This window comes from Strix aluco, chromosome W (assembly GCF_031877795.1).
Source record: "Strix aluco isolate bStrAlu1 chromosome W, bStrAlu1.hap1, whole genome shotgun sequence".
Taxonomy (NCBI): domain Eukaryota; kingdom Metazoa; phylum Chordata; class Aves; order Strigiformes; family Strigidae; genus Strix; species Strix aluco.
This window is the reverse complement of record NC_133970.1, coordinates 10,715,443-10,782,721: the sequence shown is the minus strand read 5'-3', so window position 1 is coordinate 10,782,721 and position 67,279 is coordinate 10,715,443.

Sequence of the window (67,279 nt, the reverse complement as noted above, 5' to 3'; positions counted from 1 at the left end):
AGGCAAGGCAAGGAAAGGCAAGGCAAGACAAGGCAAGGCAAGGCAGATAATGCCAGGGCAGGCAAGGCAGGGCAAAGGAAGATAAGGGCAGGGCAGGTTAGGGCAGGCAAGGCAGGGCAAGGCAAGGCAAGGCAAGGCAAGGCTAGGCAAGGCAGGGCAATGGAATATAAGGGCAGGGCAGGCAAGGCAAGGCAAGGCAAGGCAAGGCAAGATAAGGGCAGGGCAAGGCAAGGCAAGGCAAGGCAAGGCACGGCAATGGAAGATAAGGGCAGGGCAGGCAAGGCAAGGCAAGGCAAGGCAGATAATGCCAGGGCAGGCAAGGCAGGGCTACGGAAGATAAGGACAGGGCAGGTTAGGGCAGGCAAGGTAAGGCAAGGCAAGGCAGGGCAATGGAAGATAAGGGCAGGCAAGACAAGGCAAGGCAAGGCAAGGCAAGGAAGGGCAAGGCAAGGCAAGATAAGGGCAGGGCAGGGCAGGGCAAGGCAAGGCAAGGCAAGGTAAGGCAGGTAATGCCAGAGCAGGCAAGGCAGGGCAATGGAAGATAAGGGCAGGGCAGGTTAGGGCAGGCAAGGCAAGGCAAGGCAAGGCAGGTCAACTAAAGATAAGGGCAGGGCAGGTTAGGGCAGGCAAGGCAAGGCAAGGCAAGGCAGGGCCATGGAAGATAAGGGCAGGGCAGGCAAGGCAAGGCAAGGCAAGGCAAGGCAAGGCAAGGCAGGTAATGCCAGGGTGGGCAAGGCAGGGCAACGGAAGATAAGGGTAGGGCAGGTTAGGGCAGGCAAGGCAAGGCAAGGCAAGGGAGGGCAATGGAAGATAAGGGCAGGCAAGGCAAGGCAAGGCAAGGCAAGGCAAGGCAAGGCAGATAATGCCAGGGCAGGCAAGGCAGGGCAACGGAAGATAAGGGCAGGGCAGGTTAGTGCAGGCAAGGCAAGGCAAGGCAAGGCAGGGCAACGGAAGATTAGGGCAGGGCAGGTTAGGGCAGGCAAGGTAAGGCAAGGCAAGGCAGGGCAACGGAAGATAAGGGCAGCTAAGGCAAGGCAAGATAAGGGCAGGGCAGGGCAGGGCAAGGCAAGACAAGGCAAGGCAAGGCAAGGCAATGCAAGGCAAGGCAAGGCAAGGCAGATAATGCCAGGGCAGGCAAGGCATGGCAACAGAAGATAAGGGCAGGGCAGGTTAGGGCAGGCAAGGCAGGGCAACGGAAGATAAGGGGAGGGCAGTTTAGGTCACGCAAGGCAAGGCAAGGCAAGGCAAGGCAACGGTAGATAAGGCCAGGGCAGGTTAGGGCAGGCAAGGCAAGGCAAGGCAAGGCAAGGCAAGGCAGATAATGCCAGCGCAGACAAGGCAGGGCAACGGAAGATAAGAGCAGGGCAGGTTAGGGCAGGCAAGGCAAGGCAAGGCAAGGCAAGGCAAGGCAAGGCAAGATAAGGGCAGGGTAGGGCAGGCAAGGCAAGGCAAGGCAAGGCAAGGCAGAAAATGCCAGGGCAGGCAAGGCAGGGCAACGGAAGATAAGTGCAGGGCAGGCAAGGCAAGGCAAGGCAAGGCAAGGCAAGGCAGATAATGCCAGGGCAGGCAAAGCAGGGCAACGGAAGATAAGAGCAGGCAAGGCAAGGCAAGGCAGATAATGCCAGGGCAGGCAAGGCAGGGCAACGGAAGATAAGGGCAGGGCAGGTTAGGGTAGGCAAGGCAAGGCAAGTCAAGTCAAGGCAAGGCAAGGTAAGGCAAGGCAGATAATGCCAGGGCAGGCAAGACAGGGCAACGGAAGATAAGGGCAGGGCAGGTTAGGGCAGGCAAGGTAAGGCAAGGCAGGGCAGGGCAACGGAACATATGGGCAGGCAAGGCAAGGCAAGGCAAGACAAGGCAAGGCAAGGCAAGGCAAGCTAAGGCAAGGCAAGGCAGATAATGGCAGGGCAGGTAAGGCAGAGCAACGGAAGATAAGGCAAGGGCAGGTTAGGGCAGGCAAGGCAAGGCAAGGCAAGGCAGGGCAATGGAAGATAAGGGCAGGGCAGGCAAGGCAAGGCAATGCAAGGCAAGGCAAGGCAAGGCAAGGCAAGGCAGGGCAACGGAAGATAAGGGCAGGGCAGGTTAGGGCAGGCAAGGTAAGGCAAGGCAAGGCAGGGCAATGGAAGATAAGGGCAGGGCAGGCAAGGCAAGGCAAGGCAAGGCAAGGCAAGGCAAGGCAAGGCAAGGCAAGGCAAGGCAGGGCAACGGAAGATAAGGGTAGGGCAGGTTAGGGCAGGCAAGGTAAGGCAAGGCAAGGCAGGGCAACGGAAGATAAGGGCAGGCAAGGCAAGGCAAGGCAAGGCAAGGCAAGGCAAGATAAGGGCAGGGCAGGCAAGGCAAGGCAAGGCAAGGCAAGGCAAGGCAAGGCAAGATAAGGGCAGGGCAGGTTAGGGCAGGCAAGGCAAGGCAAGACAAGGCAAGGCAGGGGAATGTAAGATAAGGGCAGGGCAGGCAAGGCAAGGCAAGGCAAGGCAAGGCAATGCAAGGCAAGGCAGATAATGCCAGGGCAGGCAAGGCAGGGCAACGGAATATAAGGGCAGGGCAGGTTAGTGCAGGCAAGGCAAGGAAAGGCAAGGCAGGGCAACGGAAGATAAGGTCAGGGCAGGTTAGGGCAGGCAAGGTAAGGCAAGGCAAGGCAGGGCAATGGAAGATAAGGGCAGGCAAGGCAAGGCAAGGCAAGGCAAGGCAGATAATGCCAGGGTGGGCAAGGCAGGGCAACGGAAGATAAGGGTAGGGCAAGTTAGGGCAGGCAAGGCAAGGCAAGGCAAGGGAGGGCAATGGAAGATAAGGGCAGGCAAGGCAAGTCAAGTCAAGGCAAGGCAAGGCAAAGCAGATAATGCCAGTGCAGGCAAGACCCGGCAACGGAAGATAAGGGTAGGGCAGGTTAGGGCAGGCAAGGCAAGGCAAGGCAAGGCAGGGCAATGGAAGATAAGGGCAGGGCAGGCAAGGCAAGGCAAGGCAAGGAAAAGCAACGCAAGGCAAGGCAAGGCAAGGCAAGGCAAGGCAGATAATGCCAGGACAGGCAAGGCAGGGCAACGGAAGATAAGGGCAGGGCAGGTTAGTCCAGGCAAGGCAGGCAAGGCAAGGCAAGGCAAGGCAAGATAAGGGCAGGGCAGGGCAGGGCAAGGCAAGGCAAGGGAAGGCAAGGCAAGGCAAGGCAAGGCAAGGCAAGGAAAGGCAGATAATGCCAGGGCAGGCAAGGCATGGCAACAGAAGATAAGGGCAGGGCAGGTTAGGGCAGGCAAGGCAGGGCAACGGAAGATAAGGGCAGGGCAGGTTAGGGCAGGCAAGGCAGGGCAAGGCAAGGCATGGCACGGCAAGGCAAGGCAAGGCAAGGCAAGGCAAGGCAAGGCAAGGCAAGGCAAGGCAAGGCAGGGCAATGGAAGATAAGGGCAGGGCAGGCAAGGCAATGCAAGGGAAGGCAAGGCAAGGCAGGGCAATGGAAGGTAAGGGCAGGGGAGGCAAGGCAAGGCAAGGCAAGGCAAGGCAAGGCAAGGCAGATAATGCCAGGGCAGGCAAGGCAGGGAAACGCAAGATAAGGGCAGGGCAGGTTATTGCAGGCAAGGCAAGGCAAGGCAAGGCAAGGCAAGGCAGGGCAATGGAAGATAAGGGCAGGGCAGGCAAGGCAATGCAAGGGAAGGCAAGGCAAGGGAGGGCAATGGAAGATAAGGGCAGGGGAGGCAAGGGAAGGCAAGGGAAGGCAAGGCAAGGCAAGGCAAGGCAAGGCAAGGCAGGTAATGCCAGGGCAGGCAAGGCAGGGCAATGGAAGTTAAGGTCGGGGCAGGTTAGGGCAGGCAAGGCAAGGCAAGGCAAGGCTGGACAACGGAAGATAAGGGCAGGGCAGTTTAGGGCAGGCAAGGCAAGGCAAGTCAAGGCAAGGCAGATAATGCCAGGGCAGGCAAGGCAGGGCAATGGAAGATAAAGGCAGGGCAGGTTAGGGCAGGCAAGGCAGTGCAAGGCAAGGCAAGGCAAGGCAAGACCAGGCAATGCAGGGCAATGGAAAATAAGGGCAGGGAGGGCAAGGCAAGGCAAGGCAAGGCAAGGCAAGGCAAGGCAAGGCAGGTAATGCCAGGGCACGCAAGGCAGGGCAATGGAAGTTAAGGGCAGGGCAGGTTAGGGCAGGCAAGGCAAGGCAAGGCAAGGCTGGACAACGGAAGATACGGGCAGGGCAGGCAAGGAAAGGCAAGGTAAGGCAAGGCAAGGCAGGGAAACGGAAGATAAGGGCAGGCAAGGCAGGGCAAGGCAAGGCAAGGCAAGGCAAGGCTAGGCAAGGCAGGGCAATGGAATATAAGGGCAGGGCAGGCAAGGCAAGGCAAGGCAAGATAAGGGCAGGGCAAGGCAAGGCAAGGCAAGGCAAGGCAGGGCAAGGCAAGGCAAGGCAAGGCACGGCAATGGAAGATAAGGGCAGGGCAGGCAAGGCAAGGCAAGGCAAGGCAGATAATGCCAGGGCAGGCAAGGCAGGGCAACGGAAGATAAGGGCAGGGCAGGTTAGGGCAGGCAAGGTAAGGCAAGGCAAGGCAGGGCAACGGAAGATAAGGGCAGGCAAGACAAGGCAAGGCAAGGAAGGGCAAGGCAAAGCAAGATAAGGGCAGGGCAGGGCAGGGCAAGGCAAGGAAAGGCAAGGCAAGGCAAGGAAAGGCAAGGCAAGGTAAGGCAGGTAATGCCAGAGCAGGCAAGGCAGGGCAATGGAAGTTAAGGGCGGGGCAGGTTAGGGCAGGCAAGGCAAGGCAAGGCAAGGCTGGACAACGGAAGATAAGGGCAGGGCAGTTTAGGGCAGGCAAGGCAAGGCAAGGCAAGGCAAGGCAGATAATGCCAGAGCAGGCAAGGCAGGGCAATGGAAGATAAAGGCAGGGCAGGTTAGGGCAGGCAAGGCAGGGCAAGGCAAGGCAAGGCAAGACAAGACCAGGCAATGCAGGGCAATGGAAAATAAGGGCAGGGCAGGCAAGGCAAGGCAAGGCAAGGCAAGGCAAGGCAAGGCAAGGCAGGTAATGCCAGGGCACGCAAGGCAGGGCAATGGAAGTTAAGGGCAGGGCAGGTTAGGGCAGGCAAGGCAAGGCAAGGCAAGGCTTGACAACGGAAGATAAGGGCAGGGCAGGCAAGGAAAGGCAAGGCAAGGCAAGGCAAGGCAAGGCAAGATAAGGGCAGGGCAGGCAAGGCAAGGCAAGGCAAGGCAGATAATGCCAGGGCAGGCAAGGCAGGGCAACGGAAGATAAGGGCAGGGCAGGTTAGGGCAGGCAAGGTAAGGCAAGGCAAGGCAGGGCAACGGAAGATAAGGGCAGGCAAGACAAGGCAAGGCAAGGCAAGGAAGGGAAAGGCAAGGCAAGATAAGGGCAGGGCAGGGCAGGGCAAGGCAAGGCAAGGCAAGGCAAGGAAAGGCAGGGCAAGGCAAGGTAAGGCAGGTAATGCCAGAGCAGGCAAGGCAGGGCAATGGAAGATAAGGGCAGGGCAGGTTAGGGCAGGCAAGGCAAGGCAAGGCAAGGCAGGTCAACTAAAGATAAGGGCAGGGCAGGTTAGGGCAGGCAAGGCAAGGCAAGGCAAGGCAGGGCCATGGAAGATAAGGGCAGGGTAGGCAAGGCAAGGCAAGGCAAGGCAAGGCAAGGCAAGGCAGGTAATGCCAGGGTGGGCAAGGCAGGGCAACGGAAGATAAGGGTAGGGCAGGTTAGGGCAGGCAAGGCAAGGCAAGGCAAGGGAGGGCAATGGAAGATAAGGGCAGGCAAGGCAAGGCAAGGCAAGGCAAGGCAAGGCAAGGCAAGGCAAGGCAAGGCAGGTAATGCCAGGGCAGGCAAGGCAGGGCAACGGAAGATAAGGGCAGGGCAGGTTAGTGCAGGCAAGGCAAGACAAGGCAAGGCAGGGCAACGGAAGATAAGGGCAGGCAAGGCAAGGCAAGATAAGGGCAGGGCAGGGCAGGGCAAGGCAAGACAAGGCAAGGCAAGGCAAGGCAATGCAAGGCAAGGCAAGGCAAGGCAGATAATGCCAGGGCAGGCAAGGCATGGCAACAGAAGATAAGGGCAGGGCAGGTTAGGGCAGGCAAGGCAGGTCAACGGAAGATAAGGGCAGGGCAGTTTAGGTCACGCAAGGCAAGGCAAGGCAAGGCAAGGCAACAGTAGATAAGGCCAGGGCAGGTTAGGGCAGGCAAGGCAAGGCAAGGCAAGGCAAGGCAAGGCAAGGCAGATAATGCCAGCGCAGGTAAGGCAGGGCAACGGAAGATAAGGGCAGGGCAGGTTAGGGCAGGCAAGGCAAGGCAAGGCAAGGCAAGGCAAGGCAAGGCAAGATAAGGGCAGGGCAGGGCAGGCAAGGCAATGCAAGGCAAGGCAAGGCAGATAATGCCAGGGCAGGCAAGGCAGGGCAACGGAAGATAAGGGCAGGGCAGGCAAGGCAAGGCAAGGCAAGGCAAGGCAAGGCAGGGCAACGGAAGATAAGAGCAGGCAAGGCAAGGCAAGGCAGATAATGCCCGGGCAGGCAAGGCAGGGCAACGGAAGATAAGGGCAGGGCAGGTTAGGGCAGGCAAGGCAAGGCAAGGCAAGGCAGGGCAAGGCAAGGCAAGGCAAGGCAGATAATGTCAGGGCAGGCAAGGCAGGGCAACGGAAGATAAGGGCAGGGCAGGTTAGGGCAGGCAAGGCAAGGCAAGGCAAGGCACGTCAACGGAAGATAAGGGCAGGCAAGGCAAGGCAAGGGAATGCAAGGGAAGGCAACGCAAGGCAAGGCAGATAATGCCAGGGCAGGCAAGGCAGGGCAACGGAAGATAAGGGCAGGGCAGGTTAGGGCAGGCAAGGCAGGGCAAGGCAAGGCATGGCAAGGCAAGGCAAGGCAAGGCAAGGCAAGGCAGATAATGCCAGGGCAGGCAAAGCAGGGCAGCGGAAGATAAGGGCAGGGCAGGTTAGGGCAGGCAAGGCAAGGCAAGGCAGGGCAATGGAAGATAAGGGCAGGTTAGGGCAGGGCAAAGCAAGGCAAGGCAAGGCAAGGCAGGGCAATGGAAGATAAGGGCAGGGGAGGCAAGGCAAGGCAAGGCAAGGCAAGGCAAGGCAAGGCAAGGCAAGGCAGATAATGCCAGGGCAGGCAAGGCAGGGAAATGGAAGATAAGGGCAGGGCAGGTTATTGCAGGCAAGGCAAGGCAAGGCAAGGCAAGGCAAGATAAGGGCAGGGCAAGGCAAGGCAAGGCAAGGCAGGTCAAGGCAAGGCAAGGCAAGGCACGGCAATGGAAGATAAGGGCAGGGCAGGCAAGGCAAGGCAAGGCAAGGCAGATAATGCCAGGGTAGGCAAGGCAGGGCAACGGAAGATAAGGGCAGGGCAGGTTAGTGCAGGCAAGGTAAGGCAAGGCAAGGCAGGGCAATGGAAGATAAGGGCAGGCAAGACAAGGCAAGGCAAGGCAAGGAAGGGCAAGGCAAGGCAAGATAAGGGCAGGGCAGGGCAGGGCAAGGCAAGGCAAGGCAAGGCAAGGAAAGGCAAGGCAAGGCAAGGTAAGGCAGGTAATGCCAGAGCAGGCAAGGCAGGGCAATGGAAGATAAGGGCAGGGCAGGTTAGGGCAGGCAAGGCAAGGCAAGGCAAGGCAGGTCAACTAAAGATAAGGGCAGGGCAGGTTAGGGCAGGCAAGGCAAGGCAAGGCAAGGCAGGGCCATGGAAGATAAGGGCAGGGCAGGCAAGGCAAGGCAAGGCAAGGCAAGGCAAGCAAGGCAGGTAATGCCAGGGTGGGCAAGGCAGGGCAACGGAAGATAAGGCAAGGCAAGGCAAGGCAAGGCAAGGCAAGGCAAGGCAAGGCAAGGCAAGGCAAGGCAGATAATGCCTGGGCAGGCAAGGCAGGGCAATGGAAGTTAAGGGCAAGGCAGTTTAGGGCAGGCAAGGCAAGGCAAGGCAAGGCAAGATAAGGGCAGGGCAGGCAAGGAAATGCAAGGTAAGGCAAGGCAAGGCAGGGCAACGGAAGATAAGGGCAGGCAAGGCAAGGAAAGGCAAGGCAAGACAAGGCAAGGCAAGGCAGATAATGCCAGGGCAGGCAAGGCAGGGCAAAGGAAGATAAGGGCAGGGCAGGTTAGGGCAGGCAAGGCAGGGCAAGGCAAGGCAAGGCAAGGCAAGGCTAGGCAAGGCAGGGCAATGGAATATAAGGGCAGGGCAGGCAAGGCAAGGCAAGGCAAGGCAAGGCAAGATAAGGGCAGGGCAAGGCAAGGCAAGGCAAGGCAAGGCACGGCAACGAAAGATAAGGGCAGGGCAGGCAAGGCAAGGCAAGGCAAGGCAGATAATGCCAGGGCAGGCAAGGCAGGGCAACGGAAGATAAGGGCAGGGCAGGTTAGGGCAGGCAAGGTAAGGCAAGGCAAGGCAGGGCAATGGAAGATAAGGGCAGGCAAGGCAAGGCAAGGCAAGGCAAGGCAAGGCAAGGCAAGGCAAGGCAGATAATGCCAGGGCAGGCAAGACATGGCAACGGAAGATAAGGGTACGGCAGGTTAGGGCAGGCAAGGCAAGGCAAGGCAAGGGAGGGCAATGGAAGATAAGGGCAGGGCAGGCAAGGCAAGGCAAGGCAAGGCAAGGCAAGGCAAGGCAAGGCAAGGCAGATAATGCCTGGGCAGGCAAGGCAGGGAAATGGAAGTTAAGGGCGGGGCAGGTTAGGGCAGGCAAGGCAAAGCAAGGCAAGGATGGACAACAGAAGATAAGGGCAGGGCAGTTTAGGGCAGGCAAGGCAAGGCAAGGCAAGGCAAGATAAGGGCAGGGCAGGCAAGGAAATGCAAGGTAAGGCAAGGCAAGGCAGGGCAACGGAAGATAAGGGCAGGCAAGGCAAGGAAAGGCAAGGCAAGACAAGGCAAGGCAAGGCAGATAATGCCAGGGCAGGCAAGGCAGGGCAAAGGAAGATAAGGGCAGGGCAGGTTAGGGCAGGCAAGGCAGGGCAAGGCAAGGCAAGGCAAGGCAAGGCTAGGCAAGGCAGGGCAATGGAATATAAGGGCAGGGCAGGCAAGGCAAGGCAAGGCAAGGCAAGGCAAGATAAGGGCAGGGCAAGGCAAGGCAAGGCAAGGCAAGGCACGGCAATGGAAGATAAGGGCAGGGCAGGCAAGGCAAGGCAAGGCAAGGCAGATAATGCCAGGGCAGGCAAGGCAGGGCAACGGAAGATAAGGGCAGGGCAGGTTAGGGCAGGCAAGGTAAGGCAAGGCAAGGCAGGGCAATGGAAGATAAGGGCAGGCAAGGCAAGGCAAGGCAAGGCAAGGCAAGGCAAGGCAAGGCAGATAATGCCAGGGCAGGCAAGACATGGCAACGGAAGATAAGGGTACGGCAGGTTAGGGCAGGCAAGGCAAGGCAAGGCAAGGAAGGGCAAGGCAAGGCAAGATAAGGGCAGGGCAGGGCAGGGCAAGGCAAGGCAAGGCAAGGTAAGGCAGGTAATGCCAGAGCAGGCAAGGCAGGGCAATGGAAGATAAGGGCAGGGCAGGTTAGGGCAGGCAAGGCAAGGCAAGGCAAGGCAGGTCAACTAAAGATAAGGGCAGGGCAGGTTAGGGCAGGCAAGGCAAGGCAAGGCAAGGCAGGGCCATGGAAGATAAGGGCAGGGCAGGCAAGGCAAGGCAAGGCAAGGCAAGGCAAGGCAAGGCAGGTAATGCCAGGGTGGGCAAGGCAGGGCAACGGAAGATAAGGGTAGGGCAGGTTAGGGCAGGCAAGGCAAGGCAAGGCAAGGGAGGGTAATGGAAGATAAGGGCAGGCAAGGCAAGGCAAGGCAAGGCAAGGCAAGGCAAGGCAGATAATGCCAGGGCAGGCAAGGCAGGGCAACGGAAGATAAGGGCAGGGCAGGTTAGTGCAGGCAAGGCAAGGCAAGGCAAGGCAGGGCAACGGAAGATTAGGGCAGGGCAGGTTAGGGCAGGCAAGGTAAGGCAAGGCAAGGCAGGGCAACGGAAGATAAGGGCAGCTAAGGCAAGGCAAGATAAGGGCAGGGCAGGGCAGGGCAAGGCAAGACAAGGCAAGGCAAGGCAAGGCAATGCAAGGCAAGGCAAGGCAAGGCAGATAATGCCAGGGCAGGCAAGGCATGGCAACAGAAGATAAGGGCAGGGCAGGTTAGGGCAGGCAAGGCAGGGCAACGGAAGATAAGGGGAGGGCAGTTTAGGTCACGCAAGGCAAGGCAAGGCAAGGCAAGGCAACGGTAGATAAGGCCAGGGCAGGTTAGGGCAGGCAAGGCAAGGCAAGGCAAGGCAAGGCAAGGCAAGGCAGATAATGCCAGCGCAGACAAGGCAGGGCAACGGAAGATAAGAGCAGGGCAGGTTAGGGCAGGCAAGGCAAGGCAAGGCAAGGCAAGGCAAGGCAAGGCAAGATAAGGGCAGGGTAGGGCAGGCAAGGCAAGGCAAGGCAAGGCAAGGCAGAAAATGCCAGGGCAGGCAAGGCAGGGCAACGGAAGATAAGTGCAGGGCAGGCAAGGCAAGGCAAGGCAAGGCAAGGCAAGGCAGATAATGCCAGGGCAGGCAAAGCAGGGCAACGGAAGATAAGAGCAGGCAAGGCAAGGCAAGGCAGATAATGCCCGGGCAGGCAAGGCAGGGCAACGGAAGATAAGGGCAGGGCAGGTTAGGGCAGGCAAGGCAAGGCAAGGCAAGGCAGGGCAAGGCAAGGCAAGGCAAGGCAGATAATGCCAGGGCAGGCAAGGCAGGGCAACGGAAGATAAGGGCAGGGCAGGTTAGGGTAGGCAAGGCAAGGCAAGTCAAGTCAAGGCAAGGCAAGGTAAGGCAAGGCAGATAATGCCAGGGCAGGCAAGACAGGGCAACGGAAGATAAGGGCAGGGCAGGTTAGGGCAGGCAAGGTAAGGCAAGGCAGGGCAGGGCAACGGAACATATGGGCAGGCAAGGCAAGGCAAGGCAAGACAAGGCAAGGCAAGGCAAGGCAAGCTAAGGCAAGGCAAGGCAGATAATGGCAGGGCAGGTAAGGCAGAGCAACGGAAGATAAGGCAAGGGCAGGTTAGGGCAGGCAAGGCAAGGCAAGGCAAGGCAGGGCAATGGAAGATAAGGGCAGGGCAGGCAAGGAAAGGCAATGCAAGGCAAGGCAAGGCAAGGCAAGGCAAGGCAGGGCAACGGAAGATAAGGGCAGGGCAGGTTAGGGCAGGCAAGGTAAGGCAAGGCAAGGCAGGGCAATGGAAGATAAGGGCAGGGCAGGCAAGGCAAGGCAAGGCAAGGCAAGGCAAGGCAAGGCAAGGCAGGGCAACGGAAGATAAGGGTAGGGCAGGCAAGGCAGGCAAGGTAAGGCAAGGCAAGGCAGGGCAACGGAAGATAAGGGCAGGCAAGGCAAGGCAAGGCAAGGCAAGGCAAGGCAAGATAAGGGCAGGGCAGGCAAGGCAAGGCAAGGCAAGGCAAGGCAAGGCAAGGCAAGATAAGGGCAGGGCAGGTTAGGGCAGGCAAGGCAAGGCAAGACAAGGCAAGGCAGGGGAATGTAAGATAAGGGCAGGGCAGGCAAGGCAAGGCAAGGCAAGGCAAGGCAATGCAAGGCAAGGCAGATAATGCCAGGGCAGGCAAGGCAGGGCAACGGAATATAAGGGCAGGGCAGGTTAGTGCAGGCAAGGCAAGGAAAGGCAAGGCAGGGCAACGGAAGATAAGGTCAGGGCAGGTTAGGGCAGGCAAGGTAAGGCAAGGCAAGGCAGGGCAATGGAAGATAAGGGCAGGCAAGGCAAGGCAAGGCAAGGCAAGGCAAGGCAAGGCAAGATAAGGGCAGGGCAGGCAAGGCAAGGCAAGGCAAGGCAAGGCAAGGCAAGGCAAGATAAGGGCAGGGCAGGTTAGGGCAGGCAAGGCAAGGCAAGAGAAGGCAAGGCAGGGGAATGGAAGATAAGGGCAGGGCAGGCAAGGCAAGGCAAGGCAAGGCAAGGCAATGCAAGGCAAGGCAGATAATGCCAGGGCAGGCAAGGCAGGGCAACGGAATATAAGGGCAGGGCAGGTTAGTGCAGGCAAGGCAAGGAAAGGCAAGGCAGGGCAACGGAAGATAAGGTCAGGGCAGGTTAGGGCAGGCAAGGTAAGGCAAGGCAAGGCAGGGCAATGGAAGATAAGGGCAGGCAAGGCAAGGCAAGGCAAGGCAAGGCAGATAATGCCAGGGTGGGCAAGGCAGGGCAACGGAAGATAAGGGTAGGGCAAGTTAGGGCAGGCAAGGCAAGGCAAGGCAAGGGAGGGCAATGGAAGATAAGGGCAGGCAAGGCAAGTCAAGTCAAGGCAAGGCAAGGCAAAGCAGATAATGCCAGTGCAGGCAAGACCCGGCAACGGAAGATAAGGGTAGGGCAGGTTAGGGCAGGCAAGGCAAGGCAAGGCAAGGCAGGGCAATGGAAGATAAGGGCAGGGCAGGCAAGGCAAGGCAAGGCAAGGAAAAGCAAGGCAAGGCAAGGCAAGGCAAGGCAAGGCAAGGCAGATAATGCCAGGACAGGCAAGGCAGGGCAACGGAAGATAAGGGCAGGGCAGGTTAGTCCAGGCAAGGCAGGGCAAGGCAAGGCAAGGCAAGGCAAGATAAGGGCAGGGCAGGGCAGGGCAAGGCAAGGCAAGGGAAGGCAAGGCAAGGCAAGGCAAGGCAAGGCAAGGAAAGGCAGATAATGCCAGGGCAGGCAAGGCATGGCAACAGAAGATAAGGGCAGGGCAGGTTAGGGCAGGCAAGGCAGGGCAACGGAAGATAAGGGCAGGGCAGGTTAGGGCAGGCAAGGCAGGGCAAGGCAAGGCATGGCACGGCAAGGCAAGGCAAGGCAAGGCAAGGCAAGGCAAGGCAAGGCAAGGCAAGGCTGGGCAATGGAAGATAAGGGCAGGGCAGGCAAGGCAATGCAAGGGAAGGCAAGGCAAGGCAGGGCAATGGAAGGTAAGGGCAGGGGAGGCAAGGCAAGGCAAGGCAAGGCAAGGCAAGGCAGATAATGCCAGGGCAGGCAAGGCAGGGAAACGCAAGATAAGGGCAGGGCAGGTTATTGCAGGCAAGGCAAGGCAAGGCAAGGCAAGGCAAGGCAGGGCAATGGAAGATAAGGGCAGGGCAGGCAAGGCAATGCAAGGGAAGGCAAGGCAAGGGAGGGCAATGGAAGATAAGGGCAGGGGAGGCAAGGGAAGGCAAGGGAAGGCAAGGCAAGGCAAGGCAAGGCAAGGCAAGGCAGGTAATGCCAGGGCAGGCAAGGCAGGGCAATGGAAGTTAAGGTCGGGGCAGGTTAGGGCAGGCAAGGCAAGGCAAGGCAAGGCTGGACAACGGAAGATAAGGGCAGGGCAGTTTAGGGCAGGCAAGGCAAGGCAAGTCAAGGCAAGGCAGATAATGCCAGGGCAGGCAAGGCAGGGCAATGGAAGATAAAGGCAGGGCAGGTTAGGGCAGGCAAGGCAGTGCAAGGCAAGGCAAGGCAAGGCAAGACCAGGCAATGCAGGGCAATGGAAAATAAGGGCAGGGCAGGCAAGGCAAGGCAAGGCAAGGCAAGGCAAGGCAAGGCAAGGCAAGGCAGGTAATGCCAGGGCACGCAAGGCAGGGCAATGGAAGTTAAGGGCAGGGCAGGTTAGGGCAGGCAAGGCAAGGCAAGGCAAGGCTGGACAACGGAAGATACGGGCAGGGCAGGCAAGGAAAGGCAAGGTAAGGCAAGGCAAGGCAGGGAAACGGAAGATAAGGGCAGGCAAGGCAGGGCAAGGCAAGGCAAGGCAAGGCAAGGCTAGGCAAGGCAGGGCAATGGAATATAAGGGCAGGGCAGGCAAGGCAAGGCAAGGCAAGATAAGGGCAGGGCAAGGCAAGGCAAGGCAAGGCAAGGCAGGGCAAGGCAAGGCAAGGCAAGGCACGGCAATGGAAGATAAGGGCAGGGCAGGCAAGGCAAGGCAAGGCAAGGCAGATAATGCCAGGGCAGGCAAGGCAGGGCAACGGAAGATAAGGGCAGGGCAGGTTAGGGCAGGCAAGGTAAGGCAAGGCAAGGCAGGGCAACGGAAGATAAGGGCAGGCAAGACAAGGCAAGGCAAGGAAGGGCAAGGCAAAGCAAGATAAGGGCAGGGCAGGGCAGGGCAAGGCAAGGAAAGGCAAGGCAAGGCAAGGAAAGGCAAGGCAAGGTAAGGCAGGTAATGCCAGAGCAGGCAAGGCAGGGCAATGGAAGTTAAGGGCGGGGCAGGTTAGGGCAGGCAAGGCAAGGCAAGGCAAGGCTGGACAACGGAAGATAAGGGCAGGGCAGTTTAGGGCAGGCAAGGCAAGGCAAGGCAAGGCAAGGCAGATAATGCCAGAGCAGGCAAGGCAGGGCAATGGAAGATAAAGGCAGGGCAGGTTAGGGCAGGCAAGGCAGGGCAAGGCAAGGCAAGGCAAGACAAGACCAGGCAATGCAGGGCAATGGAAAATAAGGGCAGGGCAGGCAAGGCAAGGCAAGGCAAGGCAAGGCAAGGCAAGGCAAGGCAGGTAATGCCAGGGCACGCAAGGCAGGGCAATGGAAGTTAAGGGCAGGGCAGGTTAGGGCAGGCAAGGCAAGGCAAGGCAAGGCTTGACAACGGAAGATAAGGGCAGGGCAGGCAAGGAAAGGCAAGGCAAGGCAAGGCAAGGCAAGGCAAGATAAGGGCAGGGCAGGCAAGGCAAGGCAAGGCAAGGCAGATAATGCCAGGGCAGGCAAGGCAGGGCAACGGAAGATAAGGGCAGGGCAGGTTAGGGCAGGCAAGGTAAGGCAAGGCAAGGCAGGGCAACGGAAGATAAGGGCAGGCAAGACAAGGCAAGGCAAGGCAAGGAAGGGAAAGGCAAGGCAAGATAAGGGCAGGGCAGGGCAGGGCAAGGCAAGGCAAGGCAAGGCAAGGAAAGGCAGGGCAAGGCAAGGTAAGGCAGGTAATGCCAGAGCAGGCAAGGCAGGGCAATGGAAGATAAGGGCAGGGCAGGTTAGGGCAGGCAAGGCAAGGCAAGGCAAGGCAGGTCAACTAAAGATAAGGGCAGGGCAGGTTAGGGCAGGCAAGGCAAGGCAAGGCAAGGCAGGGCCATGGAAGATAAGGGCAGGGTAGGCAAGGCAAGGCAAGGCAAGGCAAGGCAAGGCAAGGCAGGTAATGCCAGGGTGGGCAAGGCAGGGCAACGGAAGATAAGGGTAGGGCAGGTTAGGGCAGGCAAGGCAAGGCAAGGCAAGGGAGGGCAATGGAAGATAAGGGCAGGCAAGGCAAGGCAAGGCAAGGCAAGGCAAGGCAAGGCAAGGCAAGGCAGGTAATGCCAGGGCAGGCAAGGCAGGGCAACGGAAGATAAGGGCAGGGCAGGTTAGTGCAGGCAAGGCAAGGGAAGGCAAGGCAGGGCAACGGAAGATAAGGGCAGGGCAGGTTAGGGCAGGCAAGGCAAGACAAGGCAAGGCAGGGCAACGGAAGATAAGGGCAGGCAAGGCAAGGCAAGATAAGGGCAGGGCAGGGCAGGGCAAGGCAAGACAAGGCAAGGCAAGGCAAGGCAATGCAAGGCAAGGCAAGGCAAGGCAGATAATGCCAGGGCAGGCAAGGCATGGCAACAGAAGATAAGGGCAGGGCAGGTTAGGGCAGGCAAGGCAGGTCAACGGAAGATAAGGGCAGGGCAGTTTAGGTCACGCAAGGCAAGGCAAGGCAAGGCAAGGCAACAGTAGATAAGGCCAGGGCAGGTTAGGGCAGGCAAGGCAAGGCAAGGCAAGGCAAGGCAAGGCAAGGCAGATAATGCCAGCGCAGGTAAGGCAGGGCAACGGAAGATAAGGGCAGGGCAGGTTAGGGCAGGCAAGGCAAGGCAAGGCAAGGCAAGGCAAGGCAAGGCAAGGCAAGATAAGGGCAGGGCAGGGCAGGCAAGGCAATGCAAGGCAAGGCAAGGCAGATAATGCCAGGGCAGGCAAGGCAGGGCAACGGAAGATAAGGGCAGGGCAGGCAAGGCAAGGCAAGGCAAGGCAAGGCAAGGCAGGGCAACGGAAGATAAGAGCAGGCAAGGCAAGGCAAGGCAGATAATGCCCGGGCAGGCAAGGCAGGGCAACGGAAGATAAGGGCAGGGCAGGTTAGGGCAGGCAAGGCAAGGCAAGGCAAGGCAGGGCAAGGCAAGGCAAGGCAAGGCAGATAATGTCAGGGCAGGCAAGGCAGGGCAACGGAAGATAAGGGCAGGGCAGGTTAGGGCAGGCAAGGCAAGGCAAGGCAAGGCACGTCAACGGAAGATAAGGGCAGGCAAGGCAAGGCAAGGGAATGCAAGGGAAGGCAACGCAAGGCAAGGCAGATAATGCCAGGGCAGGCAAGGCAGGGCAACGGAAGATAAGGGCAGGGCAGGTTAGGGCAGGCAAGGCAGGGCAAGGCAAGGCATGGCAAGGCAAGGCAAGGCAAGGCAAGGCAAGGCAGATAATGCCAGGGCAGGCAAAGCAGGGCAGCGGAAGATAAGGGCAGGGCAGGTTAGGGCAGGCAAGGCAAGGCAAGGCAGGGCAATGGAAGATAAGGGCAGGTTAGGGCAGGGCAAAGCAAGGCAAGGCAAGGCAAGGCAGGGCAATGGAAGATAAGGGCAGGGGAGGCAAGGCAAGGCAAGGCAAGGCAAGGCAAGGCAAGGCAAGGCAAGGCAAGGCAAGGCAAGGCAGATAATGCCAGGGCAGGCAAGGCAGGGAAATGGAAGATAAGGGCAGGGCAGGTTATTGCAGGCAAGGCAAGGCAAGGCAAGGCAAGGCAAGATAAGGGCAGGGCAAGGCAAGGCAAGGCAAGGCAGGTCAAGGCAAGGCAAGGCAAGGCACGGCAATGGAAGATAAGGGCAGGGCAGGCAAGGCAAGGCAAGGCAAGGCAGATAATGCCAGGGTAGGCAAGGCAGGGCAACGGAAGATAAGGGCAGGGCAGGTTAGTGCAGGCAAGGTAAGGCAAGGCAAGGCAGGGCAACGGAAGATAAGGGCAGGCAAGACAAGGCAAGGCAAGGCAAGGAAGGGCAAGGCAAGGCAAGATAAGGGCAGGGCAGGGCAGGGCAAGGCAAGGCAAGGCAAGGCAAGGAAAGGCAAGGCAAGGCAAGGTAAGGCAGGTAATGCCAGAGCAGGCAAGGCAGGGCAATGGAAGATAAGGGCAGGGCAGGTTAGGGCAGGCAAGGCAAGGCAAGGCAAGGCAGGTCAACTAAAGATAAGGGCAGGGCAGGTTAGGGCAGGCAAGGCAAGGCAAGGCAAGGCAGGGCCATGGAAGATAAGGGCAGGGCAGGCAAGGCAAGGCAAGGCAAGGCAAGGCAAGCAAGGCAGGTAATGCCAGGGTGGGCAAGGCAGGGCAACGGAAGATAAGGGTAGGGCAGGTTAGGGCAGGCAAGGCAAGGCAAGGCAAGGGAGGGCAATGGAAGATAAGGGCAGGCAAGGCAAGGCAAGGCAAGGCAAGGCAAGGCAAGGCAAGGCAAGGCAAGGCAGATAATGCCAGGGCAGGCAAGGCAGGGCAACGGAAGATAAGGGCAGGGCAGGTTAGTGCAGGCAAGGCAAGGCAAGGCAAGGCAAGGCAGGGCAACGGAAGATAAGGGCAGGGCAGGTTAGGGCAGGCAAGGTAAGGCAAGGCAAGGCAGGGCAACGGAAGATAAGGGCAGGCAAGGCAAGGCAAGATAAGGGCAGGGCAGGGCAGGGCAAGGCAAGACAAGGCAAGGCAAGGCAAGGCAATGCAAGGCAAGGCAAGGCAAGGCAGATAATGCCAGGGCAGGCAAGGCATGGCAACAGAAGATAAGGGCAGGGCAGGTTAGGGCAGGCAAGGCAGGTCAACGGAAGATAAGGGCAGGGCAGTTTAGGTCACGCAAGGCAAGGCAAGGCAAGGCAAGGCAACGGTAGATAAGGCCAGGGCAGGTTAGGGCAGGCAAGGCAAGGCAAGGCAAGGCAAGGCAAGGCAGATAATGCCAGCGCAGGTAAGGCAGGGCAACGGAAGATAAGGGCAGGGCAGGTTAGGGCAGGCAAGGCAAGGCAAGGCAAGGCAAGGCAAGGCAAGGCAAGGCAAGATAAGGGCAGGGCAGGGCAGGCAAGGCAAGGCAAGGCAAGGCAAGGCAAGGCAGGGCAACGGAAGATAAGAGCAGGCAAGGCAAGGCAAGGCAGATAATGCCCGGGCAGGCAAGGCAGGGCAACGGAAGATAAGGGCAGGGCAGTTTAGGGCAGGCAAGGCAAGGCAAGGCAAGGCAGGGCAAGGCAAGGCAAGGCAAGGCAGATAATGTCAGGGCAGGCAAGGCAGGGCAACGGAAGATAAGGGCAGGGCAGGTTAGGGCAGGCAAGGCAAGGCAAGGCAAGGCACGTCAACGGAAGATAAGGGCAGGCAAGGCAAGGCAAGGGAATGCAAGGGAAGGCAACGCAAGGCAAGGCAGATAATGCCAGGGCAGGCAAGGCAGGGCAACGGAAGATAAGGGCAGGGCAGGTTAGGGCAGGCAAGGCAGGGCAAGGCAAGGCATGGCACGGCAAGGCAAGGCAAGGCAAGGCAAGGCAGATAATGCCAGGGCAGGCAAAGCAGGGCAGCGGAAGATAAGGGCAGGGCAGGTTAGGGCAGGCAAGGCAAGGCAAGGCAGGGCAATGGAAGATAAGGGCAGGTTAGGGCAGGGCAAAGCAAGGCAAGGCAAGGCAAGGCAGGGCAATGGAAGATAAGGGCAGGGGAGGCAAGGCAAGGCAAGGCAAGGCAAGGCAAGGCAAGGCAAGGCAAGGCAAGGCAAGGCAAGGCAGATAATGCCAGGGCAGGCAAGGCAGGGAAATGGAAGATAAGGGCAGGGCAGGTTATTGCAGGCAAGGCAAGGCAAGGCAAGGCAGGGCAATGGAAGATAAGGGCAGGGCAGGCAAGGCAATGCAAGGGAAGGCAAGGCAAGGCAGAGCAATGGAAGATAAGGGCAGGGGAGGCAAGGCAAGGCAAGGCAAGGCAAGGCAAGGCAAGGCAAGGCAAGGCAAGGCAGATAATGCCAGGGCAGGCAAGGCAGGGAAACGGAAGATAAGAGCAGGGCAGGTTATTGCAGGCAAGGCAAGGCAAGGCAAGGCAAGGCAAGGCAGGGCAATGGAAGATAAGGGCAGGGCAGGCAAGGCAATGCAAGGGAAGGCAAGGCAAGGCAGGGCAATGGAAGATAAGGGCAGGGGAGGCAAGGCAAGGCAAGGCAAGGCAAGGCAAGGCAAGGCAAGGCAAGGCAAGGCAAGGCAGGTAATGCCAGGGCAGGCAAGGCAGGGCAATGGAAGTTAAGGGCGGGGCAGGTTAGGGCAGGCAAGGCAAGGCAAAGCAAGGCTCGACAACGGAAGATAAGCGCAGGGCAGTTTAGGGCAGGCAAGGCAAGGCAAGGCAAGGCAAGGCAGATAATGCCAGGGCAGGCAAGGCAGGGCAACGGAAGATAAGGGCAGGGCAGGTTAGGGCAGGCAAAGCAGGGCAAGGCAAGGCAAGGCAAGGCAAGGCTAGGCAAGGCAAGATAAGGGCAGGGCAAGGCAAGGCAAGGCAAGGCAAGGCAAGGCAAGATAAGGGCAGGGCAAGGCAAGGCAAGGCAAGGCAAGGCAGGGCAAGGCAAGGCAAGGCAAGGCACGGCAATGGAAGATAAGGGCAGGGCAGGCAAGGCAAGGCAAGGCAAGGCAGATAATGCCAGGGCAGGCAAGGCAGGGAAACGGAAGATAAGGGCAGGGCAGGTTATTGCAGGCAAGGCAAGGCAAGGCAAGGCAAGGCAAGGCAAGGCAAGGCAGGTAATGCCAGGGCAGGCAAGGCAGGGCAATGGAAGTTAAGGGCGGGGCAGGTTAGGGCAGGCAAGGCAAGGCAAAGCAAGGCTCGACAACGGAAGATAAGCGCAGGGCAGTTTAGGGCAGGCAAGGCAAGGCAAGGCAAGGCAAGGCAGATAATGCCAGGACAGGCAAGGCAGGGCAATGGAAGATAAAGGCAGGGCAGGTTAGGGCAGGCAAGGCAGGGCAAGGCAAGGCAAGGCAAGGCAAGACCAGGCAATGCAGGGCAATGGAAAATAAGGGCAGGGCAGGCAAGGCAAGGAAAGGCAAGGCAAGGCAAGGGAAGGCAAGGCAAGGCAGGTAATGCCAGGGCATGCAAGGCAGGGCAATGGAAGTTAAGGGCAGGGCAGGTTAGGGCAGGCAAGGCAAGGGAAGGCAAGGCTGGACAACGGAAGTTAAGGGCAGGGCAGGCAAGGAAAGGCAAGGTAAGGCAAGGCAAGGCAGGGCAACGGAAGATAAGGGCAGGCAAGGCAAGGCAAGGCAAGACAAGGCAAGGCAAGGCAAGGCAGATAATTCCAGGGCAGGCAAGGCAGGGCAAAGGAAGATAAGGGCAGGGCAGGTTAGGGCAGGCAAGGCAGGGCAAGGCAAGGCAAGGCAAGGCAAGGCTAGGCAAGGCAGGGCAATGGAATATAAGGGCAGGGCAGGCAAGGCAAGGCAAGGCAAGGCAAGGCAAGATAAGGGCAGGGCAATGCAAGGCAAGGCAAGGCAGAGCAAGGCAAGGCAAGGCAAGGCACGGCAATGGAAGATAAGGGCAGGGCAGGCAAGGCAAGGCAAGGCAAGGCAGATAATGCCAGGGCAGGCAAGGCAGGGCAATGGAAGATAAGGGCAGGGCAGGTTAGGGCAGGCAAGGTAAGTCAAGGCAAGGCAGGGCAACGGAAGATAAGGACAGGCAAGGCAAGGCAAGGCAAGGCAAGGCAAGGCAAGGCAAGGCAGATAATGCCAGGGCAGGCAAGGCAGGGCAAAGGAAGATAAGGCTAGGGCAGGTTAGGGCAGGCAAGGCAAGGCAAGGCAAGGCAAGGCAGGGCAATGGAAGATAAGGGCAGGGCAGGCAAGGCAAGGCAAGGCAAGGCAAGGCAAGGCAAGGCAAGGCAAGGCAAGGCAAGGCAAGGCAGATAATGACAGGGCAGGCAAGGCAGGGCAACGGAAGATAAGGGCAGGGCAGGTTAGTCCAGGCAAGGCAGGGCAAGGCAAGGCAAGGCAAGGCAAGATAAGGGCAGGGCAGGGCAGGGCAAGGCAAGGCAAGGCAAGGCAAGGCAAGGCAAGGCAAGGCAAACAATGCCAGGGCAGGCAAGGCATGGCAACAGAAGATAAGGGCAGGGCAGGTTAGTGCAGGCAAGGCAGGGCAACAGAATATAAGGGCAGGGCAGGTTAGGTCACGCAAGGCAAGGCAAGGCAAGGCAAGGCAACGGTAGATAAGGGCAGGGCAGGTCAGGGCAGGCAAGGCAAGGCAAGGCAAGGCACGTCAACGGAAGATAAGGGCAGGCAAGGCAAGGCAAGGAAATGCAAGGCAAGGCAACGCAAGGCAAGGCAGATAATGCCAGGGCAGGCAAGGCAGGGCAACGGAAGATAAGGGCAGGGCAGGTTAGGGCAGGCAAGGCAGGGCAAGGCAAGGCATGGCATGGCAAGGCAAGGCAAGGCAAGGCAAGGCAAGGCAAGGCAAGGCAAGGCAAGGCAGGGCAATGAAAGATAAGGGCAGGGCAGGCAAGGCAATGCAAGGGAAGGCAAGGCAAGGCAGGGCAATGGAAGATAATGGCAGAGGAGGCAAGGCAAGGCAAGGCAAGGCAAGGCAAGGCAAGGCAAGGCAGATAATGCCAGGGCAGGCAAGGCAGGGAAACGGAAGATAAGGGCAGGGCAGGTTATTGCAGGCAAGGCAAGGCAAGGCAAGGCAGGGCAACGGAAGATAAGGGCAGGGCAGGTTAGGGCAGGCAAGGTAAGGCAAGGCAAGGCAGGGCAACGGAAGATAAGGGCAGGCAAGGCAAGGCAAGGAAACGCAAGGCAAGATAAAGGCAGGGCAGGGCAGGGCAAGGCAAGGCAAGGCAAGGCAAGGGAGATAATGCCAGGGTGGGCAAGGCAGGGCAACGGAAGATAAGGGTAGGGCAGGTTAGGGCAGGCAAGGCAAGGCAAGGCAAGGGAGGGCAATGGAAGATAAGGGCAGGCAAGGCAAGGCAAGGCAAGGCAAGGCAAGGCAAGGCAAGGCAAGGCAAGGGAGATAATGCCAGGGTGGGCAAGGCAGGGCAACGGAAGATAAGGGTAGGGCAGGTTAGGGCAGGCAAGGCAAGGCAAGGCAAGGGAGGGCAATGGAAGATAAGGGCAGGCAAGGCAAGGCAAGGCAAGGCAAGGCAAGGCAAGGCAGATAATGCCAGGGCAGGCAAGACATGGCAACGGAAGATAAGGGTAGGGCAGGTTAGGGCAGGCATGGCAAGGCAAGGCAAGGCAAGGCAAGGCAAGGCAAGGCAAGGCAGATAATGCCAGGGCAGGCAAGGCAGGGCAACGGAAGATAAGGGCAGGGCAGATTACTCCAGGCAAGGCAGGGCAAGGCAAGGCAGGGCAACGGAAGATAAGGTCAGGGCAGGTTAGGGCAGGCAAGGTAAGGCAAGGCAAGGCAGGGCAACGGAACATAAGGGCAGGCAAGGCAAGGCAAGGCAAGGCAAGGCAAGGCAAGTCAAGGCAAGGAAGGGCAATGGAAGATAAGGGCAGGGCAGGCAAGGCAGGGCAACGGAAGATAAGGGCAGGGCAGGTTAGGGCAGGCAAAGCAGGGCAACGGAAGATAAGGGCAGGGCAGGTTAGGGCAGGCAAGGCAGGGCAAGGCAAGGCATGGCACGGCAAGGCAAGGCAAGGCAAGGCAAGGCAAGGCAGGGCAGGGCAATGGAAGATAATGGCAGGGCAGGCAGGGCAATGCAAGGGAAGGCAAGGCAAGGCAGGGCAATGGAAGATAAGGGCAGGGGAGGCAAGGCAAGGCAAGGCAAGGCAAGGCAAGGCAAGGCAAGGCAAGGCAGATAATGCCAGGGCAGGCAAGGCAGGGCAACGGAAGATAAGGGCAGGGCAGGTTATTGCAGGCAAGGTAAGGCAAGGCAAGGCAGGGCAATGGAAGATAAGGGCAGGCAAGGCAAGGCAAGGAAAGGCAAGGCAAGATAAAGGCAGGGCAGGGCAAAGCAAGGCAAGGCAAGGCAAGGCAAGGCAAGGCAAGGCAGGTAATGCCAGGGCAGGCAAGGCAGGGCAATGGAAGTTAAGGGCAGCGCAGGTTAGGGCAGGCAAGGCAAGGCAAGGCAAGGCTGGACAACGGAAGATAAGGGCAGGGCAGGTTAGGGCAGGCAAGGCAAGGCAAGGCAAGGCAAGGCAAGGCAGATAATGCCAGGGCAGGCAAGACAGGGCAACGAAAGATAAGGGCAGGGCAGGTTAGGGCAGGCAAGGCACGGCAACGCAAGGCATGGCACGGCAAGGCAAGGCAAGGCAAGGCAAGGAAGGGCAAGGCAAGGCAAGATAAGGGCAGGGCAGGGCAGGGCAAGGCAAGGCAAGGCAAGGCAAGGAAAGGAAAGGCAAGGCAAGGCAAAGAAAGGCAGATAATGCCAGGGCAGGCAAGGCAGGGCAACGGAAGATAAGGGCAGGGCAGGTTATGGCAGGCAATGAAGGGCAACAGAATATAAGGGCAGGGCAGGTTAGGGCAAGGCAAGGCAAGGCAAGGCAAGGCAAGGCAAGGCAAGGCAGATAATGCCAGGGCAGGCAAGGCAGGGCAATGGAAGATAAGGGCAGGGCAGGTTAGTCCAGGCAAGGCAAGGCAAGGCAAGGCAAGGCAAGGCGAGGCAAGGCAAGGCAAACAATGCCAGGGCAGGCAAGGCATGGCAACAGAAGATAAGGGCAGGGCAGGTTAGGGCAGGCAAGGCAGGGCAACGGAATATAAGGGCAGGGCAGGTTAGGTCACGCAAGGCAAGGCAAGGCAAGGCAAGGCAACGGTAGATAAGGGCAGGGCAGGTCAGGGCAGGCAAGGCAAGGCAAGGCAAGGCACGTCAACGGAAGATAAGGGCAGGCAAGGCAAGGCAAGGAAATGCAAGGCAAGGCAACGCAAGGCAAGGCAGATAATGCCAGGGCAGGCAAGGCAGGGCAACGGAAGATAAGGGCAGGGCAGGTTAGGGCAGGCAAAGCAGGGCAACGGAAGATAAGGGCAGGGCAGGCAAGGCAAGGCAAGGCAAGGCAAGGCAAGGGAAGGCAGGTAATGCCAGGGCAGGCAAGGCAGGGCAACGGAAGATAAGGGCAGGGCAGGTTAGTGCAGGCAAGGCAAGGCAAGGCAAGGCAGGGCAACGGAAGATAAGGGCAGCTAAGGCAAGGCAAGATAAGGGCAGGGCAGGGCAGGGCAAGGCAAGACAAGGCAAGGCAAGGCAAGGCAATGCAAGGCAAGGCAAGGCAAGGCAGATAATGCCAGGGCAGGCAAGGCATGGCAACAGAAGATAAGGGCAGGGCAGGTTAGGGCAGGCAAGGCAGGGCAACGGAAGATAAGGGGAGGGCAGTTTAGGTCACGCAAGGCAAGGCAAGGCAAGGCAAGGCAACGGTAGATAAGGCCAGGGCAGGTTAGGGCAGGCAAGGCAAGGCAAGGCAAGGCAAGGCAAGGCAGATAATGCCAGCGCAGACAAGGCAGGGCAACGGAAGATAAGAGCAGGGCAGATTAGGGCAGGCAAGGCAAGGCAAGGCAAGGCAAGGCAAGGCAAGGCAAGATAAGGGCAGGGTAGGGCAGGCAAGGCAAGGCAAGGCAAGGCAAGGCAGAAAATGCCAGGGCAGGCAAGGCAGGGCAACGGAAGATAAGTGCAGGGCAGGCAAGGCAAGGCAAGGCAAGGCAAGGCAAGGCAGATAATGCCAGGGCAGGCAAAGCAGGGCAACGGAAGATAAGAGCAGGCAAGGCAAGGCAAGGCAGATAATGCCCGGGCAGGCAAGGCAGGGCAACGGAAGATAAGGGCAGGGCAGGTTAGGGCAGGCAAGGCAAGGCAAGGCAAGGCAGGGCAAGGCAAGGCAAGGCAAGGCAGATAATGCCAGGGCAGGCAAGGCAGGGCAACGGAAGATAAGGGCAGGGCAGGTTAGGGTAGGCAAGGCAAGGCAAGTCAAGTCAAGGCAAGGCAAGGTAAGGCAAGGCAGATAATGCCAGGGCAGGCAAGACAGGGCAACGGAAGATAAGGGCAGGGCAGGTTAGGGCAGGCAAGGTAAGGCAAGGCAGGGCAGGGCAACGGAACATATGGGCAGGCAAGGCAAGGCAAGGCAAGACAAGACAAGGCAAGGCAAGGCAAGCTAAGGCAAGGCAAGGCAGATAATGGCAGGGCAGGTAAGGCAGAGCAACGGAAGATAAGGCAAGGGCAGGTTAGGGCAGGCAAGGCAAGGCAAGGCAAGGCAGGGCAATGGAAGATAAGGGCAGGGCAGGCAAGGCAAGGCAATGCAAGGCAAGGCAAGGCAAGGCAAGGCAAGGCAGGGCAACGGAAGATAAGGGCAGGGCAGGTTAGGGCAGGCAAGGTAAGGCAAGGCAAGGCAGGGCAATGGAAGATAAGGGCAGGGCAGGCAAGGCAAGGCAAGGCAAGGCAAGGCAAGGCAGGGCAACGGAAGATAAGGGTAGGGCAGGTTAGGGCAGGCAAGGTAAGGCAAGGCAAGGCAGGGCAACGGAAGATAAGGGCAGGCAAGGCAAGGCAAGGCAAGGCAAGGCAAGGCAAGGCAAGATAAGGTCAGGGCAGGCAAGGCAAGGCAAGGCAAGGCAAGGCAAGGCAAGATAAGGGCAGGGCAGGTTAGGGCAGGCAAGGCAAGGCAAGACAAGGCAAGGCAGGGGAATGGAAGATAAGGGCAGGGCAGGCAAGGCAAGGCAAGGCAAGGCAAGGCAATGCAAGGCAAGGCAGATAATGCCAGGGCAGGCAAGGCAGGGCAACGGAATATAAGGGCAGGGCAGGTTAATGCAGGCAAGGCAAGGAAAGGCAAGGCAGGGCAACGGAAGATAAGGTCAGGGCAGGTTAGGGCAGGCAAGGTAAGGCAAGGCAAGGCAGGGCAATGGAAGATAAGGGCAGGCAAGGCAAGGCAAGGGAAGGCAAGGCAGATAATGCCAGGGTGGGCAAGGCAGGGCAACGGAAGATAAGGGTAGGGCAAGTTAGGGCAGGCAAGGCAAGGCAAGGCAAGGGAGGGCAATGGAAGATAAGGGCAGGCAAGGCAAGTCAAGGCAAGGCAAGGCAAGGCAAAGCAGATAATGCCAGTGCAGGCAAGACCCGGCAACGGAAGATAAGGGTAGGGCAGGTTAGGGCAGGCAAGGCAAGGCAAGGCAAGGCAGGGCAATGGAAGATAAGGGCAGGGCAGGCAAGGCAAGGCAAGGCAAGGCAAGGCAAGGCAAGGCAAGGCAGATAATGCCAGGACAGGCAAGGCAGGGCAACGGAAGATAAGGGCAGGGCAGGCAAGGCAAGGCAAGGCAAGGCAAGGCAAGGCAGATAATGCAGGGCAGGCAAAGCAGGGCAACGGAAGATAAGAGCAGGCAAGGCAAGGCAAGGCAGATAATGCCCGGGCAGGCAAGGCAGGGCAACGGAAGATAAGGGCAGGGCAGGTTAGGGCAGGCAAGGCAAGGCAAGGCAAGGCAGGGCAAGGCAAGGCAAGGCAAGGCAGATAATGCCAGGGAAGGCAAGGCAGGGCAACGGAAGATAAGGGCAGGGCAGGTTAGGGTAGGCAAGGCAAGGCAAGGCAAGGGAGGGCAATGGAAGATAAGGGCAGGCAAGGCAAGTCAAGTCAAGGCAAGGCAAGGTAAGGCAAGGCAGATAATGCCAGGGCAGGCAAGACAGGGCAACGGAAGATAAGGGCAGGGCAGGTTAGGGCAGGCAAGGTAAGGCAAGGCAGGGCAGGGCAACGGAACATATGGGCAGGCAAGGCAAGGCAAGGCAAGGCAAGGCAAGGCAAGGCAAGGCAGATAATGGCAGGGCAGGTAAGGCAGAGCAACGGAAGATAAGGCAAGGGCAGGTTAGGGCAGGCAAGGCAAGGCAAGGCAAGGCAGGGCAATGGAAGATAAGGGCAGGGCAGGCAAGGCAAGGCAATGCAAGGCAAGGCAAGGCAAGGCAAGGCAAGGCAAGGCAAGGCAGGGCAACGGAAGATAAGGGCAGGGCAGGTTAGGGCAGGCAAGGTAAGGCAAGGCAAGGCAGGGCAATGGAAGATAAGGGCAGGGCAGGCAAGGCAAGGCAAGGCAAGGCAAGGCAAGGCAAGGCAGGGCAACGGAAGATAAGGGTAGGGCAGGTTAGGGCAGGCAAGGTAAGGCAAGGCAAGGCAGGGCAACGGAAGATAAGGCCAGGCAAGGCAAGGCAAGGCAAGGCAAGGCAAGGCAAGGCAAGATAAGGGCAGGGCAGGCAAGGCAAGGCAAGGCAAGGCAAGGCAAGGCAAGGCAAGGCAAGATAAGGGCAGGGCAGGTTAGGGCAGGCAAGGCAAGGCAAGACAAGGCAAGGCAGGGGAATGGAAGATAAGGGCAGGGCAGGCAAGGCAAGGCAAGGCAAGGCAAGGCAAGGCAAGGCAAGGCAGATAATGCCAGGGCAGACAAGGCAGGGCAACGGAATATAAGGGCAGGGCAGGTTAGTGCAGGCAAGGCAAGGAAAGGCAAGGCAGGGCAACGGAAGATAAGGTCAGGGCAGGTTAGGGCAGGCAAGGTAAGGCAAGGCAAGGCAGGGCAATGGAAGATAAGGGCAGGCAAGGCAAGGCAAGGCAAGGCAAGGCAGATAATGCCAGGGTGGGCAAGGCAGGGCAACGGAAGATAAGGGTAGGGCAAGTTAGGGCAGGCAAGGCAAGGCAAGGCAAGGGAGGGCAATGGAAGATAAGGGCAGGCAAGGCAAGTCAAGTCAAGGCAAGGCAAGGCAAAGCAGATAATGCCAGTGCAGGCAAGACCCGGCAACGGAAGATAAGGGTAGGGCAGGTTAGGGCAGGCAAGGCAAGGCAAGGCAAGGCAGGGCAATGGAAGATAAGGGCAGGGCAGGCAAGGCAAGGCAAGGCAAGGAAAAGCAAGGCAAGGCAAGGCAAGGCAAGGCAAGGCAAGGCAGATAATGCCAGGACAGGCAAGGCAGGGCAACGGAAGATAAGGGCAGGGCAGGTTAGTCCAGGCAAGGCAGGGCAAGGCAAGGCAAGGCAAGGCAAGATAAGGGCAGGGCAGGGCAGGGCAAGGCAAGGCAAGGGAAGGCAAGGCAAGGCAAGGCAAGGCAAGGCAAGGAAAGGCAGATAATGCCAGGGCAGGCAAGGCATGGCAACAGAAGATAAGGACAGGGCAGGTTAGGGCAGGCAAGGCAGGGCAACGGAAGATAAGGGCAGGGCAGGTTAGGGCAGGCAAGGCAGGGCAAGGCAAGGCATGGCACGGCAAGGCAAGGCAAGGCAAGGCAAGGCAAGGCAAGGCAAGGCAAGGCAAGGCAAGGCAGGGCAATGGAAGATAAGGGCAGGGCAGGCAAGGCAATGCAAGGGAAGGCAAGGCAAGGCAGGGCAATGGAAGGTAAGGGCAGGGGAGGCAAGGCAAGGCAAGGCAAGGCAAGGCAAGGCAAGGCAAGGCAAGGCAAGGCAAGGCAAGGCAGATAATGCCAGGGCAGGCAAGGCAGGGAAACGCAAGATAAGGGCAGGGCAGGTTATTGCAGGCAAGGCAAGGCAAGGCAAGGCAAGGCAAGGCAGGGCAATGGAAGATAAGGGCAGGGCAGGCAAGGCAATGCAAGGGAAGGCAAGGCAAGGGAGGGCAATGGAAGATAAGGGCAGGGGAGGCAAGGGAAGGCAAGGGAAGGCAAGGCAAGGCAAGGCAAGGCAAGGCAAGGCAGGTAATGCCAGGGCAGGCAAGGCAGGGCAATGGAAGTTAAGGTCGGGGCAGGTTAGGGCAGGCAAGGCAAGGCAAGGCAAGGCTGGACAACGGAAGATAAGGGCAGGGCAGTTTAGGGCAGGCAAGGCAAGGCAAGTCAAGGCAAGGCAGATAATGCCAGGGCAGGCAAGGCAGGGCAATGGAAGATGAAGGCAGGGCAGGTTAGGGCAGGCAAGGCAGTGCAAGGCAAGGCAAGGCAAGGCAAGACCAGGCAAGGCAAGGCAGGTAATGCCAGGGCACGCAAGGCAGGGCAATGGAAGTTAAGGGCAGGGCAGGTTAGGGCAGGCAAGGCAAGGCAAGGCAAGGCTGGACAACGGAAGATACGGGCAGGGCAGGCAAGGAAAGGCAAGGTAAGGCAAGGCAAGGCAGGGAAACGGAAGATAAGGGCAGGCAAGGCAGGGCAAGGCAAGGCAAGGCAAGGCAAGGCTAGGCAAGGCAGGGCAATGGAATATAAGGGCAGGGCAGGCAAGGCAAGGCAAGGCAAGATAAGGGCAGGGCAAGGCAAGGCAAGGCAAGGCAAGGCAGGGCAAGGCAAGGCAAGGCAAGGCACGGCAATGGAAGATAAGGGCAGGGCAGGCAAGGCAAGGCAAGGCAAGGCAGATAATGCCAGGGCAGGCAAGGCAGGGCAACGGAAGATAAGGGCAGGGCAGGTTAGGGCAGGCAAGGTAAGGCAAGGCAAGGCAGGGCAACGGAAGATAAGGGCAGGCAAGACAAGGCAAGGCAAGGAAGGGCAAGGCAAAGCAAGATAAGGGCAGGGCAGGGCAGGGCAAGGCAAGGAAAGGCAAGGCAAGGCAAGGAAAGGCAAGGCAAGGTAAGGCAGGTAATGCCAGAGCAGGCAAGGCAGGGCAATGGAAGTTAAGGGCGGGGCAGGTTAGGGCAGGCAAGGCAAGGCAAGGCAAGGCTGGACAACGGAAGATAAGGGCAGGGCAGTTTAGGGCAGGCAAGGCAAGGCAAGGCAAGGCAAGGCAGATAATGCCAGAGCAGGCAAGGCAGGGCAATGGAAGATAAAGGCAGGGCAGGTTAGGGCAGGCAAGGCAGGGCAAGGCAAGGCAAGGCAAGACAAGACCAGGCAATGCAGGGCAATGGAAAATAAGGGCAGGGCAGGCAAGGCAAGGCAAGGCAAGGCAAGGCAAGGCAAGGCAAGGCAGGTAATGCCAGGGCACGCAAGGCAGGGCAATGGAAGTTAAGGGCAGGGCAGGTTAGGGCAGGCAAGGCAAGGCAAGGCAAGGCTTGACAACGGAAGATAAGGGCAGGGCAGGCAAGGAAAGGCAAGGCAAGGCAAGGCAAGGCAAGGCAAGATAAGGGCAGGGCAGGCAAGGCAAGGCAAGGCAAGGCAGATAATGCCAGGGCAGGCAAGGCAGGGCAACGGAAGATAAGGGCAGGGCAGGTTAGGGCAGGCAAGGTAAGGCAAGGCAAGGCAGGGCAACGGAAGATAAGGGCAGGCAAGACAAGGCAAGGCAAGGCAAGGAAGGGAAAGGCAAGGCAAGATAAGGGCAGGGCAGGGCAGGGCAAGGCAAGGCAAGGCAAGGCAAGGAAAGGCAGGGCAAGGCAAGGTAAGGCAGGTAATGCCAGAGCAGGCAAGGCAGGGCAATGGAAGATAAGGGCAGGGCAGGTTAGGGCAGGCAAGGCAAGGCAAGGCAAGGCAGGTCAACTAAAGATAAGGGCAGGGCAGGTTAGGGCAGGCAAGGCAAGGCAAGGCAAGGCAGGGCCATGGAAGATAAGGGCAGGGTAGGCAAGGCAAGGCAAGGCAAGGCAAGGCAAGGCAAGGCAAGGCAAGGCAGGTAATGCCAGGGTGGGCAAGGCAGGGCAACGGAAGATAAGGGTAGGGCAGGTTAGGGCAGGCAAGGCAAGGCAAGGCAAGGGAGGGCAATGGAAGATAAGGGCAGGCAAGGCAAGGCAAGGCAAGGCAAGGCAAGGCAGGTAATGGCAGGGCAGGCAAGGCAGGGCAACGGAAGATAAGGGCAGGGCAGGTTAGTGCAGGCAAGGCAAGGCAAGGCAAGGCAGGGCAACGGAAGATAAGGGCAGGGCAGGTTAGGGCAGGCAAGGCAAGACAAGGCAAGGCAGGGCAACGGAAGATAAGGGCAGGCAAGGCAAGGCAAGATAAGGGCAGGGCAGGGCAGGGCAAGGCAAGACAAGGCAAGGCAAGGCAAGGCAATGCAAGGCAAGGCAAGGCAAGGCAGATAATGCCAGGGCAGGCAAGGCATGGCAACAGAAGATAAGGGCAGGGCAGGTTAGGGCAGGCAAGGCAGGTCAACGGAAGATAAGGGCAGGGCAGTTTAGGTCACGCAAGGCAAGGCAAGGCAAGGCAAGGCAACAGTAGATAAGGCCAGGGCAGGTTAGGGCAGGCAAGGCAAGGCAAGGCAAGGCAAGGCAAGGCAAGGCAGATAATGCCAGCGCAGGTAAGGCAGGGCAACGGAAGATAAGGGCAGGGCAGGTTAGGGCAGGCAAGGCAAGGCAAGGCAAGGCAAGGCAAGGCAAGGCAAGGCAAGATAAGGGCAGGGCAGGGCAGGCAAGGCAATGCAATGCAAGGCAAGGCAGATAATGCCAGGGCAGGCAAGGCAGGGCAACGGAAGATAAGGGCAGGGCAGGCAAGGCAAGGCAAGGCAAGGCAAGGCAAGGCAGGGCAACGGAAGATAAGAGCAGGCAAGGCAAGGCAAGGCAGATAATGCCCGGGCAGGCAAGGCAGGGCAACGGAAGATAAGGGCAGGGCAGGTTAGGGCAGGCAAGGCAAGGCAAGGCAAGGCAGGGCAAGGCAAGGCAAGGCAAGGCAGATAATGTCAGGGCAGGCAAGGCAGGGCAACGGAAGATAAGGGCAGGGCAGGTTAGGGCAGGCAAGGCACGGCAAGGCAAGGCACGTCAACGGAAGATAAGGGCAGGCAAGGCAAGGCAAGGGAATGCAAGGGAAGGCAACGCAAGGCAAGGCAGATAATGCCAGGGCAGGCAAGGCAGGGCAACGGAAGATAAGGGCAGGGCAGGTTAGGGCAGGCAAGGCAGGGCAAGGCAAGGCATGGCAAGGCAAGGCAAGGCAAGGCAAGGCAAGGCAGATAATGCCAGGGCAGGCAAAGCAGGGCAGCGGAAGATAAGGGCAGGGCAGGTTAGGGCAGGCAAGGCAAGGCAAGGCAGGGCAATGGAAGATAAGGGCAGGTTAGGGCAGGGCAAAGCAAGGCAAGGCAAGGCAAGGCAGGGCAATGGAAGATAAGGGCAGGGGAGGCAAGGCAAGGCAAGGCAAGGCAAGGCAAGGCAAGGCAAGGCAAGGCAGATAATGCCAGGGCAGGCAAGGCAGGGAAATGGAAGATAAGGGCAGGGCAGGTTATTGCAGGCAAGGCAAGGCAAGGCAAGGCAAGGCAAGATAAGGGCAGGGCAAGGCAAGGCAAGGCAAGGCAGGTCAAGGCAAGGCAAGGCAAGGCACGGCAATGGAAGATAAGGGCAGGGCAGGCAAGGCAAGGCAAGGCAAGGAAGATAATGCCAGGGTAGGCAAGGCAGGGCAACGGAAGATAAGGGCAGGGCAGGTTAGTGCAGGCAAGGTAAGGCAAGGCAAGGCAGGGCAACGGAAGATAAGGGCAGGCAAGACAAGGCAAGGCAAGGCAAGGAAGGGCAAGGCAAGGCAAGATAAGGGCAGGGCAGGGCAGGGCAAGGCAAGGCAAGGCAAGGCAAGGAAAGGCAAGGCAAGGCAAGGTAAGGCAGGTAATGCCAGAGCAGGCAAGGCAGGGCAATGGAAGATAAGGGCAGGGCAGGTTAGGGCAGGCAAGGCAAGGCAAGGCAAGGCAGGTCAACTAAAGATAAGGGCAGGGCAGGTTAGGGCAGGCAAGGCAAGGCAAGGCAAGGCAGGGCCATGGAAGATAAGGGCAGGGCAGGCAAGGCAAGGCAAGGCAAGGCAAGGCAAGCAAGGCAGATAATGCCAGGGTGGACAAGGCAGGGCAACGGAAGATAAGGGTAGGGCAGGTTAGGGCAGGCAAGGCAAGGCAAGGCAAGGGAGGGCAATGGAAGATAAGGGCAGGCAAGGCAAGGCAAGGCAAGGCAAGGCAAGGCAAGGCAAGGCAAGGCAGATAATGCCAGGGCAGGCAAGGCAGGGCAACGGAAGATAAGGGCAGGGCAGGTTAGTGCAGGCAAGGCAAGGCAAGGCAAGGCAAGGCAGGGCAACGGAAGATAAGGGCAGGCAAGGCAAGGCAAGATAAGGGCAGGGCAGGGCAAGGCAAGACAAGGCAAGGCAAGGCAAGGCAATGCAAGGCAAGGCAAGGCAAGGCAGATAATGCCAGGGCAGGCAAGGCATGGCAACAGAAGATAAGGGCAGGGCAGGTTAGGGCAGGCAAGGCAGGTCAACGGAAGATAAGGGCAGGGCAGTTTAGGTCACGCAAGGCAAGGCAAGGCAAGGCAAGGCAACGGTAGATAAGGCCAGGGCAGGTTAGGGCAGGCAAGGCAAGGCAAGGCAAGGCAAGGCAAGGCAGATAATGCCAGCGCAGGTAAGGCAGGGCAACGGAAGATAAGGGCAGGGCAGGTTAGGGCAGGCAAGGCAAGGCAAGGCAAGGCAAGGCAAGGCAAGGCAAGGCAAGATAAGGGCAGGGCAGGGCAGGCAAGGCAAGGCAAGGCAAGGCAAGGCAGATAATGCCAGGGCAGGCAAGGCAGGGCAACGGAAGATAAGGGCAGGGCAGGCAAGGCAAGGCAAGGCAAGGCAAGGCAAGGCAGGGCAACGGAAGATAAGAGCAGGCAAGGCAAGGCAAGGCAGATAATGCCCGGGCAGGCAAGGCAGGGCAACGGAAGATAAGGGCAGGGCAGTTTAGGGCAGGCAAGGCAAGGCAAGGCAAGGCAGGGCAAGGCAAGGCAAGGCAAGGCAGATAATGTCAGGGCAGGCAAGGCAGGGCAACGGAAGATAAGGGCAGGGCAGGTTAGGGCAGGCAAGGCAAGGCAAGGCAAGGCACGTCAACGGAAGATAAGGGCAGGCAAGGCAAGGCAAGGGAATGCAAGGGAAGGCAACGCAAGGCAAGGCAGATAATGCCAGGGCAGGCAAGGCAGGGCAACGGAAGATAAGGGCAGGGCAGGTTAGGGCAGGCAAGGCAGGGCAAGGCAAGGCATGGCACGGCAAGGCAAGGCAAGGCAAGGCAAGGCAGATAATGCCAGGGCAGGCAAGGCAGGGAAATGGAAGATAAGAGCAGGGCAGGTTATTGCAGGCAAGGCAAGGCAAGGCAGGGCAATGGAAGATAAGGGCAGGTTAGGGCAGGGCAAAGCAAGGCAAGGCAAGGCAAGGCAGGGCAATGGAAGATAAGGGCAGGGGAGGCAAGGCAAGGCAAGGCAAGGCAAGGCAAGGCAAGGCAAGGCAAGGCAAGGCAAGGCAGATAATGCCAGGGCAGGCAAGGCAGGGAAATGGAAGATAAGAGCAGGGCAGGTTATTGCAGGCAAGGCAAGGCAAGGCAAGGCAGGGCAATGGAAGATAAGGGCAGGGCAGGCAAGGCAATGCAAGGGAAGGCAAGGCAAGGCAGAGCAATGGAAGATAAGGGAAGGGGAGGCAAGGCAAGGCAAGGCAAGGCAAGGCAAGGCAAGGCAAGGCAAGGCAAGGCAAGGCAAGGCAGATAATGCCAGGGCAGGCAAGGCAGGGAAACGGAAGATAAGAGCAGGGCAGGTTATTGCAGGCAAGGCAAGGCAAGGCAAGGCAAGGCAAGGCAGGGCAATGGAAGATAAGGGCAGGGCAGGCAAGGCAATGCAAGGGAAGGCAAGGCAAGGCAGGGCAATGGAAGATAAGGGAAGGGGAGGCAAGGCAAGGCAAGGCAAGGCAAGGCAAGGCAAGGCAAGGCAAGGCAAGGCAAGGCAGGTAATGCCAGGGCAGGCAAGGCAGGGCAATGGAAGTTAAGGGCGGGGCAGGTTAGGGCAGGCAAGGCAAGGCAAAGCAAGGCTCGACAACGGAAGATAAGCGCAGGGCAGTTTAGGGCAGGCAAGGCAAGGCAAGGCAAGGCAAGGCAGATAATGCCAGGGCAGGCAAGGCAGGGCAACGGAAGATAAGGGCAGGGCAGGTTAGGGCAGGCAAAGCAGGGCAAGGCAAGGCAAGGCAAGGCAAGGCTAGGCAAGGCAAGATAAGGGCAGGGCAAGGCAAGGCAAGGCAAGGCAAGGCAAGGCAAGATAAGGGCAGGGCAAGGCAAGGCAAGGCAAGGCAAGGCAGGGCAAGGCAAGGCAAGGCAAGGCACGGCAATGGAAGATAAGGGCAGGGCAGGCAAGGCAAGGCAAGGCAAGGCAGATAATGCCAGGGCAGGCAAGGCAGGGAAACGGAAGATAAGGGCAGGGCAGGTTATTGCAGGCAAGGCAAGGCAAGGCAAGGCAAGGCAAGGCAAGGCAAGGCAGGTAATGCCAGGGCAGGCAAGGCAGGGCAATGGAAGTTAAGGGCGGGGCAGGTTAGGGCAGGCAAGGCAAGGCAAAGCAAGGCTCGACAACGGAAGATAAGCGCAGGGCAGTTTAGGGCAGGCAAGGCAAGGCAAGGCAAGGCAAGGCAGATAATGCCAGGACAGGCAAGGCAGGGCAATGGAAGATAAAGGCAGGGCAGGTTAGGGCAGGCAAGGCAGGGCAAGGCAAGGCAAGGCAAGGCAAGACCAGGCAATGCAGGGCAATGGAAAATAAGGGCAGGGCAGGCAAGGCAAGGCAAGGCAAGGGAAGGCAAGGCAAGGCAGGTAATGCCAGGGCATGCAAGGCAGGGCAATGGAAGTTAAGGGCAGGGCAGGTTAGGGCAGGCAAGGCAAGGGAAGGCAAGGCTGGACAACGGAAGTTAAGGGCAGGGCAGGCAAGGAAAGGCAAGGTAAGGCAAGGCAAGGCAGGGCAACGGAAGATAAGGGCAGGCAAGGCAAGGCAAGGCAAGGCAAGACAAGGCAAGGCAAGGCAGATAATGCCAGGGCAGGCAAGGCAGGGCAAAGGAAGATAAGGGCAGGGCAGGTTAGGGCAGGCAAGGCAGGGCAAGGCAAGGCAAGGCAAGGCAAGGCTAGGCAAGGCAGGGCAATGGAATATAAGGGCAGGGCAGGCAAGGCAAGGCAAGGCAAGGCAAGGCAAGATAAGGGCAGGGCAAGGCAAGGCAAGGCAAGGCAGAGCAAGGCAAGGCAAGGCAAGGCACGGCAATGGAAGATAAGGGCAGGGCAGGCAAGGCAAGGCAAGGCAAGGCAGATAATGCCAGGGCAGGCAAGGCAGGGCAATGGAAGATAAGGGCAGGGCAGGTTAGGGCAGGCAAGGTAAGGCAAGGCAAGGCAGGGCAACGGAAGATAAGGACAGGCAAGGCAAGGCAAGGCAAGGCAAGGCAAGGCAAGGCAAGGCAGATAATGCCAGGGCAGGCAAGGCAGGGCAAAGGAAGATAAGGCTAGGGCAGGTTAGGGCAGGCAAGGCAAGGCAAGGCAAGGCAAGGCAGGGCAATGGAAGATAAGGGCAGGGCAGGCAAGGCAAGGCAAGGCAAGGCAAGGCAAGGCAAGGCAAGGCAAGGCAAGGCAAGGCAAGGCAGATAATGCCAGGGCAGGCAAGGCAGGGCAACGGAAGATAAGGGCAGGGCAGGTTAGTCCAGGCAAGGCAGGGCAAGGCAATGCAAGATAAGGGCAGGGCAGGGCAGGGCAAGGCAAGGCAAGGCAAGGCAAGGCAAGGCAGATAATGCCAAGGCAGGAAAGGCATGGCAACAGAATATAAGGGCAGGGCAGGTTAGGGCAGGCAAGGCAGGGCAACGGAAGATAAGGGCAGGGCAGGTTAGGGCAGGCAATGAAGGGCAACGGAATATAAGGGCAGGGCAGTTTAGGGCAAGGCAAGGCAAGGCAAGGCAAGGCAGATAATGCCAGGGCAGGCAAGGCAGGGCAACGGAAGATAAGGGCAGGGCAGGTTAGTCCAGGCAAGGCAGGGCAAGGCAAGGCAAGGCAAGGCAAGATAAGGGCAGGGCAGGGCAGGGCAAGGCAAGGCAAGGCAAGGCAAGGCAAGGCAAGGCAAGGCAAACAATGCCAGGGCAGGCAAGGCATGGCAACAGAAGATAAGGGCAGGGCAGGTTAGTGCAGGCAAGGCAGGGCAACAGAATATAAGGGCAGGGCAGGTTAGGTCACGCAAGGCAAGGCAAGGCAAGGCAAGGCAATGGTAGATAAGGGCAGGGCAGGTCAGGGCAGGCAAGGCAAGGCAAGGCAAGGCACGTCAACGGAAGATAAGGGCAGGCAAGGCAAGGCAAGGAAATGCAAGGCAAGGCAACGCAAGGCAAGGCAGATAATGCCAGGGCAGGCAAGGCAGGGCAACGGAAGATAAGGGCAGGGCAGGTTAGGGCAGGCAAGGCAGGGCAAGGCAAGGCATGGCATGGCAAGGCAAGGCAAGGCAAGGCAAGGCAAGGCAAGGCAAGGCAAGGCAAGGCAAGGCAGGGCAATGAAAGATAAGGGCAGGGCAGGCAAGGCAATGCAAGGGAAGGCAAGGCAAGGCAGGGCAATGGAAGATAATGGCAGAGGAGGCAAGGCAAGGCAAGGCAAGGCAAGGCAAGGCAAGGCAAGGCAAGGCAGATAATGCCAGGGCAGGCAAGGCAGGGAAACGGAAGATAAGGGCAGGGCAGGTTATTGCAGGCAAGGCAAGGCAAGGCAAGGCAGGGCAACGGAAGATAAGGGCAGGGCAGGTTAGGGCAGGCAAGGTAAGGCAAGGCAAGGCAGGGCAACGGAAGATAAGGGCAGGCAAGGCAAGGCAAGGAAACGCAAGGCAAGATAAAGGCGGGGCAGGGCAGGGCAAGGCAAGGCAAGGCAAGGCAAGGGAGATAATGCCAGGGTGGGCAAGGCAGGGCAACGGAAGATAAGGGTAGGGCAGGTTAGGGCAGGCAAGGCAAGGCAAGGCAAGGGAGGGCAATGGAAGATAAGGGCAGGCAAGGCAAGGCAAGGCAAGGCAAGGCAAGGCAAGGCAAGGGAGATAATGCCAGGGTGGGCAAGGCAGGGCAACGGAAGATAAGGGTAGGGCAGGTTAGGGCAGGCAAGGCAAGGCAAGGCAAGGGAGGGCAATGGAAGATAAGGGCAGGCAAGGCAAGGCAAGGCAAGGCAAGGCAAGGCAAGGCAGATAATGCCAGGGCAGGCAAGACATGGCAACGGAAGATAAGGGTAGGGCAGGTTAGGGCAGGCATGGCAAGGCAAGGCAAGGCAAGGCAAGGCAAGGCAAGGCAAGGCAGATAATGCCAGGGCAGGCAAGGCAGGGCAACGGAAGATAAGGGCAGGGCAGATTACTCCAGGCAAGGCAGGGCAAGGCAAGGCAGGGCAACGGAAGATAAGGTCAGGGCAGGTTAGGGCAGGCAAGGTAAGGCAAGGCAAGGCAGGGCAACGGAACATAAGGGCAGGCAAGGCAAGGCAAGGCAAGGCAAGGCAAGGCAAGGCAAGGAAGGGCAATGGAAGATAAGGGCAGGGCAGGCAAGGCAGGGCAACGGAAGATAAGGGCAGGGCAGGTTAGGGCAGGCAAAGCAGGGCAACGGAAGATAAGGGCAGGGCAGGTTAGGGCAGGCAAGGCAGGGCAAGGCAAGGCATGGCACGGCAAGGCAAGGCAAGGCAAGGCAAGGCAAGGCAGGGCAGGGCAATGGAAGATAATGGCAGGGCAGGCAGGGCAATGCAAGGGAAGGCAAGGCAAGGCAGGGCAATGGAAGATAAGGGCAGGGGAGGCAAGGCAAGGCAAGGCAAGGCAAGGCAAGGCAAGGCAAGGCAAGGCAAGGCAGATAATGCCAGGGCAGGCAAGGCAGGGCAACGGAAGATAAGGGCAGGGCAGGTTATTGCAGGCAAGGTAAGGCAAGGCAAGGCAGGGCAAGATAAAGGCAGGGCAGGGCAAAGCAAGGCAAGGCAAGGCAAGGCAAGGCAAGGCAAGGCAGGTAATGCCAGGGCAGGCAAGGCAGGGCAACGAAAGATAAGGGCAGGGCAGGTTAGGGCAGGCAAGGCACGGCAACGCAAGGCATGGCACGGCAAGGCAAGGCAGGGCAACGGAAGATAAGGGCGGGGCAGGTTAGGGCAGGCAAAGTAAGGCAAGGCAAGGCAGGGCAACGGAAGATAAGGGCAGGCAAGACAAGGCAAGGCAAGGAAGGGCAAGGCAAGGCAAGATATGGGCAGGGCAGGGCAGGGAAGGCAAGACAAGGCAAGGCAAGGCAAGGCAAGGCAAGGCAAGGCAGATAATGCCAGGGCTGGCAAGGCAGGGCAACGGAACATAAGGACAGGGCAGGTTAGGGCAGGCAAGGCAAGGCAAGGCAAGGCAGGGCAATGGAAGATAAGGGCAGGGCAGGCAAGGCAGGGCAACGGAAGATAAGGGCAGGGGAGGTTAGGGCAGGCAAAGCAGGGCAACGGAAGACAAGGGCTGGGCAGGGCAGGCAAGGCAAGGCAAGGCACAGCAAGGCAAGGTCAAATAAGGGCAGGGCAGGGTAGGGCAGGCAAGGCAAGGCAAGGCAAGGCAGGGCAAAGGAAGATAAGGGCAGGGCAGGCAAGGCAAGGCAAGGCAAGGCAGGGCAATGGAAGATAAGGGCAGGGCAGACAAGGGAAGGCAAGGCAAGGCAGATAATGCCAGGGAAGGCATGGCAGGGCAACGAAAGATAAGGGCAGGGCAGTTTAGTGCAGGCAAGGCAACGCAAGGCAAGGCAGGGCAACGGAAGATAAGGGCAGGGCAGGTTAGGGCAGGCAAGGTAAGGCAAGGCAAGGCAGGGCAACGGAAGATAAGGGCAGGCAAGACAAGGCAAGGCAAGGAAGGGCAAGGCAAGGCAAGATAAGGGCAGGGCAGGGCAGGGCAAGGCAAGGCAAGGCAAGGCAAGGCAAGGCAAGGCACTGCACGGCACGGCAAGACAAGGCAAGGCAAGGCAAGGCAAGGCAAGGCAGATAATGCCAGGGCAGGCATGGCAGAGCAACGAAAGATAAGGGCAGGGCAGGTTAGTGCAGGCAAGGCAACGCAAGGCAAGGCAGGGCAACGGAAGATAAGGGCAGGGCAGGTTAGGGCAGGCAAGGTAAGGCAAGGCAAGGCAGGGCAAGGCAAGGCAAGATAAGGGCAGGGCAGGGCAGGGCAAGGCAAGGCAAGGCAAGGCAAGGCAAGGCACATAATGCCAGGGGAGGCAAGGCAGGGCAAGGCAGGGCAAGGCAAGGCAAGGCAAGGCAAGGCAGATAATGCCAGGGCAGGCAAGGCAGGGCAACGGAAGATAAGAGCAGGAAAGGCAAGGCAAGGCAAGGCAAGGCAAGGCAGATAATGCCAGGGCAGGCAAGGCAGGGCAACGGAAGATAAGTGCAGGGCAGATTAGGGCAGGCAAGGCAAGGCAAGGCAAGGCAAGGGAAGGCAAGGCAATGGAAGATAAGGGCAGGGCAGGCAAGGCAAGGCAAGGCAAGGCAAGGGAAGGCAAGGCAATGGAAGATAAGGGCAGGGCAGGCAAGGCAGGGCAAGGGAAGATAAGGGCAGGGCAGGTTAGGGTAGGCAAAGCAGGGCAACGGAAGATAAGGGCAGGGCAGGCAAGGCAAGGCAAGGCAAGGCAAGGGAAGGCAAGGCAATGGAAGATAAGGGCAGGGCAGGCAAGGCAGGGCAACGGAAGATAAGGGCAGGGCAGGGCAGGCAAGGCAAGGCTAGGCACAGCAAGGCAAGGTCAAATAAGGGCAGGGCAGGGTAGGGCAGGCAAGGCAAGACAAGGCAAGGCAGGGCAACGGAAGATAAGGGCAGGGCAGGCAAGGCAAGGCAAGGCAAGGCAAGGCAAGGCAGGTAATGCCAGGGCAGGCAAGGCAGGGCAACGGAAGATAAGGGCAGGGCAGGTTAGGGCAGGCAAGGCAAGGCAAGGCAAGGCTGGACAACGGAAGGTAAGGGCAGGGCAGGTTAGGGCAGGCAAGGCAAGGCAAGGCAAGGCAGGTCAACGGAAGATAAGGGCAGGCAAGACAAGGCAAGGCAAGGCAAGGCAAGGCAAGGCAAGGCAGGGCAGATAACGCCAGGACAGGCAAGGCAGGGCAACAGAAGATAACGGCAGGGCAGGTTAGGGCAGGCAAGGCAGGGCAAGGCAAGGCAAGACCAGGCAAGGCAGGGCAATGGAAGATAAGGGCAGGGCAGGCAAGGCAGGGCAACGAAAGATAAGGGCAGGGCAGGTTAGTGCAGGCAAGGCAACGCAAGGCAAGGCAGGGCAACGGAAGATAAGGGCAGGCAAGGCAAGGCAAGGCAGGGCAAGGCAGGGCAAGGCAAGGCAAAGCAAGGCAAGGCAAGGCAAGGCAAGGCAGGGCAAGGCAGGGCAAGGCAAGGCAAAGCAAGGCAAGACAAGGCAAGGCAAGGAAGGGCAAGGCAAGGCAAGATATGGGCAGGGCAGGGCAGAGAAGGCAAGACAAGGCAAGGCAAGGCAAGGCAAGGCAAGGCAGATAATGCCAGGGCTGGCAAGGCAGGGCAACGGAACATAAGGACAGGGCAGGTTAGGGCAGGCAAGGCAAGGCAAGGCAAGGCAGGGCAATGGAAGAAAAGGGCAGGGCAGGCAAGGCAGGGCAACGGAAGATAAGGGCAGGGGAGGTTAGGGCAGGCAAAGCAGGGCAACGGAAGACAAGGGCTGGGCAGGTTAGGGCAGGCAAGGTAAGGCAAGGCAAGGCAGGGCAACGGAAGATAAGGGCAGGCAAGACAAGGCAAGGCAACGAAGGGCAAGGCAAGGCAAGATAAGGGCAGGGCAGGGCAGTGCAAGGCAAGGCAAGGCAAGGCAAGGCAAGGCAGATAATGCCAGGGGAGGCAAGGCAGGGCAAGGCAGGGCAAGGCAAGGCAAGGCAAGGCACGGCACGGCAAGGCAAGGCAAGGCAAGGCAAGACAAGGCAAGGCAAGGCAAGGCAGATAATGCCAGTGCAGGCAAGGCAGGGCAACGGAAGATAAGGGCAGGGCAACTTAGGGCAGGCAAAGCAGGGCAACGGAAGATAAGGACAGGGCAGGGCAGGGCAGGCAAGGCAAGGCAAGGCAAGGCACAGCAAGGCAAGGTCAAATAAGGGCAGGGCAGGGTAGGGCAGGCAAGGCAAGACAAGGCAAGGCAGGGCAACGGAAGATAAGGGCAGGGCAGGCAAGGCAAGGCAAGGCAAGGCAGGGCAACGGAAGATAAGGGCAGGGCAACTTAGGGCAGGCAAAGCAGGGCAACGTAAGATAAGGGCAGGGCGGGCAGGGCAGGGCAGGGCAGGCAAGGCAAGGCAAGGCACAGCAAGGCAAGGTCAAATAAGGGCAGGGCAGGGTAGGGCAGGCAAGGCAAGACAAGGCAAGGCAGGGCAACGGAAGATAAGGGCAGGGCAGGCAAGGCAAGGCAAGGCAAGGCAGGGCAACGGAAGATAACGGCAGGGCAGGTTAGGGCAGGCAAACCAGGGCAACGTAAGTTAAGGGCAGGGCAGGCAAGGCAAGGCAAGGCAAGGCAGGTAATGCGAGGGCAGGCAAGGCAGGGCAACGGAAGATAAGGGCAGGGCAGGTTAGGGCAGGCAAGGCAAGGCAAGGCAAGGCTGGACAACGGAAGGTAAGGGCAGCGCAGGTTAGGGCAGGCAAGGCAAGGCAAGGCAAGGCAAGGCAAGGCATATAATGCCAGGGCAGGCAAGGCAGGGCAATGAAAGATAAGGGCAGGGCAGGTTAGAGCACGCAAGGCAACGCAAGGCAAGGCAGGGCAACGGAAGATAAGAGCAAGCAAGGCAAGGCAAGGCAAGGCAAGGCAAGGCAGATAATGCCAGGGCAGGCAAGGCAGGGCAATGGAAGATAAGGGCAGGGCAGATTAGGGCAGGCAAGGCAAGGCAAGGCAAGGCAGGGCAAGGCAATGGAAGATAAGGGCAGGGAAGGCAAGGCAGGGCAACGGAAGATAAGGGCAGGGCAGGTTAGGGCAGGCAAAGCAGGGCAACGGAAGATAAGGGCAGGGCAGGGCAGGCAAGGCAAGGCAAGGCAAGGCACAGCAAGGCAAGGTCAAATAAGGGCAGGGCAGGGTAGGGCAGGCAAGGCAAGGCAAGGCAAGGCAGAGCAACGGAAGATAAGGGCATGGCAGGTTAGGGCAGGCAAGGTAAGGCAAGGCAAGGCAGGGCAACGGAAGATAAGGGCAGGCAAGACAAGGCAAGGCAACGAAGGGCAAGGCAAGGCAAGATAAGGGCAAGGCAAGGCAAGATAAGGGCAGGGCAAGGCAAGGCAAGGCAAGGCAAGGCAAGCCAAGGCAAGGCAGATAATGCCAGGGCAGGCAAGGCAGGGCAACGGAAGATAAGGGCAGGGCAGGTTAGGGCAGGCAAGGTAAGGCAAGGCAAGGCAGGGCAACGGAAGATAAGGGCAGGCAAGGCAAGGCAAGGCAGGGCAAGGCAGGGCAAGGCAAGGCAAGGCAAGGCAAGGCAAGGCAAGGCAAGGCAAGGCAGGGCAACGGAAGATAAGGGCGGGGCAGGTTAGGGCAGGCAAAGTAAGGCAAGGCAAGGCAGGGCAACGGAAGATAAGGGCAGGCAAGACAAGGCAAGGCAAGGAAGGGCAAGGCAAGGCAAGATATGGGCAGGGCAGGGCAGGGAAGGCAAGACAAGGCAAGGCAAGGCAAGGCAAGGCAAGGCAAGGCAGATAATGCCAGGGCTGGCAAGGCAGGGCAACGGAACATAAGGACAGGGCATGTTAGGGCAGGCAAGGCAAGGCAAGGCAAGGCAGGGCAATGGAAGATAAGGGCAGGGCAGGCAAGGCAGGGCAACGGAAGATAAGGGCAGGGGAGGTTAGGGCAGGCAAAGCAGGGCAATGGAAGACAAGGGCTGGGCAGGGCAGGCAAGGCAAGGCAAGGCACAGCAAGGCAAGGTCAAATAAGGGCAGGGCAGGGTAGGGCAGGCAAGGCAAGGCAAGGCAAGGCAGGGCAACGGAAGATAAGGGCAGGGCAGGCAAGGCAAGGCAAGGCAAGGCAAGGCAAGGCAAGGCAGGGCAATGGAAGATAAGGGCAGGGCAGACAAGGGAAGGCAAGGCAAGGCAGATAATGCCAGGGCAGGCATGGCAGGGCAACGAAAGATAAGGGCAGGGCAGTTTAGTGCAGGCAAGGCAACGCAAGGCAAGGCAGGGCAACGGAAGATAAGGGCAGGGCAGGTTAGGGCAGGCAAGGTAAGGCAAGGCAAGGCAGGGCAACGGAAGATAAGGGCAGGCAAGACAAGGCAAGGCAAGGAAGGGCAAGGCAAGGCAAGATAAGGGCAGGGCAGGGCAGGGCAAGGCAAGGCAAGGCAAGGCAAGGCAAGGCAGATAATGCCAGGGCAGTCAAGGCAGGGCAACGGAAGATAAGGGCAGGGCAGGTTACGACAGGCAAGGCAGGGCAAGGCAAGGCACGGCAGGGCAATGGAAGATAAGGGCAGGCAAGGCAAGGCTAGGCAAGGCAAGGCAAGGCAAGGCAAGGCAAGGCAGATAATGCCAGGGTAGGCAAGGCAGGGCAACGGAAGATAATAGCAGGCAAGGCAAGGCATGGCAAGGCAAGGCAAGGCAGATAATGCCAATGCAGGCAAGGCAGGGCAACGGAAGATAAGGGCAGGGCAGGCAAGGCAAGGCAAGGCAAGGAAGATAATGCCAGGGCAGGCAAGGCAGGGCAATGGAAGATAAGGGCAGGGCAGGTTAGGGCACGCAAGACAAGGCAAGGCAAGGCAGGGCAACTGAACATAAGAGCAGTCAAGGCAAGGCAAGGCAAGGCAAGGCAAGGCAAGTCAGATAATGCCAGGGCAGGCAAGGCAGTGCAACGGAAGATAAGGGCAGGGCAGGTTAGGGCACGCAAGGCAAGGCAATGCAAGGCAGGGCAATGAAAGATAATGCCAGGGCAGGTTAGGGCACGCAAGGCAAGGCAAGGCCAGGCAGGGCAATGGAAGATAAGGGCAGGCAAGACAAGGCAAGGCAAGGAAGGGCAAGGCAAGGCAAGATATGGGCAGGGCAGGGCAGGGAAGGCAAGACAAGGCAAGGCAAGGCAAGGCAAGGCAAGGCAAGGCAGATAATGCCAGGGCTGGCAAGGCAGGGCAACGGAACATAAGGACAGGGCAGGTTAGGGCAGGCAAGGCAAGGCAAGGCAAGGCAGGGCAATGGAAGATAAGGGCAGGGCAGGCAAGGCAGGGCAACGGAAGATAAGGGCAGGGCAGGTTAGGGCAGGCAAGGTAAGGCAAGGCAAGGCAAGATAAGGGCAGGGCAGGGCAGGGCAAGGCAAGGCAAGGCAAGGCAAGGCAAGGCACATAATGCCAGGGGAGGCAAGGCAGGGCAAGGCAGGGCAAGGCAAGGCAAGGCAAGGCAAGGCAGATAATGCCAGGGCAGGCAAGGCAGGGCAACGGAAGATAAGAGCAGGAAAGGCAAGGCAAGGCAAGGCAAGGCAAGGCAGATAATGCCAGGGCAGGCAAGGCAGGGCAACGGAAGATAAGTGCAGGGCAGATTAGGGCAGGCAAGGCAAGGCAAGGCAAGGCAAGGGAAGGCAAGGCAATGGAAGATAAGGGCAGGGCAGGCAAGGCAAGGCAAGGCAAGGCAAGGGAAGGCAAGGCAATGGAAGATAAGGGCAGGGCAGGCAAGGCAGGGCAAGGGAAGATAAGGGCAGGGCAGGTTAGGGTAGGCAAAGCAGGGCAACGGAAGATAAGGGCAGGGCAGGCAAGGCAAGGCAAGGCAAGGCAAGGGAAGGCAAGGCAATGGAAGATAAGGGCAGGGCAGGCAAGGCAGGGCAACGGAAGATAAGGGCAGGGCAGGTTAGGGCAGGCAAGGCAAGGCAAGGCAAGGCTGGACAACGGAAGGTAAGGGCAGGGCAGGTTAGGGCAGGCAAGGCAAGGCAAGGCAAGGCAGGTCAACGGAAGATAAGGGCAGGCAAGACAAGGCAAGGCAAGGCAAGGCAAGGCAAGGCAAGGCAGGGCAGATAACGCCAGGACAGGCAAGGCAGGGCAACAGAAGATAACGGCAGGGCAGGTTAGGGCAGGCAAGGCAGGGCAAGGCAAGGCAAGACCAGGCAAGGCAGGGCAATGGAAGATAAGGGCAGGGCAGGCAAGGCAGGGCAACGAAAGATAAGGGCAGGGCAGGTTAGTGCAGGCAAGGCAACGCAAGGCAAGGCAGGGCAACGGAAGATAAGGGCAGGCAAGGCAAGGCAAGGCAGGGCAAGGCAGGGCAAGGCAAGGCAAAGCAAGGCAAGGCAAGGCAAGGCAAGGCAGGGCAAGGCAGGGCAAGGCAAGGCAAAGCAAGGCAAGACAAGGCAAGGCAAGGAAGGGCAAGGCAAGGCAAGATATGGGCAGGGCAGGGCAGAGAAGGCAAGACAAGGCAAGGCAAGGCAAGGCAAGGCAAGGCAGATAATGCCAGGGCTGGCAAGGCAGGGCAACGGAACATAAGGACAGGGCAGGTTAGGGCAGGCAAGGCAAGGCAAGGCAAGGCAGGGCAATGGAAGAAAAGGGCAGGGCAGGCAAGGCAGGGCAACGGAAGATAAGGGCAGGGGAGGTTAGGGCAGGCAAAGCAGGGCAACGGAAGACAAGGGCTGGGCAGGTTAGGGCAGGCAAGGTAAGGCAAGGCAAGGCAGGGCAACGGAAGATAAGGGCAGGCAAGACAAGGCAAGGCAACGAAGGGCAAGGCAAGGCAAGATAAGGGCAGGGCAGGGCAGTGCAAGGCAAGGCAAGGCAAGGCAAGGCAAGGCAGATAATGCCAGGGGAGGCAAGGCAGGGCAAGGCAGGGCAAGGCAAGGCAAGGCAAGGCACGGCACGGCAAGGCAAGGCAAGGCAAGGCAAGACAAGGCAAGGCAAGGCAAGGCAGATAATGCCAGTGCAGGCAAGGCAGGGCAACGGAAGATAAGGGCAGGGCAACTTAGGGCAGGCAAAGCAGGGCAACGGAAGATAAGGGCAGGGCAGGGCAGGGCAGGCAAGGCAAGGCAAGGCAAGGCACAGCAAGGCAAGGTCAAATAAGGGCAGGGCAGGGTAGGGCAGGCAAGGCAAGACAAGGCAAGGCAGGGCAACGGAAGATAAGGGCAGGGCAGGCAAGGCAAGGCAAGGCAAGGCAGGGCAACGGAAGATAAGGGCAGGGCAACTTAGGGCAGGCAAAGCAGGGCAACGTAAGATAAGGGCAGGGCGGGCAGGGCAGGGCAGGGCAGGCAAGGCAAGGCAAGGCACAGCAAGGCAAGGTCAAATAAGGGCAGGGCAGGGTAGGGCAGGCAAGGCAAGACAAGGCAAGGCAGGGCAACGGAAGATAAGGGCAGGGCAGGCAAGGCAAGGCAAGGCAAGGCAGGGCAACGGAAGATAACGGCAGGGCAGGTTAGGGCAGGCAAACCAGGGCAACGTAAGTTAAGGGCAGGGCAGGCAAGGCAAGGCAAGGCAAGGCAGGTAATGCGAGGGCAGGCAAGGCAGGGCAACGGAAGATAAGGGCAGGGCAGGTTAGGGCAGGCAAGGCAAGGCAAGGCAAGGCTGGACAACGGAAGGTAAGGGCAGCGCAGGTTAGGGCAGGCAAGGCAAGGCAAGGCAAGGCAAGGCAAGGCATATAATGCCAGGGCAGGCAAGGCAGGGCAATGAAAGATAAGGGCAGGGCAGGTTAGAGCACGCAAGGCAACGCAAGGCAAGGCAGGGCAACGGAAGATAAGAGCAAGCAAGGCAAGGCAAGGCAAGGCAAGGCAAGGCAGATAATGCCAGGGCAGGCAAGGCAGGGCAATGGAAGATAAGGGCAGGGCAGATTAGGGCAGGCAAGGCAAGGCAAGGCAAGGCAGGGCAAGGCAATGGAAGATAAGGGCAGGGAAGGCAAGGCAGGGCAACGGAAGATAAGGGCAGGGCAGGTTAGGGCAGGCAAAGCAGGGCAACGGAAGATAAGGGCAGGGCAGGGCAGGCAAGGCAAGGCAAGGCAAGGCACAGCAAGGCAAGGTCAAATAAGGGCAGGGCAGGGTAGGGCAGGCAAGGCAAGGCAAGGCAAGGCAGAGCAACGGAAGATAAGGGCATGGCAGGTTAGGGCAGGCAAGGTAAGGCAAGGCAAGGCAGGGCAACGGAAGATAAGGGCAGGCAAGACAAGGCAAGGCAACGAAGGGCAAGGCAAGGCAAGATAAGGGCAAGGCAAGGCAAGATAAGGGCAGGGCAAGGCAAGGCAAGGCAAGGCAAGGCAAGCCAAGGCAAGGCAGATAATGCCAGGGCAGGCAAGGCAGGGCAACGGAAGATAAGGGCAGGGCAGGTTAGGGCAGGCAAGGTAAGGCAAGGCAAGGCAGGGCAACGGAAGATAAGGGCAGGCAAGGCAAGGCAAGGCAGGGCAAGGCAGGGCAAGGCAAGGCAAGGCAAGGCAAGGCAAGGCAAGGCAAGGCAAGGCAGGGCAACGGAAGATAAGGGCGGGGCAGGTTAGGGCAGGCAAAGTAAGGCAAGGCAAGGCAGGGCAACGGAAGATAAGGGCAGGCAAGACAAGGCAAGGCAAGGAAGGGCAAGGCAAGGCAAGATATGGGCAGGGCAGGGCAGGGAAGGCAAGACAAGGCAAGGCAAGGCAAGGCAAGGCAAGGCAAGGCAGATAATGCCAGGGCTGGCAAGGCAGGGCAACGGAACATAAGGACAGGGCATGTTAGGGCAGGCAAGGCAAGGCAAGGCAAGGCAGGGCAATGGAAGATAAGGGCAGGGCAGGCAAGGCAGGGCAACGGAAGATAAGGGCAGGGGAGGTTAGGGCAGGCAAAGCAGGGCAATGGAAGACAAGGGCTGGGCAGGGCAGGCAAGGCAAGGCAAGGCACAGCAAGGCAAGGTCAAATAAGGGCAGGGCAGGGTAGGGCAGGCAAGGCAAGGCAAGGCAAGGCAGGGCAACGGAAGATAAGGGCAGGGCAGGCAAGGCAAGGCAAGGCAAGGCAAGGCAAGGCAAGGCAGGGCAATGGAAGATAAGGGCAGGGCAGACAAGGGAAGGCAAGGCAAGGCAGATAATGCCAGGGCAGGCATGGCAGGGCAACGAAAGATAAGGGCAGGGCAGTTTAGTGCAGGCAAGGCAACGCAAGGCAAGGCAGGGCAACGGAAGATAAGGGCAGGGCAGGTTAGGGCAGGCAAGGTAAGGCAAGGCAAGGCAGGGCAACGGAAGATAAGGGCAGGCAAGACAAGGCAAGGCAAGGAAGGGCAAGGCAAGGCAAGATAAGGGCAGGGCAGGGCAGGGCAAGGCAAGGCAAGGCAAGGCAAGGCAAGGCAGATAATGCCAGGGCAGTCAAGGCAGGGCAACGGAAGATAAGGGCAGGGCAGGTTACGACAGGCAAGGCAGGGCAAGGCAAGGCACGGCAGGGCAATGGAAGATAAGGGCAGGCAAGGCAAGGCTAGGCAAGGCAAGGCAAGGCAAGGCAAGGCAAGGCAGATAATGCCAGGGTAGGCAAGGCAGGGCAACGGAAGATAATAGCAGGCAAGGCAAGGCATGGCAAGGCAAGGCAAGGCAGATAATGCCAATGCAGGCAAGGCAGGGCAACGGAAGATAAGGGCAGGGCAGGCAAGGCAAGGCAAGGCAAGGAAGATAATGCCAGGGCAGGCAAGGCAGGGCAATGGAAGATAAGGGCAGGGCAGGTTAGGGCACGCAAGACAAGGCAAGGCAAGGCAGGGCAACTGAACATAAGAGCAGGCAAGGCAAGGCAAGGCAAGGCAAGGCAAGGCAAGTCAGATAATGCCAGGGCAGGCAAGGCAGTGCAACGGAAGATAAGGGCAGGGCAGGTTAGGGCACGCAAGGCAAGGCAATGCAAGGCAGGGCAATGAAAGATAATGCCAGGGCAGGTTAGGGCACGCAAGGCAAGGCAAGGCCAGGCAGGGCAATGGAAGATAAGGGCAGGCAAGACAAGGCAAGGCAAGGAAGGGCAAGGCAAGGCAAGATATGGGCAGGGCAGGGCAGGGAAGGCAAGACAAGGCAAGGCAAGGCAAGGCAAGGCAAGGCAAGGCAGATAATGCCAGGGCTGGCAAGGCAGGGCAACGGAACATAAGGACAGGGCAGGTTAGGGCAGGCAAGGCAAGGCAAGGCAAGGCAGGGCAATGGAAGATAAGGGCAGGGCAGGCAAGGCAGGGCAACGGAAGATAAGGGCAGGGGAGGTTAGGGCAGGCAAAGCAGGGCAATGGAAGACAAGGGCTGGGCAGGGCAGGCAAGGCAAGGCAAGGCAAGGCACAGCAAGGCAAGGTCAAATAAGGGCAGGGCAGGGTAGGGCAGGCAAGGCAAGGCAAGGCAAGGCAGGGCAAGGGAAGATAAGGGCAGGGCAGGCAAGGCAAGGCAAGGCAAGGCAAGGCAGGGCAATGGAAGATAAGGGCAGGGCAGACAAGGGAAGGCAAGGCAAGGCAGATAATGCCAGGGCAGGCATGGCAGGGCAACGAAAGATAAGGGCAGGGCAGTTTAGTGCAGGCAAGGCAACGCAAGGCAAGGCAGGGCAACGAAAGATAAGGGCAGGGCAGGTTAGGGCAGGCAAGGTAAGGCAAGGCAAGGCAGGGCAACGGAAGATAAGGGCAGGCAAGACAAGGCAAGGCAAGGAAGGGCAAGGCAAGGCAAGATAAGGGCAGGGCAGGGCAGGGCAGGGCACGGCAAGGCAAGGCAAGGCAAGGCAAGGCAGATAATGCCAGGGCAGGCAAGGCAGGGCAACGGAAGATAAGGGCAGGGCAGGTTACGACAGGCAAGGCAGGGCAAGGCAAGACAGGGCAACGGAAGATAAGGGCAGGCAAGGCAAGGCAACGCAAGGCAAGGCAAGGCAAGGCAGATAATGCCAGGGCAGGCAAGGCAGGGCAACGGAAGATAAGGGCAGGGCAGGCAAGGCAAGGCAAGGCAAGGCAAGGCAAGATAAGGGCAGGGCAGGGCAGGGCAACGCAAGGCAAGGCAAGGCAAGGCAAGGCAAGGCAAGGCAGATAATGCCCGAGCAGGCAAGGCAGGGCAACGGAAGATAAGGGTAGGGCAGGTTAGGGCAGGCAAGGCAAGGCAAGGCAAGGCAGGGCAATGGAAGATAAGGGCAGGGCAGGGCATGGTAAGGCAACGCAAGGCAAGGCAAGGCAAGGCAAGGTAGATAATGCCAGGGCAGGCAAGGCAGGGCAACGGAAGATAAGGGCAGGCAAGGCCAGGTAAGTCAAGGTAGGTCAACGGAATATAAGGGCAGGCAAGGCAAGCCAAGGCAAGGCAAGGCAAGGCAGATAATGCCAGGGCAGGCAAGGCAGGGCAACGGAAGATAAGGGCAGGGCAGGCAAGGCAAGGCAAGGCAAGGCAAGGCAAGGCACGGCACGGCAAGGCAAGACAAGGCAAGGCAAGGCAAGGCAGATAATGCCAGTGCAGGCAAGGCAGGGCAATGGAAGATAAGGGCAGGGCAGGTTAGGGCACGCAAGGCAAGGCAAGGCAAGGCAGGGCAACGCAAGATAAGAGCAGGGCAGGCAAGGCAGGGCAACGGAAGATAAGGGCAGGGCAGGTTAGGGCAGGCAAAGAAGGGCAACGGAAGATAAGGGCAGGGCAGCGCAGGCAAGGCAAGGCAAGGCAAGGCAAGGCAAGGCACAGCAAGGCAAGGTCAAATAAGGGCAGGGAGGGGTAGGTCAGGCAAGGCAAGGCAAGGCAAGGCAGGGCAACGGAAGATAAGGGCAGGGCAGGCAAGGCAAGGCAAGGCAAGGCAGGGCAACGGAAGATAAGGGCAGGGCATGTTAGGGCAGGCAAACCAGGGCAACGGAAGATAAGGGCAGGGCAGGTTAGGGAATGAAAGGCAAGGCAAGGCAAGGCAGGGCAATGGGAGATAAGGGCAGGGCACGCAAGGCAAGGCAAGGCAAGGCAAGGCAAGGCAAGGCAGGGCAACGGAAGATAAGGGCAGGGCAGGTTAGGGCAGGCAAGGCAAGGCAAGGCAAGGCAGGGGAATGGAAGATAAGGGCAGGGCAGGCAAGGAAAGGCAAGGCAAGGCAGGGCAACGGAAGATAAGGACAGGCAAGGAAAGCAAAGCAAGGCAAGTCAAGGCAAGGCAGATAATGCCAGGGCAGGCAAGGCAGGGCAACGGAAGATAAGGGTAGGGCAGGTTAGGGCAGGCAAGGCAAGGCAGGGCAAGGCAAGGCAAGGCAAGGCAAGGCAGATAATGCCAGGGCAGGCAAGGCAGGGCAACGGAAGATAAGGGCAGGGCAGGTTAGTCCAGGCAAGGCAAGGCAAGGCAAGGCAAAGCACTGCACGGCACGGCAAGACAAGGCAAGGCAAGGCAAGGCAAGGCAAGGCAGATAATGCCAGTGCAGGCAAGGCAGGGCAACGGAAGATAAGGGCAGGGGAGGTTAGGGCAGGCAAAGCAGGGCAACGGAAGATAAGGCGAGGGCAGGACAGGCAAGGCAAGGCAAGACAAGGCACAGCAAGGCAAGGTCAAATAAGGGCAGGGCAGGGTAGGGCAGGCAAGGCAAGGCAAGGCAAGGCAGGGCAACGGAAGATAAGGGCAGGGCAGGCAAGGCAAGGCAAGGCAAGGCAAGGTAAGGCAAGGCAGGGCAATGGAAGATAAGGGAAGGCAAGGCAAGGCAAGTCAAGGCAAGGCAGATAATGCCAGGTCAGGCATGGCAGGGCAACGAAAGATGAGGGCAGGGCAGATTAGTGCAGGCAAGGCAACGCAAGGCAAGGCAGGGCAATGGAAGATAAGGGTAGGGCAGGTTAGGGCAGGCAAGGCAAGGCAAGGCATGGCAAGGCAAGGCAAGGCAGATAATGCCAGGGCAGGCAAGGCAGGGCAACGGAAGATAAGGGTAGGGCAGGTTAGGGAATGAAAGGCAAGGCAAGGCAAGGCAGGGCAATGGGAGATAAGGGCAGGGCACGCAAGGCAAGGCAAGGCAAGGCAAGGCAAGGCAAGGCAGGGCAACGGAAGATAAGGGCAGGGCAGGTTAGGGCAGGCAAGGCAAGGCAAGGCAAGGCAGGGGAATGGAAGATAAGGGCAGGGCAGGCAAGGAAAGGCAAGGCAAGGCAGGGCAACGGAAGATAAGGACAGGCAAGGAAAGCAAATCAAGGCAAGTCAAGGCAAGGCAAGGAAAGGCAAGGCAAGGCAGATAATGCCAGTGCAGGCAAGGCAGGGCAACGGAAGTTAAGGGCAGGGCAACTTAGGGCAGGCAAAGCAGGGCAGCGGAAGATAAGGGCAGGGCAGGGCAGGGCAGGGCAGGGCAGGCAAGGGAAGGCAAGGCAAGGCACAGCAAGGCAAGGTCAAATAAGGGCAGGGCAGGTTAGGGCAGGCAAGGCAAGGCAAGGCAAGGCAGGGCAACGGAAGATAAGGACAGGGCAACTTAGGGCAGGCAAAGCAGGGCAACGTAAGATAAGGGCAGGGCGGGCAGGGCAGGGCAGGGCAGGCAAGGCAAGGCAAGGCACAGCAAGGCAAGGTCAAATAAGGGCAGGGCAGGGTAGGGCAGGCAAGGCAAGACAAGGCAAGGCAGGGCAACGGAAGATAAGGGCAGGGCAGGCAAGGCAAGGCAAGGCAAGGCAGGGCAACGGAAGATAAGGGCAGGGCAGGTTAGGGCAGGCAAACCAGGGCAACGTAAGATAAGGGCAGGGCAGGCAAGGCAAGGCAAGGCAAGGCAAGGCAAGGCAGGTAATGCCAGGGCAGGCAAGGCAGGGCAACGGAAGATAAGGGCAGGGCAGGTTAGGGCAGGCAAGGCAAGGCAAGGCAAGTCTGGACAACGGAAGATAAGGGCAGGGCAGGTTAGGGCAGGCAAGGCAACGCAAGGCAAGGCAGGGCAACGGAAGATAAGGGCAGGCAAGGCAAGGCAAGGCAGGGCAAGGCAGGGCAAGGCAAGGCAAGGCAAGGTAAGGCAAGGCAAGGCAAGGCAGGGCAACGGAAGATAAGGGCGGGGCAGGTTAGGGCAGGCAAGGTAAGGCAAGGCAAGGCAGGGCAACGGAAGATAAGTGCAGGCAAGGCAAGGCAAGGCAAGATAAAGGCAGGGCAGGGTAGGGCAAGGCAAGGCAAGGCAAGGCAAGGCAAGGCAAGGCAGATAATGCCGGAGCAGGCAAGGCAGGGCAACGGAAGATAAGGGCAGGGCAGGTTAGGTCACGCAAGGCAAGGCAAAGCAAGGCAGGGCAACGGAAGATAAGGTCAGGGCAGGTTAGGGCAGGCAAGGCAAGGCAAGGCAAGGCAGGGGAATGGAAGATAAGGGCAGGGCAGGCAAGGCAACACAAGTCAAGGCAAGGCAAGGCAAGGCACGGCACGGCAAGGCAAGGCAAGGCAAGGCAAGACAAGGCAAGGCAAGGCAAGGCAGATAATGCCAGTGCAGGCAAGGCAGGGCAACGGAAGATAAGGGCAGGGCAACTTAGGGCAGGCAAAGCAGGGCAACGGAAGATAAGGGCAGGGCAGGGCAGGGCAGGCAAGGCAAGGCAAGGCAAGGCACAGCAAGGCAAGGTCAAATAAGGGCAGGGCAGGGTAGGGCAGGCAAGGCAAGACAAGGCAAGGCAGGGCAACGGAAGATAAGGGCAGGGCAGGCAAGGCAAGGCAAGGCAAGGCAGGGCAACGGAAGATAAGGGCAGGGCAACTTAGGGCAGGCAAAGCAGGGCAACGTAAGATAAGGGCAGGGCGGGCAGGGCAGGGCAGGGCAGGCAAGGCAAGGCAAGGCACAGCAAGGCAAGGTCAAATAAGGGCAGGGCAGGGTAGGGCAGGCAAGGCAAGACAAGGCAAGGCAGGGCAACGGAAGATAAGGGCAGGGCAGGCAAGGTAAGGCAAGGCAAGGCAGGGCAACGGAAGATAACGGCAGGGCAGGTTAGGGCAGGCAAACCAGGGCAACGTAAGTTAAGGGCAGGGCAGGCAAGGCAAGGCAAGGCAAGGCAGGTAATGCGAGGGCAGGCAAGGCAGGGCAACGGAAGATAAGGGCAGGGCAGGTTAGGGCAGGCAAGGCAAGGCAAGGCAAGGCTGGACAACGGAAGGTAAGGGCAGCGCAGGTTAGGGCAGGCAAGGCAAGGCAAGGCAAGGCAAGGCAAGGCATATAATGCCAGGGCAGGCAAGGCAGGGCAATGAAAGATAAGGGCAGGGCAGGTTAGAGCACGCAAGGCAACGCAAGGCAAGGCAGGGCAACGGAAGATAAGAGCAAGCAAGGCAAGGCAAGGCAAGGCAAGGCAAGGCAGATAATGCCAGGGCAGGCAAGGCAGGGCAATGGAAGATAAGGGCAGGGCAGATTAGGGCAGGCAAGGCAAGGCAAGGCAAGGCAGGGCAAGGCAATGGAAGATAAGGGCAGGGAAGGCAAGGCTAGGCACAGCAAGGCAAGGTCAAATAAGGGCAGGGCAGGGTAGGGCAGGCAAGGCAAGACAAGGCAAGGCAGGGCAACGGAAGATAAGGGCAGGGCAGGCAAGGCAAGGCAAGGCAAGGCAAGGCAAGGCAAGGCAGGGCAGATAATGCCAGGACAGGCAAGGCAGGGCAACGGAAGATAACGGCAGGGCAGGTTAGGGCAGGCAAGGCAGGGCAAGGCAAGGCAAGGCAAGGCAAGACCAGGCAAGGCAGGGCAATGGAAGATAAGGGCAGGGCAGGCAAGGCAGGGCAACGAAAGATAAGGGCAGGGCAGGTTAGTGCAGGCAAGGCAACGCAAGGCAAGGCAGGGCAACGGAAGATAAGGGCAGGCAAGGCAAGGCACGGCAAGGCAAGGCAAGGCAAGGCAAGGCAAGGCAAGGCAAGGCAGGGCAACGGAAGATAAGGGCGGGGCAGGTTAGGGCAGGCAAAGTAAGGCAAGGCAAGGCAGGGCAACGGAAGATAAGGGCAGGCAAGACAAGGCAAGGCAAGGAAGGGCAAGGCAAGGCAAGATATGGGCAGGGCAGGGCAGGGAAGGCAAGACAAGGCAAGGCAAGGCAAGGCAAGGCAAGGCAAGGCAGATAATGCCAGGGCTGGCAAGGCAGGGCAACGGAACATAAGGACAGGGCAGGTTAGGGCAGGCAAGGCAAGGCAAGGCAAGGCAGGGCAATGGAAGATAAGGGCAGGGCAGGCAAGGCAGGGCAACGGAAGATAAGGGCAGGGGAGGTTAGGGCAGGCAAAGCAGGGCAACGGAAGACAAGGGCTGGGCAGGGCAGGCAAGGCAAGGCAAGGCACAGCAAGGCAAGGTCAAATAAGGGCAGGGCAGGGTAGGGCAGGCAAGGCAAGGCAAGGCAAGGCAGGGCAAAGGAAGATAAGGGCAGGGCAGGCAAGGCAAGGCAAGGCAAGGCAGGGCAATGGAAGATAAGGGCAGGGCAGACAAGGGAAGGCAAGGCAAGGCAGATAATGCCAGGGAAGGCATGGCAGGGCAACGAAAGATAAGGGCAGGGCAGTTTAGTGCAGGCAAGGCAACGCAAGGCAAGGCAGGGCAACGGAAGATAAGGGCAGGGCAGGTTAGGGCAGGCAAGGTAAGGCAAGGCAAGGCAGGGCAAGGCAAGGCAAGATAAGGGCAGGGCAGGGCAGGGCAAGGCAAGGCAAGGCAAGGCAAGGCAAGGCACATAATGCCAGGGGAGGCAAGGCAGGGCAAGGCAGGGCAAGGCAAGGCAAGGCAAGGCAAGGCATATAATGCCAGGGCAGGCAAGGCAGGGCAATGAAAGATAAGGGCAGGGCAGGTTAGAGCACGCAAGGCAACGCAAGGCAAGGCAGGGCAACGGAAGATAAGAGCAGGCAAGGCAAGGCAAGGCAAGGCAAGGCAAGGCAGATAATGCCAGGGCAGGCAAGGCAGGGCAACGGAAGATAAGAGCAGGAAAGGCAAGGCAAGGCAAGGCAAGGCAAGGCAGATAATGCCAGGGCAGGCAAGGCAGGGCAACGGAAGATAAGTGCAGGGCAGATTAGGGCAGGCAAGGCAAGGCAAGGCAAGGCAAGGGAAGGCAAGGCAATGGAAGATAAGGGCAGGGCAGGCAAGGCAAGGCAAGGCAAGGCAAGGGAAGGCAAGGCAATGGAAGATAAGGGCAGGGCAGGCAAGGCAGGGCAAGGGAAGATAAGGGCAGGGCAGGTTAGGGTAGGCAAAGCAGGGCAACGGAAGATAAGGGCAGGGCAGGCAAGGCAAGGCAAGGCAAGGCAAGGGAAGGCAAGGCAATGGAAGATAAGGGCAGGGCAGGCAAGGCAGGGCAACGGAAGATAAGGGCAGGGCAGGGCAGGCAAGGCAAGGCTAGGCACAGCAAGGCAAGGTCAAATAAGGGCAGGGCAGGGTAGGGCAGGCAAGGCAAGACAAGGCAAGGCAGGGCAACGGAAGATAAGGGCAGGGCAGGCAAGGCAAGGCAAGGCAAGGCAAGGCAAGGCAGGTAATGCCAGGGCAGGCAAGGCAGGGCAACGGAAGATAAGGGCAGGGCAGGTTAGGGCAGGCAAGGCAAGGCAAGGCAAGGCTGGACAACGGAAGGTAAGGGCAGGGCAGGTTAGGGCAGGCAAGGCAAGGCAAGGCAAGGCAGGTCAACGGAAGATAAGGGCAGGCAAGACAAGGCAAGGCAAGGCAAGGCAAGGCAAGGCAAGGCAGGGCAGATAACGCCAGGACAGGCAAGGCAGGGCAACAGAAGATAACGGCAGGGCAGGTTAGGGCAGGCAAGGCAGGGCAAGGCAAGGCAAGACCAGGCAAGGCAGGGCAATGGAAGATAAGGGCAGGGCAGGCAAGGCAGGGCAACGAAAGATAAGGGCAGGGCAGGTTAGTGCAGGCAAGGCAACGCAAGGCAAGGCAGGGCAACGGAAGATAAGGGCAGGCAAGGCAAGGCAAGGCAGGGCAAGGCAGGGCAAGGCAAGGCAAAGCAAGGCAAGGCAAGGCAAGGCAAGGCAGGGCAAGGCAGGGCAAGGCAAGGCAAAGCAAGGCAAGACAAGGCAAGGCAAGGAAGGGCAAGGCAAGGCAAGATATGGGCAGGGCAGGGCAGAGAAGGCAAGACAAGGCAAGGCAAGGCAAGGCAAGGCAAGGCAGATAATGCCAGGGCTGGCAAGGCAGGGCAACGGAACATAAGGACAGGGCAGGTTAGGGCAGGCAAGGCAAGGCAAGGCAAGGCAGGGCAATGGAAGAAAAGGGCAGGGCAGGCAAGGCAGGGCAACGGAAGATAAGGGCAGGGGAGGTTAGGGCAGGCAAAGCAGGGCAACGGAAGACAAGGGCTGGGCAGGTTAGGGCAGGCAAGGTAAGGCAAGGCAAGGCAGGGCAACGGAAGATAAGGGCAGGCAAGACAAGGCAAGGCAACGAAGGGCAAGGCAAGGCAAGATAAGGGCAGGGCAGGGCAGTGCAAGGCAAGGCAAGGCAAGGCAAGGCAAGGCAGATAATGCCAGGGGAGGCAAGGCAGGGCAAGGCAGGGCAAGGCAAGGCAAGGCAAGGCACGGCACGGCAAGGCAAGGCAAGGCAAGGCAAGACAAGGCAAGGCAAGGCAAGGCAGATAATGCCAGTGCAGGCAAGGCAGGGCAACGGAAGATAAGGGCAGGGCAACTTAGGGCAGGCAAAGCAGGGCAACGGAAGATAAGGGCAGGGCAGGGCAGGGCAGGCAAGGCAAGGCAAGGCAAGGCACAGCAAGGCAAGGTCAAATAAGGGCAGGGCAGGGTAGGGCAGGCAAGGCAAGACAAGGCAAGGCAGGGCAACGGAAGATAAGGGCAGGGCAGGCAAGGCAAGGCAAGGCAAGGCAGGGCAACGGAAGATAAGGGCAGGGCAACTTAGGGCAGGCAAAGCAGGGCAACGTAAGATAAGGGCAGGGCGGGCAGGGCAGGGCAGGGCAGGCAAGGCAAGGCAAGGCACAGCAAGGCAAGGTCAAATAAGGGCAGGGCAGGGTAGGGCAGGCAAGGCAAGACAAGGCAAGGCAGGGCAACGGAAGATAAGGGCAGGGCAGGCAAGGCAAGGCAAGGCAAGGCAGGGCAACGGAAGATAACGGCAGGGCAGGTTAGGGCAGGCAAACCAGGGCAACGTAAGTTAAGGGCAGGGCAGGCAAGGCAAGGCAAGGCAAGGCAGGTAATGCGAGGGCAGGCAAGGCAGGGCAACGGAAGATAAGGGCAGGGCAGGTTAGGGCAGGCAAGGCAAGGCAAGGCAAGGCTGGACAACGGAAGGTAAGGGCAGCGCAGGTTAGGGCAGGCAAGGCAAGGCAAGGCAAGGCAAGGCAAGGCATATAATGCCAGGGCAGGCAAGGCAGGGCAATGAAAGATAAGGGCAGGGCAGGTTAGAGCACGCAAGGCAACGCAAGGCAAGGCAGGGCAACGGAAGATAAGAGCAAGCAAGGCAAGGCAAGGCAAGGCAAGGCAAGGCAGATAATGCCAGGGCAGGCAAGGCAGGGCAATGGAAGATAAGGGCAGGGCAGATTAGGGCAGGCAAGGCAAGGCAAGGCAAGGCAGGGCAAGGCAATGGAAGATAAGGGCAGGGAAGGCAAGGCAGGGCAACGGAAGATAAGGGCAGGGCAGGTTAGGGCAGGCAAAGCAGGGCAACGGAAGATAAGGGCAGGGCAGGGCAGGCAAGGCAAGGCAAGGCAAGGCACAGCAAGGCAAGGTCAAATAAGGGCAGGGCAGGGTAGGGCAGGCAAGGCAAGGCAAGGCAAGGCAGAGCAACGGAAGATAAGGGCATGGCAGGTTAGGGCAGGCAAGGTAAGGCAAGGCAAGGCAGGGCAACGGAAGATAAGGGCAGGCAAGACAAGGCAAGGCAACGAAGGGCAAGGCAAGGCAAGATAAGGGCAAGGCAAGGCAAGATAAGGGCAGGGCAAGGCAAGGCAAGGCAAGGCAAGGCAAGCCAAGGCAAGGCAGATAATGCCAGGGCAGGCAAGGCAGGGCAACGGAAGATAAGGGCAGGGCAGGTTAGGGCAGGCAAGGTAAGGCAAGGCAAGGCAGGGCAACGGAAGATAAGGGCAGGCAAGGCAAGGCAAGGCAGGGCAAGGCAGGGCAAGGCAAGGCAAGGCAAGGCAAGGCAAGGCAAGGCAAGGCAAGGCAAGGCAGGGCAACGGAAGATAAGGGCGGGGCAGGTTAGGGCAGGCAAAGTAAGGCAAGGCAAGGCAGGGCAACGGAAGATAAGGGCAGGCAAGACAAGGCAAGGCAAGGAAGGGCAAGGCAAGGCAAGATATGGGCAGGGCAGGGCAGGGAAGGCAAGACAAGGCAAGGCAAGGCAAGGCAAGGCAAGGCAAGGCAGATAATGCCAGGGCTGGCAAGGCAGGGCAACGGAACATAAGGACAGGGCAGGTTAGGGCAGGCAAGGCAAGGCAAGGCAAGGCAGGGCAATGGAAGATAAGGGCAGGGCAGGCAAGGCAGGGCAACGGAAGATAAGGGCAGGGGAGGTTAGGGCAGGCAAAGCAGGGCAATGGAAGACAAGGGCTGGGCAGGGCAGGCAAGGCAAGGCAAGGCACAGCAAGGCAAGGTCAAATAAGGGCAGGGCAGGGTAGGGCAGGCAAGGCAAGGCAAGGCAAGGCAGGGCAACGGAAGATAAGGGCAGGGCAGGCAAGGCAAGGCAAGGCAAGGCAAGGCAAGGCAAGGCAGGGCAATGGAAGATAAGGGCAGGGCAGACAAGGGAAGGCAAGGCAAGGCAGATAATGCCAGGGCAGGCATGGCAGGGCAACGAAAGATAAGGGCAGGGCAGTTTAGTGCAGGCAAGGCAACGCAAGGCAAGGCAGGGCAACGGAAGATAAGGGCAGGGCAGGTTAGGGCAGGCAAGGTAAGGCAAGGCAAGGCAGGGCAACGGAAGATAAGGGCAGGCAAGACAAGGCAAGGCAAGGAAGGGCAAGGCAAGGCAAGATAAGGGCAGGGCAGGGCAGGGCAAGGCAAGGCAAGGCAAGGCAAGGCAAGGCAGATAATGCCAGGGCAGTCAAGGCAGGGCAACGGAAGATAAGGGCAGGGCAGGTTACGACAGGCAAGGCAGGGCAAGGCAAGGCACGGCAGGGCAATGGAAGATAAGGGCAGGCAAGGCAAGGCTAGGCAAGGCAAGGCAAGGCAGATAATGCCAATGCAGGCAAGGCAGGGCAACGGAAGATAAGGGCAGGGCAGGCAAGGCAAGGCAAGGCAAGGAAGATAATGCCAGGGCAGGCAAGGCAGGGCAATGGAAGATAAGGGCAGGGCAGGTTAGGGCACGCAAGACAAGGCAAGGCAAGGCAGGGCAACTGAACATAAGAGCAGTCAAGGCAAGGCAAGGCAAGGCAAGGCAAGGCAAGTCAGATAATGCCAGGGCAGGCAAGGCAGTGCAACGGAAGATAAGGGCAGGGCAGGTTAGGGCACGCAAGGCAAGGCAATGCAAGGCAGGGCAATGAAAGATAATGCCAGGGCAGGTTAGGGCACGCAAGGCAAGGCAAGGCCAGGCAGGGCAATGGAAGATAAGGGCAGGCAAGACAAGGCAAGGCAAGGAAGGGCAAGGCAAGGCAAGATATGGGCAGGGCAGGGCAGGGAAGGCAAGACAAGGCAAGGCAAGGCAAGGCAAGGCAAGGCAAGGCAGATAATGCCAGGGCTGGCAAGGCAGGGCAACGGAACATAAGGACAGGGCAGGTTAGGGCAGGCAAGGCAAGGCAAGGCAAGGCAGGGCAATGGAAGATAAGGGCAGGGCAGGCAAGGCAGGGCAACGGAAGATAAGGGCAGGGGAGGTTAGGGCAGGCAAAGCAGGGCAATGGAAGACAAGGGCTGGGCAGGGCAGGCAAGGCAAGGCAAGGCAAGGCACAGCAAGGCAAGGTCAAATAAGGGCAGGGCAGGGTAGGGCAGGCAAGGCAAGGCAAGGCAAGGCAGGGCAAGGGAAGATAAGGGCAGGGCAGGCAAGGCAAGGCAAGGCAAGGCAAGGCAGGGCAATGGAAGATAAGGGCAGGGCAGACAAGGGAAGGCAAGGCAAGGCAGATAATGCCAGGGCAGGCATGGCAGGGCAACGAAAGATAAGGGCAGGGCAGTTTAGTGCAGGCAAGGCAACGCAAGGCAAGGCAGGGCAACGAAAGATAAGGGCAGGGCAGGTTAGGGCAGGCAAGGTAAGGCAAGGCAAGGCAGGGCAACGGAAGATAAGGGCAGGCAAGACAAGGCAAGGCAAGGAAGGGCAAGGCAAGGCAAGATAAGGGCAGGGCAGGGCAGGGCAGGGCACGGCAAGGCAAGGCAAGGCAAGGCAAGGCAGATAATGCCAGGGCAGGCAAGGCAGGGCAACGGAAGATAAGGGCAGGGCAGGTTACGACAGGCAAGGCAGGGCAAGGCAAGACAGGGCAACGGAAGATAAGGGCAGGCAAGGCAAGGCAACGCAAGGCAAGGCAAGGCAAGGCAGATAATGCCAGGGCAGGCAAGGCAGGGCAACGGAAGATAAGGGCAGGGCAGGCAAGGCAAGGCAAGGCAAGGCAAGGCAAGATAAGGGCAGGGCAGGGCAGGGCAACGCAAGGCAAGGCAAGGCAAGGCAAGGCAAGGCAAGGCAGATAATGCCCGAGCAGGCAAGGCAGGGCAACGGAAGATAAGGGTAGGGCAGGTTAGGGCAGGCAAGGCAAGGCAAGGCAAGGCAGGGCAATGGAAGATAAGGGCAGGGCAGGGCATGGTAAGGCAACGCAAGGCAAGGCAAGGCAAGGCAAGGTAGATAATGCCAGGGCAGGCAAGGCAGGGCAACGGAAGATAAGGGCAGGCAAGGCCAGGTAAGTCAAGGTAGGTCAACGGAATATAAGGGCAGGCAAGGCAAGCCAAGGCAAGGCAAGGCAAGGCAGATAATGCCAGGGCAGGCAAGGCAGGGCAACGGAAGATAAGGGCAGGGCAGGCAAGGCAAGGCAAGGCAAGGCAAGGCAAGGCACGGCACGGCAAGGCAAGACAAGGCAAGGCAAGGCAAGGCAGATAATGCCAGTGCAGGCAAGGCAGGGCAATGGAAGATAAGGGCAGGGCAGGTTAGGGCACGCAAGGCAAGGCAAGGCAAGGCAGGGCAACGCAAGATAAGATCAGGGCAGGCAAGGCAGGGCAACGGAAGATAAGGGCAGGGCAGGTTAGGGCAGGCAAAGAAGGGCAACGGAAGATAAGGGCAGGGCAGCGCAGGCAAGGCAAGGCAAGGCAAGGCAAGGCAAGGCACAGCAAGGCAAGGTCAAATAAGGGCAGGGAGGGGTAGGTCAGGCAAGGCAAGGCAAGGCAAGGCAGGGCAACGGAAGATAAGGGCAGGGCAGGCAAGGCAAGGCAAGGCAAGGCAGGGCAACGGAAGATAAGGGCAGGGCATGTTAGGGCAGGCAAACCAGGGCAACGGAAGATAAGGGCAGGGCAGGTTAGGGAATGAAAGGCAAGGCAAGGCAAGGCAGGGCAATGGGAGATAAGGGCAGGGCACGCAAGGCAAGGCAAGGCAAGGCAAGGCAAGGCAGGGCAACGGAAGATAAGGGCAGGGCAGGTTAGGGCAGGCAAGGCAAGGCAAGGCAAGGCAGGGGAATGGAAGATAAGGGCAGGGCAGGCAAGGAAAGGCAAGGCAAGGCAGGGCAACGGAAGATAAGGACAGGCAAGGAAAGCAAAGCAAGGCAAGTCAAGGCAAGGCAGATAATGCCAGGGCAGGCAAGGCAGGGCAACGGAAGATAAGGGTAGGGCAGGTTAGGGCAGGCAAGGCAAGGCAAGGCAAGGCAGGGCAAGGCAAGGCAAGGCAAGGCAAGGCAGATAATGCCAGGGCAGGCAAGGCAGGGCAACGGAAGATAAGGGCAGGGCAGGTTAGTCCAGTCAAGGCAAGGCAAGGCAAGGCAAAGCACTGCACGGCACGGCAAGACAAGGCAAGGCAAGGCAAGGCAAGGCAAGGCAGATAATGCCAGTGCAGGCAAGGCAGGGCAACGGAAGATAAGGGCAGGGGAGGTTAGGGCAGGCAAAGCAGGGCAACGGAAGATAAGGCGAGGGCAGGACAGGCAAGGCAAGGCAAGACAAGGCACAGCAAGGCAAGGTCAAATAAGGGCAGGGCAGGGTAGGGCAGGCAAGGCAAGGCAAGGCAAGGCAGGGCAACGGAAGATAAGGGCAGGGCAGGCAAGGCAAGGCAAGGCAAGGCAAGGCAAGGCAAGGCAGATAATGCCCGAGCAGGCAAGGCAGGGCAACGGAAGATAAGGGTAGGGCAGGTTAGGGCAGGCAAGGCAAGGCAAGGCAAGGCAGGGCAATGGAAGATAAGGGCAGGGCAGGGCATGGTAAGGCAACGCAAGGCAAGGCAAGGCAAGGCAAGGTAGATAATGCCAGGGCAGGCAAGGCAGGGCAACGGAAGATAAGGGCAGGCAAGGCCAGGTAAGTCAAGGTAGGTCAACGGAATATAAGGGCAGGCAAGGCAAGCCAAGGCAAGGCAAGGCAAGGCAGATAATGCCAGGGCAGGCAAGGCAGGGCAACGGAAGATAAGGGCAGGGCAGGCAAGGCAAGGCAAGGCAAGGCAAGGCAAGGCACGGCACGGCAAGGCAAGACAAGGCAAGGCAAGGCAAGGCAGATAATGCCAGTGCAGGCAAGGCAGGGCAATGGAAGATAAGGGCAGGGCAGGTTAGGGCACGCAAGGCAAGGCAAGGCAAGGCAGGGCAACGCAAGATAAGAGCAGGGCAGGCAAGGCAGGGCAACGGAAGATAAGGGCAGGGCAGGTTAGGGCAGGCAAAGAAGGGCAACGGAAGATAAGGGCAGGGCAGCGCAGGCAAGGCAAGGCAAGGCAAGGCAAGGCAAGGCACAGCAAGGCAAGGCAAGGTCAAATAAGGGCAGGGAGGGGTAGGTCAGGCAAGGCAAGGCAAGGCAAGGCAGGGCAACGGAAGATAAGGGCAGGGCAGGCAAGGCAAGGCAAGGCAAGGCAGGGCAACGGAAGATAAGGGCAGGGCATGTTAGGGCAGGCAAACCAGGGCAACGGAAGATAAGGGCAGGGCAGGTTAGGGAATGAAAGGCAAGGCAAGGCAAGGCAGGGCAATGGGAGATAAGGGCAGGGCACGCAAGGCAAGGCAAGGCAAGGCAAGGCAAGGCAGGGCAACGGAAGATAAGGGCAGGGCAGGTTAGGGCAGGCAAGGCAAGGCAAGGCAAGGCAGGGGAATGGAAGATAAGGGCAGGGCAGGCAAGGAAAGGCAAGGCAAGGCAGGGCAACGGAAGATAAGGACAGGCAAGGAAAGCAAAGCAAGGCAAGTCAAGGCAAGGCAGATAATGCCAGGGCAGGCAAGGCAGGGCAACGGAAGATAAGGGTAGGGCAGGTTAGGGCAGGCAAGGCAAGGCAAGGCAAGGCAGGGCAAGGCAAGGCAAGGCAAGGCAAGGCAGATAATGCCAGGGCAGGCAAGGCAGGGCAACGGAAGATAAGGGCAGGGCAGGTTAGTCCAGGCAAGGCAAGGCAAGGCAAGGCAAAGCACTGCACGGCACGGCAAGACAAGGCAAGGCAAGGCAAGGCAAGGCAAGGCAGATAATGCCAGTGCAGGCAAGGCAGGGCAACGGAAGATAAGGGCAGGGGAGGTTAGGGCAGGCAAAGCAGGGCAACGGAAGATAAGGCGAGGGCAGGACAGGCAAGGCAAGGCAAGACAAGGCACAGCAAGGCAAGGTCAAATAAGGGCAGGGCAGGGTAGGGCAGGCAAGGCAAGGCAAGGCAAGGCAGGGCAACGGAAGATAAGGGCAGGGCAGGCAAGGCAAGGCAAGGCAAGGCAAGGTAAGGCAAGGCAGGGCAATGGAAGATAAGGGAAGGCAAGGCAAGGCAAGTCAAGGCAAGGCAGATAATGCCAGGTCAGGCATGGCAGGGCAACGAAAGATGAGGGCAGGGCAGATTAGTGCAGGCAAGGCAACGCAAGGCAAGGCAGGGCAATGGAAGATAAGGGTAGGGCAGGTTAGGGCAGGCAAGGCAAGGCAAGGCACGGCAAGGCAAGGCAAGGCAGATAATGCCAGGGCAGGCAAGGCAGGGCAACGGAAGATAAGGGTAGGGCAGGTTAGGGAATGAAAGGCAAGGCAAGGCAAGGCAGGGCAATGGGAGATAAGGGCAGGGCACGCAAGGCAAGGCAAGGCAAGGCAAGGCAAGGCAAGGCAGGGCAACGGAAGATAAGGGCAGGGCAGGTTAGGGCAGGCAAGGCAAGGCAAGGCAAGGCAGGGGAATGGAAGATAAGGGCAGGGCAGGCAAGGAAAGGCAAGGCAAGGCAGGGCAACGGAAGATAAGGACAGGCAAGGAAAGCAAATCAAGGCAAGTCAAGGCAAGGCAAGGAAAGGCAAGGCAAGGCAGATAATGCCAGTGCAGGCAAGGCAGGGCAACGGAAGTTAAGGGCAGGGCAACTTAGGGCAGGCAAAGCAGGGCAGCGGAAGATAAGGGCAGGGCAGGGCAGGGCAGGGCAGGGCAGGCAAGGGAAGGCAAGGCAAGGCACAGCAAGGCAAGGTCAAATAAGGGCAGGGCAGGTTAGGGCAGGCAAGGCAAGGCAAGGCAAGGCAGGGCAACGGAAGATAAGGACAGGGCAACTTAGGGCAGGCAAAGCAGGGCAACGTAAGATAAGGGCAGGGCGGGCAGGGCAGGGCAGGGCAGGCAAGGCAAGGCAAGGCACAGCAAGGCAAGGTCAAATAAGGGCAGGGCAGGGTAGGGCAGGCAAGGCAAGACAAGGCAAGGCAGGGCAACGGAAGATAAGGGCAGGGCAGGCAAGGCAAGGCAAGGCAAGGCAGGGCAACGGAAGATAAGGGCAGGGCAGGTTAGGGCAGGCAAACCAGGGCAACGTAAGATAAGGGCAGGGCAGGCAAGGCAAGGCAAGGCAAGGCAAGGCAAGGCAGGTAATGCCAGGGCAGGCAAGGCAGGGCAACGGAAGATAAGGGCAGGGCAGGTTAGGGCAGGCAAGGCAAGGCAAGGCAAGTCTGGACAACGGAAGATAAGGGCAGGGCAGGTTAGGGCAGGCAAGGCAACGCAAGGCAAGGCAGGGCAACGGAAGATAAGGGCAGGCAAGGCAAGGCAAGGCAGGGCAAGGCAGGGCAAGGCAAGGCAAGGCAAGGTAAGGCAAGGCAAGGCAAGGCAGGGCAACGGAAGATAAGGGCGGGGCAGGTTAGGGCAGGCAAGGTAAGGCAAGGCAAGGCAGGGCAACGGAAGATAAGTGCAGGCAAGGCAAGGCAAGGCAAGATAAAGGCAGGGCAGGGTAGGGCAAGGCAAGGCAAGGCAAGGCAAGGCAAGGCAAGGCAGATAATGCCGGAGCAGGCAAGGCAGGGCAACGGAAGATAAGGGCAGGGCAGGTTAGGTCACGCAAGGCAAGGCAAAGCAAGGCAGGGCAACGGAAGATAAGGTCAGGGCAGGTTAGGGCAGGCAAGGCAAGGCAAGGCAAGGCAGGGGAATGGAAGATAAGGGCAGGGCAGGCAAGGCAACACAAGTCAAGGCAAGGCAAGGCAAGGCACGGCACGGCAAGGCAAGGCAAGGCAAGGCAAGACAAGGCAAGGCAAGGCAAGGCAGATAATGCCAGTGCAGGCAAGGCAGGGCAACGGAAGATAAGGGCAGGGCAACTTAGGGCAGGCAAAGCAGGGCAACGGAAGATAAGGGCAGGGCAGGGCAGGGCAGGCAAGGCAAGGCAAGGCAAGGCACAGCAAGGCAAGGTCAAATAAGGGCAGGGCAGGGTAGGGCAGGCAAGGCAAGACAAGGCAAGGCAGGGCAACGGAAGATAAGGGCAGGGCAGGCAAGGCAAGGCAAGGCAAGGCAGGGCAACGGAAGATAAGGGCAGGGCAACTTAGGGCAGGCAAAGCAGGGCAACGTAAGATAAGGGCAGGGCGGGCAGGGCAGGGCAGGGCAGGCAAGGCAAGGCAAGGCACAGCAAGGCAAGGTCAAATAAGGGCAGGGCAGGGTAGGGCAGGCAAGGCAAGACAAGGCAAGGCAGGGCAACGGAAGATAAGGGCAGGGCAGGCAAGGTAAGGCAAGGCAAGGCAGGGCAACGGAAGATAACGGCAGGGCAGGTTAGGGCAGGCAAACCAGGGCAACGTAAGTTAAGGGCAGGGCAGGCAAGGCAAGGCAAGGCAAGGCAGGTAATGCGAGGGCAGGCAAGGCAGGGCAACGGAAGATAAGGGCAGGGCAGGTTAGGGCAGGCAAGGCAAGGCAAGGCAAGGCTGGACAACGGAAGGTAAGGGCAGCGCAGGTTAGGGCAGGCAAGGCAAGGCAAGGCAAGGCAAGGCAAGGCATATAATGCCAGGGCAGGCAAGGCAGGGCAATGAAAGATAAGGGCAGGGCAGGTTAGAGCACGCAAGGCAACGCAAGGCAAGGCAGGGCAACGGAAGATAAGAGCAAGCAAGGCAAGGCAAGGCAAGGCAAGGCAAGGCAGATAATGCCAGGGCAGGCAAGGCAGGGCAATGGAAGATAAGGGCAGGGCAGATTAGGGCAGGCAAGGCAAGGCAAGGCAAGGCAGGGCAAGGCAATGGAAGATAAGGGCAGGGAAGGCAAGGCAGGGCAACGGAAGATAAGGGCAGG